Source organism: Oncorhynchus mykiss, chromosome 7, assembly GCF_013265735.2.
Source record: "Oncorhynchus mykiss isolate Arlee chromosome 7, USDA_OmykA_1.1, whole genome shotgun sequence".
Taxonomy (NCBI): domain Eukaryota; kingdom Metazoa; phylum Chordata; class Actinopteri; order Salmoniformes; family Salmonidae; genus Oncorhynchus; species Oncorhynchus mykiss.
This window is the reverse complement of record NC_048571.1, coordinates 65719819-65791907: the sequence shown is the minus strand read 5'-3', so window position 1 is coordinate 65791907 and position 72089 is coordinate 65719819. Positions and strand designations below refer to the sequence as shown.

At 40.6% G+C, this 72089-nt stretch overlaps 2 protein-coding genes and 1 long non-coding RNA gene across 7 annotated transcripts in view; 2 read left to right on the top strand and 1 right to left on the bottom strand.

The window, feature by feature from the left end:
* The window catches only part of LOC110528277, a 9235-nt gene extending 4268 nt beyond the window's left edge, over window positions 1-4967 (top strand). Inside the window, exon 3 of the long non-coding RNA XR_002474225.2 lies at window positions 3952-4967. This is a non-coding gene — a long non-coding RNA (uncharacterized LOC110528277). The remainder of the gene's footprint in view (window positions 1-3951) is intronic.
* A 31889-nt stretch (window positions 4968-36856) lies between these two features.
* Window positions 36857-47142, bottom strand: LOC110528275 (dynein intermediate chain 1, axonemal). Of its 4 annotated transcripts, none has more exons than XM_021610208.2 (7): window positions 47004-47142; window positions 45919-45984; window positions 45693-45790; window positions 45372-45452; window positions 40564-40648; window positions 40390-40469; window positions 36857-38101 (listed from the first exon to the last, which is right to left on the bottom strand). In XM_021610208.2, exons 1-7 carry the CDS (start codon window positions 47080-47082, stop codon window positions 38060-38062), a joined length of 531 nt encoding a protein of 176 aa, XP_021465883.2. In that variant the 5' UTR covers window positions 47083-47142; the 3' UTR covers window positions 36857-38059. The 4 variants fall into 4 exon arrangements, with proteins under 4 accessions (XP_021465883.2, XP_036839755.1, XP_021465884.2 ...); XM_036983860.1 differs by having other exon boundaries at window positions 45919-45966; window positions 47004-47082; XM_021610209.2 differs by lacking the exon at window positions 45372-45452.
* Window positions 47120-71854, top strand: LOC110528276 (protein FAM219A). Of its 2 annotated transcripts, none has more exons than XM_021610212.2 (6): window positions 47120-47407; window positions 66049-66151; window positions 68081-68171; window positions 69042-69125; window positions 70590-70644; window positions 71193-71854. In XM_021610212.2, the coding sequence occupies exons 1-6, from the start codon at window positions 47348-47350 to the stop codon at window positions 71349-71351; spliced, it is 552 nt and encodes a 183-aa protein (XP_021465887.2). In that variant the 5' UTR covers window positions 47120-47347; the 3' UTR covers window positions 71352-71854. The 2 variants fall into 2 exon arrangements, with proteins under 2 accessions (XP_021465887.2, XP_021465886.2); XM_021610211.2 differs by having other exon boundaries at window positions 70590-70665.
* The last annotated feature ends 235 nt before the right edge of the window (window positions 71855-72089 follow it).

Below are 72089 nucleotides of genomic sequence, written 5' to 3'. Positions count from 1 at the left end.
CTCAGCTCCCCTACCTCCCGTGGCTATGCCATTAAGGACACATGCTTTGTGTTGCTCAACATTTTGACAATGCATACTGCTATCATATTATACAGTGTATTTGGAAAGTTTTCATACCCCTTGACTTTTTACACATTTTGTTATGTTACAGCCTTATTCTAAAATAGATTACATTTTTTTTGCCTTTATCAATCTACACACAATACCCCATAATAGATAATGACAAAGCAAAAACAGGTTTTTAGATTTTTTTTGCAAATGTGTGAAAAATAACAAAATTAAATATTACGTTTACATACGTATTCAGACCCTTTACTCAGTACTTTGTTGAAGCACATTTGGCAGCGATTACAGCCTTGTGTCTTTTTGGGTATGACGCTACAAGCTTGGCACACTTGTACTTGGTTTCTCCCATTCTTCCCTGCAGATCCTCTCAAGCGCTGTCAGGTTGGATGAGGAACGTTGCTGCACAGTTTTTTTCAGTCTTTCCAAAGATGTCTGATTGGGTCCAGTCTATGGCCACGCAAGGACATTCAGAGACCTGTCCCGAAGCCACTCTTGCATTGTCTTGGCTGTGTGCTTAGGGCCGTTCTCCTGTTGGAAGGTGAACCTTCGCTTCAGTCTGAGGTCCTGAGCGCTCTGGAACAGGTTTTCATCAAGGATCTCTCTGTATTCTGCTCCATTCATCTTTCCCGCTCCTGACTAGTCTCCCAGTCCCTGCCGCTGAAAAACATCCCCATAACATGATGCTGCCTCCACCATTCTTCACCGTAGGGATGGTGCTTAGCATTCAGGCCAAAGAGTTCAATCTTGGTTTCATCAGACCAAAGAATTTTGTTTCTCATGGTCTGAGAGTCCTTAAGGTGCCTTTTGGCAAACTTCAAGCGGGCTGTCATGAGCCTTTTACTGAGGAGTGGCTTCTGTCTGGCCAATCTACCATAAAGGCCTGATTGGTGGAGTGCTCCAGAGGTGGTTGCCCTTCTGAAAGGTTCTCCCATCTCCACAGAGGAACTCTGGAGCTCTGTCAGAGTGTTCACTGGGTTATTGGTCACCTCCCTGACCATGGCCATTCTCCCCCGATTGATCAGTTTGGCCGGGTGGCCAGCTCTAAGAAGAGTCTTGTTGGTTCCAAACTTCTTCCATTTAAGAATGATGGAGGCCACTGTGTTTATGGGGACCTTCAATGCTGCAGAAATGTTTTGGCACACTTCCCCAGATCTGTGTCTTGACACAATCCTGTCTCTGAACTCTACGGACAATTCCTTCGACCTCATGGCTCATGGTTTTTTCTCTGACATGCACTTTCAACTGTGGGACCTTATACAGACAGGTGTGTGCCTTTCCAAATCATGTCCAATTAATTGAGTTTACCACAGGTGGACTCCAGTCAAGTTGTAGAAATCTCAAGGATGATCAATGGAAACAGGATGCACCTGAGCTCAATTTTGAGTCTCATAGCAAAGGGTCTGAATACTTAGTTAAATAAGGTATTTTTGTTTTTTATTTTTAATACATTTTCAAAAATGTCTATACCTGTTTTCGCTTTGTCATTATAAAGTAGTGTGTGTAGATTGATGAGGATTTGTATTTATTTCATCCATTTTAGAAAAAGGCTGTAACGTAACAAAATGTGGAAAAAGTAAAATGGTCTGAATACTTTCCTAATGCACTGTATACTTCCAAACCCAGCTATGTTTCCTCTCTCTGACCTACAATCCACAGTTCTGAGGCAATGTGTTCTCCATACTACCCCCGGGATCTACAAGACATTTGTTATTTGTCCTTTTGAAGCTCAACTTTTAGCAATAACAAAATGGAAGTCAAGCTTAGTACGAGGGTTTCATAACAAATAGAACAGCTGCCTTGTGTCCCCTCTGTTAACATTAGTGTTACTCTTACACAATTTAAGTGGTAATACATCATTCACAAATGTTCTAAAAAAAATAATGCATAAGTATTAAATAAGTAATAATTGGGCCTCCCGAGTGGTGCTGCAGTGTTGCGTCGTCTCCACAGCCTGGGGTTCGATCCCAGGCTCTGTCACAACCGGCCGTGACTGGGAATCCCATAGGGTGGCGCACAATTGACCCAGTGTCATCCGGGTTAGGGGAGGGCTTGGCCGGGGGGGCTTTACTTGGCTCATTGTACTCTAGCGACTCCTTGTGGCGGGCCAGGTGCTTGCAGGCTGACTTTTTCGTCAGTTGAACAGTGTTTCCTCAGACACATTGGTGCTTCTGGGTTAAGCGAGCAGGTGTTAAGAAGCTCGGTTTGGCGGGTCATGTTTCAGAGGATGCATGACTCGACCTTCGCCTCTCCCGAGCCTGTTGGGGAGTTGTAACGATGAGATTGGATCGCAATTGGATATCACGAAATTGGGGAGAAAAATGGGTAAAATATATATTTTTTAATTGTAATAAGTAATGCATTGCCCTCTACTAGAAGAACCAAAAACGTAACATATTCCTAGTCCTGGGAACCCACACTATGTGCAGGAATTTATTCCAGCCCATGATTAAAACAACACACTCATCTAATCGACTAATCATCAAGCCCTTGATTATTAAAGTCAGGTGTGTTAATACTTGGCTGGAACAAAAGCTTGCACGTCCTTTGAGTCTCCAGCACCAGGATTGAAGAACACGGTTCTGCCCTCTCTCTGCTGGGAGATGCTTGCTCTTACTCACCAGCTCTTGGTATCACCAGCTCTTGTGTACCACTTCTTTGGAAAGGAGTCTTTCCTTCCTGCCCATGCGCTGGCAGACGATGTGCCTATCTGCTGTGCACGTGCTTCCCACGTTCAGGCTGACAAACACAGCTGACTCTGATCTCAAGGCTGCCTGCCCAGGTTTTCTGAGGTGTCTATTTATGTGTATATTTATCTCCCAGGAAATTATGTTGCCCTCATCTGTCATATGAATCACTAGAATCTCATCCTTTATAGGCCAGGTTTATGTGTGTGTGTGTGCATGCACGTGTTTGTGCATGTGTGCATGCAACAGACTGTCTTTTTCCCTTCCCCTTAGCGGTGAACCCCAAAATAATATGCTATTTGGCCATCCTCCATGCCAAGAGCCAAGCTGAAAGTCATTGTGTGGTGTGACAGGAGCCTTTGTAAAAATACAGCTCATTGTGCCATGTAGACCCCCACCTCCCCCTTCCATAGACCTCTGTGTAATTATGAACACTCTGTTCTCCTCTCCACGGTTCATATCACTTCTGACATCTTCTGGCATTGATTGCCCCTCCCTGGCCTTCTCTCCCGTTGGAAGAGGATTTGGAGAGGCCTAAAGTTCTGTCTCGCCTTCTTCATCACTCTCTGCAGTGGTGTGGTGATTGGGCAGAGAGAGTGGGAGAGTTGAGAGAGAATTCTAGATACATCTATATCCATAACCACATCCACAGCCTATAAGCCAAAATGAACCCTCTACCAACCGGAATGACCCCCCCCCCCCCCCCCCCCCCCCCCAATGTGATTACTGCAGCTGCTCTCCTCTGTTACTGACAAACAAACAAACACACACACACACACATATGTCATATGCTCCGAATACAACTGGTGTAGACTTCACTGTGAAATGCTTGCTTACGAGCCCTTCCCAACAATGCAGAGTTTAAAAATACAACTAATATAGTAACAGGGGAATAAAATAAAATAGAAAAGAATGGAGCTATATACAGGGAGTACCAGTACCAGATGAATGTGCAGAGGTATTTGAGGTAGATATTATGTACATGACGGCAGGGTAAAGCATTTTGTGCATCAAGAGTTCTGAAAGAGTAACTCTTCTGACATGCTGTGCCAACCCTACCCCTTAACCTAACCTTCAATTCTGAAATTCAACATTGGCTTGTGTTGGCTTCTAACCCCCTTCTCCAGACAATTTGTTTAGATGAACCTTTGTGAAATTCCTCCCTCCCCTCCTAACCTTTCTCATTTGTTTTCCATTGCAGGGGTGGGGTAACCGCTGAAGCAAACTGGCAGAGACCAGTCCAGATCACGTCTAGCCTGCGCTACCATCACTGTGGACCATCATCATGGAGAGTCAGCGGCATCTTTTTGACCCTTGGGGTCACGATCGCCGGGCCCTGATTGGCCCTGAGACAAAGCAGGGACAGTGTTGAAGACTCACTCCAGAGAAAATAGAAAGAGAGCGAGAGATTTGAAAACTATAGCACAGTCAATCTCTCCAATACAGTGCTGTATCACTGGAACACATTTTACTTTTGTTTAAGTAAATTGAGGGTTGAATTTTAATTTCCCCCCAAAATGAAAGCACATACTCCTCCTACCTGGGACTGATAGTACCATAATGCATGGATGACATCTGTCCAGCATAAGTATCACAACATCGAGAGCTCTGAGCCCTCACATTTTAAATCATCCTAGTTGGTGCCAGTTTACCCACCCATAGATATCAGAATACATTCACACCATATACTCTTTTATTCTGAGACTATTTCACATTGCACAGGTGGACTATGGAGCAAGTCTGATCACTATAAACAGTCAAACAGAGAGCCACTCTAGTGTTGCGTGACTCGGGTTCTGTTTGGTTTGTGTCATGGAGTCTGAGGAGAGCCTGGGACTGTCGACTGCAGCTGTGGTGGCCATCACCTGCAATGCCTTGGTGGCCATCCTCCTCCTCGTCCTCTTCCTCATTCTCTACAAGGCCTGTAAGGTGCCCTCCAGCCAGGAGAGGGTACCTGTGCTGGCGGTTCCTACTGGGCAGACGCAACAGAGCAGCGAACACAAGTACTTGCTGACTTCATGACTGGTAGCCAGAGAGAGAGAGTGAGCACCACAGTGTATACATAGGTCTCAGGGAGGTACTGTATACTAGAGGAGTAGACCGATCCCAGGTGTGTTTATTAGGGCTGGGACGATACCAGTATCGCGATACTAGTTAGTATTGTGGCAAGGAAACAAAGCACAAAGCGGATGTCACTTCTGTTGGAAAACCGCCCTAATATTGGAAACAAACATCATTATGTTGTCATCCAGAGTCATATTTATTATCCAAGCTATAGCACACACTATTTTACGTATAGCAGGTTTTTAAAGGACCACAGAGTTTGGTCTGCTTCGTGTTTTCATTTTTGCCATCACAAAAATATTGCGATACCGATATCATTCCGGCCCTACTTTTTATACTGCCTTGCAAGGCTAGTAGGAAGAGCCAGAAGACAAGGATCCCTCTTTGAAGACAAGGACCCCTCAAAACAAGGATCAAAGTATCACTGTTCCTCTGACAACCAGCAGCTGAATGAATGGAACAACCTGTAACAGTTTATTATGGGACAAGTTGCCGTTATAAACTCTACTTTTATATTGTGTCCTATGACCTTCCTGGTCCCTGTTGGAACGGATATACATGAAGGAATGCAGGCATGAATGTGTTGCACACACACACACAAACAACCCCATGAGGTGAAAGACACATGGTCTACCAATAGGTTTGGTTAATTCATGGAGTCAGAGAGGCTAGAACGTTGAGTGTCTGAGGACTGGACTGATCCGTTCTCTGAGGCTTCTAAATTTAGCTTCTCATATCAGACACATTTTCTCGGGAAGAAAAGCAAGCCTGTGTGTATTGGCAGTAACCACGGCAGTGGCCTGTATTTGAAGCATAGTGAGTGTTATGTATGGAGCTGAGAGGCTTCGCTCGCTTTGTCCTCTTAAATATGGTCCTCAGTACTAGCCTGCTTTGGCACATTGTCAAAGACAGCCCACACATTTTAGTGGGAGAGCACTCCCACAATTCCCAGCCTAGCCAAGGCATTATACATATTGTGATGGATATGAAAAGACACTATCAGAAAATCCCCGAAAGTGAACTTGAATAATGTGAAGTAAATGAATCACAGTAAGGGGGCGAGGGCCCTGTACACATGCACTGACATCAAAGAGCTTGAGGTCCAGGCTACTGGTTGAAGTAGCAGAGTTGTGGGTGCTTGCTTTTGATTTGATTTGAGCCATAGTCAGTCAGTATAGTGGCGGCCACTTCAGTGAAGGGCAAGATCGTTAAGAGAGAGTGATGGGCAACTTTAGAAAACATAGGCAAAATAATGAGTGGAGTGGCTCACATTCAAGTTCTTCCCGTAGGTGTGTGCAAATAATGGCCATTTCAAAAGTTTAATTCAATATTCAATGGTTGCTAAGTGTTCAACCAAAGCATCATAACTGTAATAAATGTTTGTTTTGTTTATTGCTGAGCCCTAAGAGCAGACAATGGATATTATGTGACTTGTTCTGGTGAGGACAATAGCATCTCTTTCTCGTCACAACAGAGAGAACATGGAATGATGAATACTTTAATAAATATTTCCAAACAAACTGAACAACAATTTCTTCCTAAAAATAATTTCACATAAAAGCTGTGGATCTGCTGCATTAGGTAAAGGAGACTTTGCTGGTTGCATACTGACTATTTTACAGTTTATATGTTTAGTATAGTGCACAGTGCAAGTGTGAGAAAGACAGTAGGCTAGATAGTTGATAGCACATAGATTCAATAGACTGTACAGTACTTAAACTTGGGAACAGTAGCTTTATAGTATGTAGCTTTAGAAGACAGTTGTAAGAAGGCATGAGTGGTGGTGGGTTTATAGCTGGAGTGCAGTAGTAAAAACAGTGGGAGACTGCAGTCCTGCATGGTGTGGTCATAGTCTCTAAGCGTTGCTGGTCTCTGGCTCCCGCAGTAAGCTCATCAGCTTCTCCATATTAGCGATCCCCACCTTAGGTCCCTTGGGCAGCTCCTGACTCTTCTTCTCCTGGTGAGAGAGACAGCAGCACACCCATGTCAAATACTGGAGGGGAAACAACTTGACCTTTATGAAGAAAAACATACACTGTGAAAACACATGAGCTGGGAAGGAAGGGATTGCAAATAAATACATGATTTAAAAAGACCATTAAAAGCCTTTCTTTCCGAAGATTAACAAATGAGAAAAAGGTAGACTTGCAGAGTGCCACTGCCAATATGGATGTGTTATTGCCACCTGGCATTTCTCCCCGGCTATAATGGAGGTTCATCATTTCTCCCAGGGAGGATATCGAGCGCCCGGGTATCTCCTTATCTCAGATCATCGCTATGGTTACGAACCTGGCTGACGGAACATTTAGTATCCCAGGGTGGGACTTCAGCTGAATTAGCTTCCTTTGGATTATTTGCTTGAGAGCGCTGGTTCCTTTCAACTGTTCTTGCCCAACCTTGTTATCTAGTAATGACTAAGGAAGGGTACATGTCATGCATAGAGTGTTAAACACTAATGCTGTTTCCAGAGGTTGCAACGTAAAAGTGCAAGGCAGGGCCAGGTGATGCCAAATAAAATCACAATTGTGTGGTACTTTAATGGGTTGTGCCTGCAGTCATGCACTGCCAATTATGATATACTACACAACTTTTGGGAACCCCTTTTGGCTCATGAGCGCTAGGATAGGAAATAAAATCCATAGAAATCTTCTGCATTCGAATACTTCCATTTCTGTTGAAATATGCCCTCACTCTCTGTCTTAGGCGTTTCATATCTGATAGGTACGGGAGAGAGAGAGATTCCCTAGTGTTTCCCATTTCCAGTCCTTCAGTGCCCCCAACAGCAAACATTTTTGTTGAAGCCCCGGACAAACTCCCCTGATTCAACTCACTGAGGGCTTGATGATTAGTTGAATCAGATGTGCTTGACTTGTGCTACAACAAAAATGTGTATTGTTGGGGGTACTCAAGGACCGAAATTGGGAAACAATGCCCTAGAATTTGGAGAGAGAGAGAGAGCTGCATTGGCAGAGGTATTGAGGTAGTGAGATGAAATCCATCAATCTTTCCCCATCCAGCCCATTGCTGTTCCTGCTCCACCCCTCACTGGAAGGGGTTGTACAACTGAATGCCTTCAATTGAAATGTGTCTTCTGCATTTAACCCAGCCCCCCTGAATCAGAGAGGGGCAAGGGGCTACCTTTATTTGACCTACATAATCTAGGACGTGACAATGGTTAATAAAATCTCAATTTCTGCCCCAATTTTTTTTGCACAGTCTTGCAGGCCTTCTCATACAGCTGCAACTGTATATGCATTCGTAAATCAATACCTTTTTTGAGTTGGGCTCTGGGATGGTGCAACTGTTGAGAATGTGAGCCTATGGTTGTGTGGGGGGAAAGGGTTGAGTGTGTATGACTGTGTGGGTGTATGTGCGTATCCCACAACTGTTGCGAAGGAGTAAAAGATGTTAGGGACAATATAGGATGATTCACAATAATTTTTTGCTAAAATAGTAATTGCTTGCAATAATGTAATTTTGGTAATGACAAGACTGGTGATAGGTAAAATCCTTTGCATAAATTGCCTACATTACTACAAATATTAATAGCTAATTATGGAAATAAAGAAATATGATTTTTTTTTAAATATATACAGTATATACACTGCTCAAAAAAATAAAGGGAACACTTAAACAACACAATGTAACTCCAAGTCAATCACACTTCTGTGAAATCAAACTGTCCACTTAGGAAGCAACACTGATTGACAATAAATTTCACATGCTGTTGTGCAAATGGAATAGACAGCAGGTGGAAATTATAGGCAATTAGCAAGACACCCCCAATAAAGGAGTGGTTCTGCAGGTGGTGACTACAGACCACTTCTCAGTTCCTATGCTTCCTGGCTGATGTTTTGGTCACTTTGCTGGTGGTGCTTTCACTCTAGTGGTAGCATGATACGGAGTCTACAACCCACACAAGTGGCTCAGGTAGTGCAGCTCATCCAGGATGGCACATCAATGCGAGCTGTGGCAAGAAGGTTTGCTGTGTCTGTCAGCGTAGTGTCCAGAGCATGGAGGCGTTACCAGTAGACAGGCCAGTACATCAGGAGACGTGGAGGAGGCCGTAGGAGGGCAACAACCCAGCAGCAGGACCGCTACCTCCGCCTTTGTGCAAGGAGGAGCACTGCCAGAGCCCTGCAAAATGACCTCCAGCAGGCCACAAATGTGCATGTGTCCACGAGGGTGGTATGAGGGCACGACGTCCACAGGTGGGGGTTGTGCTTACAGCCCAACACCGTGCAGGACGTTTGGCATTTGCCAGAGAACGCCAAGATTGGCAAATTTGCCACTGGCGCCCTGTGCTCTTCACAGATGAAAGCAGGTTCACACTGAGCACATGTGACAGACGTGACAGTCTGGAGACGCCGTGGAGAACGTTCTGCTGCCTGCAACATCCTCCAGCATGACTGGTTTGGTGGTGGGTCAGTCATGGTGTGGGGTGACATTTCTTTGGGGGGCCGCACAGCCCTCCATGTGCTCGCCAGAGGTAGCCTGACTGCCATTAGGTACCGAGATGAGATCCTCAGACCCCTTGTGAGACCATATGCTGGTGCGGTTGGCCCTGGGTTCCTCCTAATGCAAGACAATGCTAGACCTCATGTGGCTGGAGTGTGTCAGAAGTTCCTGCAAGAGGAAGGCATTGATGCTATGGACTGGCCCGCCCGTTCCCCAGACCTGAATCCAATTGAGCACATCTGGGAAATCATGTCTCGCTCCATCCACCACAGACTGTCCAGGAGTTGGTGGATGCTTTAGTCCAGGTCTGGCAGGAGATCCCTCAGGAGACCATCCACCACCTCATCAGGAGCATGCCCAGGCGTTGTAGGGAGGTCATACAGGCACGTGGAGGCCACACACACTAATGAGCCTCATTTTGACTTGTTTTAAGGACATTACATCAAAGTTGTATCAGCCTGTAGGGTGGTTTTCCACTTTAATTTTGAGTGTGACTCCAAATCCAGACCTCCATGGACTGATAAATTTGATATCCATTGATAATTTTTGTGTGATTTTGTTGTCAGCACATTCAACTATGTAAAGAAAAAAGTCTTTAATAAGAATATTTCATTCATTCAGATCTAGGATGTGTTATTTTAGTGTTCCCTTTATTTTTTTGAACAGTGTATTTTGATTGCTATATATAATACAAATCGAGGTGAGGGTGATGGAACTGCATTTGGCGGTTGATCTGCTTCTGATCTGTAAATGGCAGTGTGCTCTTTTCGAAGGATGGATCCCAGTCTTTTCAGGGCTATGGGATACGGGGGGGTCGGGGGTGGTCTGCCGGGCATTGGGATGACAACCCAACTCGGGGTGAGGAGGGCTTTTAGTGAGTGGAATAGTGGGGACCAATTGAGCTTTACTTAGTAGCAATGCAAATATCATGGTACACCTATATAGACACTCAATCATCATGTTACTTTTTAATGGTACGTTTACAAACATTTATTTTAATAAATATAATTGAAAGTTGTGACTCATTATGGTAAGTGGTGAAATAAGTATAGCCAGTTACAACTGTAATGGCTAAGCAGATAATAAGAAAAGACGATCAGTATTTACCTGGATAAAAGAGAAAGAATAGCAGATCCCCTTATTGTATGGGACACATTTTTTTTTACAGGAAACTCATTCAACAATTTTAGATGAAGTTTTGTGGAAAAAGGACTGGGGTGGGGGGGTCTAAATATATTTCTCCCATGGGCAAAGAAATTCAAAAGAGGTGATGGTTTTAATTAACAGTCATTTTGATCCAAATGTATTAATTGTCCAAACAGATCATCAAGGTAGATGGATGATTTTAAATATGTTATTGGACCATAAACAGATATGGCTCATTAACCTTTACGGACCACATAATGATGATCCACGCTTCTTTGAAAATATATATAAGAATTTATCAACTCTACAAGCAATAGACTATATTATTATGGTGGGAGATTTTAATACAGTCTTAAATACCTCTATAGACCGGAAAGGAAATCACACTACAAACTATCACCCACAGACACTTAAGGAAATCATGCATGTCATGGATATATTGGAATTAGTGGATATATGGAGACTTAAATACCCTGACCTAGGGAGATATACATGGCAGAGGCTAAATCAAGCTAGTCGTCTTGACTACTTTCTTATACCATTCTCTCTGGCACCAAAAGTTTAAAAAGTGTTGATAGAGGACAGAATGCGGTCGGATCATCACATAATTAGCATATACAGTATATTACTCATACAGAATTTCTATGTGGGCGAGGATATTGGATATTTAATCAAAGCCTACTAGATGATACATTGTTTAGAACCAGGACAGAAGAATTTATCTGAAGAATTTATCTGAAGAATTTAACTGACTTTTTCAGATATGACATAGGTACAGCATTTGGGACACTTATTGTATGGGACACTTTTAAATGTGCCTTTAGAGGCAATGCAATTCAGTATTCATCTATAAAACAAAGGCAAAAGAGTCCATATTAACAAAGGAAATTGAAGTACTAACAGCACAGTTAGATAGCAATAAAAACTGTACTATGGATGCACAGAATAAGTTAGAGGAAAAACAAAAAGAAATGGAGGAACTTATTCAAGAAAGATCCAGTGTAATATATTTAAAAAATATATAGGAAGTAAAGTACTTTAAGAATATGTTTTTGTTTCAGTCTCCTCCATCTCCACTAACTGGAACTAATTGTATGTATTTTTTCCCTATTAATAATGTACAATTAATATCTGTACAGAAAGACTCATGTGAAGGCCAAATTACAGAGGAGGAACTTCTTGATGCAATTAAAGCCTTTAAGGCAGGGAAAACTCCAGGGCTGGATGGCATACCAGTGGAAGCATACACAACTTATTTTGATATACTCAGAGGACCAGTATTAGCATGTTTTAACCACTCCTATATAAATTATAGATTATCATGCATGCAACAAGGTCTGATATCAATATTACTGAAACAGGACCCAAGTGGTATATATAAAGATCCAGTCCATTTTAAAACATGGAGACCTCTTACACTTCAGTGTTGTGATGCAAAAATCCTAGCAAAATGTTTGGTGCATAGAATTAAAAAAGTATTATCAGACATTATTCATCCTAATCAGACAGGTTTTTTACATGGACGATACATTGGAGATAATATGAGACAAGTATGGGAAACAATAGAATACTATGAAATATCGGGGACACCAGGCCTGGTTTTCATAGCTGATTTTGAAAAGGCTTTTGATAAAGTACGACTGGAGTTTATATATAAATGCCTAGAATCTTTCAATTTTGGGGAATCTCTTATAAAATGGGTTAAGGTTATGTATAGTAACCCTAGGTGTAAAATAATAAATAATGGCTACATCTCAGGAAGTTTTAAACTATCAAGAGGAGTTAAACAAGGTTGTCCACTATCAGCATATCTATTTATTATTGCCATCGAAATGTTACCTGTTAAAATTAGACCAAAAAATAATATTAAAGGATTAGAAATCCATGGCTTAAAAACAAAGGTGTCATTGTACGCTGATGATTCATGTTTTATTTTAAATCCACAATTAGAATCTCTCCACGGCCTCATGGAGGATCTAGATACTTTTGCTATCCTCTCTGGACTAAAACGTATTGGATCACAAAAAAAATGCAAATTTTACATTACCGTGTAGTTTACCAATTAAATGGTCTGACGGAGATGTGGACATACTCACTCCAATACATTTCTCACTCCAATACATTTTTATAGAAAGTTAGCAAAAATAGATACGATCTTGCTACCATGGAAAGGAAAATACCTGTCTATTTGTGGAAAAATCACCCTGATTAACTCTTTAGTCATATCACAGTTGACCTATTTGCTTATGGGTTTGCCTACACCCAGCGAGCTGCTTTTAAAATGATATGAGCAAAAAATATTCCGTTTTATTTGGAATGGCAGGCCAGACAAAATTAAAAGGGCCTATTTATATAATGAATATGAATTCTGAGGGCAGAAATGATTAAATATTAAAGCATTAGACCTCTCACTAAAGGCATCAGTCATACAAAAGTTATACTTTAATCCGAAATGGTTCTCTAGTAAATTAGTAAGAATGGCTCAACCCATGTTCTGGAATGGCCTTTTTCCCTTTATTCAGATTACAACTGCTCACTTTCGGTTATTTGAAAATGAAATAATCTCCAAAATATCATTTGTTTTTAAACAAGCCATAGAACGTTGGTTGCATTTTCAATCCACCTGAATCCACCTGAAAAGACAGAACAAATAATACAACAAATATTGTGGTTAGATTCAAATGTACTAATTGATAGAAAAACTTTCTTTTTAGAGAAAAAAAAAGGAAAAAATACAATCTTTGTAAATTATATCATAAATAGGACTGGTGGCGTTATGTCACAGATGCAGCTAACACTGACATATGGAAATGTCTGCTCTACCCAAAATTTCAACTAACTAATTGCAGCATTACCACAATAATGGAAGAGGCATGTGGAAGGGGGGAAAATTAAGGAACTTATCTGTCAGCCCTGCATTAAAAGACCAAAATTGGTTAAAGAAAATTGTGACATATAAAAATATATACCAGTTTCATTTAAGGAGCCAAAAATTGACAGCTGTGCCATATAAATGGCAAAATAGTTGGGAAGAGATTTTCGATTTACCGATTCCATGGCACATGGTTTATGAATTGATATGCAAAACAACGCCGGATTTGAAACAAAAAAAAATATAGGTAAATTATTATACAAAATTCTTGCAACCAATAGAATGTTATACAGGAGACTGAAACAAAAACATATGCTTAAAGTACGTAACTTCCTCTTTCAAAATATTGTTCGGTGAATCATGAGTGACTCCATCATTTGTAACAAGTTTCAGTAAGCTTGTCTTCAACAAACTTTCAGTATGTTGAAGATTGAAATATAATTTGGTGAATTTTTCCCCATATTCCATCCAGTTCGTTAAATTTTTATAATTTATTACACTGGATCTTTCTTGAATAAGTTCCTCCATTTCTTTTTGTTTTTCCTCCAACTTATTCTGAGCCTCTATGGTACAGTTTCTAGTGCTATATATCTGTACTGTTAGTCCTTCCATTTCCTTTGTTATTATGGACTCTTTTCACCTAAATTGCTTTTGTTTTATAGATGAGTACTGAATTGCATGGCCTCTAATGGCACATTTAAAAGTGTCCCATACAATAAGGGGATCTGCTGTACCTGTGTTATGTCAGAGAAAGTCTGTTATAAATTATTTTGTCCCAGTTAAAAACAATTTATCATCCAGTAGGCTTTGATTGCATTTCCAATATCCTCTCCCACGTGGAAATTCTGTGAGAGTAATATATATGCCAATTACGTCCAACCGCATTCTGTCCCCTATAAACACTTTTTAAACTTTTGGTGCCAGAGACATTACATAAGAAAGTAATCAAGACGACTAGCTTGATTAAGCCTCCGCCATGTATATCTCAACTAGGTCAGGGTATTTAACCTTTGTATAGTCTTAACATTCTGTATACTCCCCTTGTCCTAAGTGTAAAAATGACCTGCCTTCACTAAACCCCTAAAATAAAGTAAAGCAGCTTAATTGAATTTTAACCCCCAAATCTATTTTGCACAAAGAAACAACATGTCATTCATCATAAACTTTGTGAATATTTGGGTTTTCCCTCTTCACTCTGCAGAAAGACTGCATTTAATCAGTGGACACCACTCTTTTTATTACAACACACCTGTCATAATTGTTTTCTTTTCTAAAGTAGAGGTTTATTATTATTATTATTATTGCTAAAGGTACTGCGTATGTGTAAACATACATTTTTTTAGCAAGGGATAGCACTTGTATAGCCTAAGAAAGTAGCAGTGATAAGCAGAAAGTAATTTTGAATGCATTTTATTGAAGGGAAACAGTCTTGAACTTTTTTGTCAACATAGTGATATATTCTTATATACCGTACAATGAGGAATTCAACTACAAAATACTAGTCTTCTCCCATTCTTTTAAACCATTGCCCCCACCCACAAAGTATATAAACAACAACAATAAATAAGAACATAAGATAATAGATACAAAACAGAAACGTGAAGAACATAGATCAATCAACTCTAATTAGCACATGTAGGACAGTATGCAAGAGTGTGTGCATGGACTTTGCAGATGTATTTCTCACATGGGCAGCACATAGTATTTATTTTACAGTCCTTCTTTGGGGGGCAGATTTGGCACCTCTGGTTCTTCTCCGGGCCTCCACTGGTCGGCTTCCCTGTGTAGACTTGCATCTTCCAAGCATAGCTGGATTGTGCGTCACAGGCCACCCTCCTCCTCTTCTAAATCATTGTTCTCTTGTTCCTACTGGACATCTAAAAAAAATCTGATCTATGACCGGTTTGGGACACTGAAACGTGCACTCATGGCTTCAGCAAAGAGAGAACTGGGGGGACTGTCATCTGCAGCACCTTTATAGCTTCTGACTGCATTCCGCATTAGTAAACAATGCTTTCAATAAATGTTTATTTTGTCTGAAATAGTTTTTTATTTTGTCTGAAATTCTTCTTATTTTGTCTGTGAACTTGAGTTGTGTGGGGTCGTGGAGGGGAGATGCTGCACATGCACAAGAACGTTTTAGTTTTGTCTGAGTTCAATCAGTAGCACACATAATCTCAAATTCTCATTGTGTGTGTGTGTGTGTGTGTGTGTGTTACTTTGTGGTTCATGTGGTGTATAAATGATTTTATAACTGCCGGGTCAAAAAGGACCCTAAAACAATCTTTGTACTCTGGTGGTGTACAGCTTTCATGGAAATATGAACAGAGGCGATGTTTCACTTTTTCTAATGTTGGGGTCACTCTAGGAAAAGTCATACAATTTCACGTTGAAAAAATATAATTTAGGCGGTTTTCTCTGCTGTTAAACATAGTGGTCATTTCAGGCCCTTAAGACAATACAACGGTTAAGCTTCCATATATCCACTAATTCTAATATATCCATGACATTCATGATTTCCTTAAGTGCCTGAGGGTGATAGTTCGTAGTGTTTTTTCTTGACGTACATTGAGATATTTAAAACCGTATTATAATCTCCCACCATTTTTTTTTTATTTATTTATTTTTAACCTTTAGGCAAGTCAGTTAAGAACAAATTCTTATTTTCAATGACGGCCTAGGAACAGTGGGTTAACTGCCTGTTCAGGGGCAGAACGACAGATTTGTACCATGTCAGCTCGGGGATTCGAACTTGCAACCTTTCGGTTACTAGTCCAACGCTCTAACCACTAGGCTACCCTGCCGCCCCTGCCGCACCATAATAGTAGTCTTGTGTTGCTTGTAGGATTGATATATATATAAGAATTTATTTTCTATTTACTTTATTATTTTATTTTTTCATTTATTTTCAAAGAAGCATGGATCATCATTATTTGGACTGTATCTATTTATGGTCCAATAACATATTTAAAATCATCCATCTACCTTGAGGATCTTTTTGGACAATTTTCACATTTGGATCAAAATTACTGTTAATTAATATCATCACCCCTTTTGAATTTCTTTGCCCATTGGAGAAATATATTTCTCCCCCCCAGTCCTTTTTCCACAAAACTTCATCTATAATTGTTGAATGAGTTTCCTGTAAAAAATATTTATTATATTACTTCTCTTTTAAACAGGTAAATACTGACCATCTTTTCTTATTATATGCTAAGCCATTACAATTATAACTGGCTATACTTACAGTGCCTTGCGAAAGTATTCGGCCCCCTTGAACTTTGCGACCTTTTGCCACATTTCAGGCTTCAAACATAAAGATATAAAACTGTATTTTTTTGTGAAGAATCAACAACAAGTGGGACACAATCATGAAGTGGAACGACATTTATTGGATATTTCAAACTTTTTTAACAAATCCAAAACTGAAAAATTGGGCGTGCAAAATTATTCAGCCCCCTTAAGTTAATACCTTAATACCTCTCACCTTTTGCTGCGATTACAGCTGTAAGTCGCTTGGGGTATGTCTCTATCAGTTTTGCACATCGAGAGACTGACATTTTTTCCCATTCCTCCTTGCAAAACAGCTCGAGCTCAGTGAGCTTGGATGGAGAGCATTTGTGAACAGCAGTTTTCAGTTCTTTCCACATATTCTCGATTGGATTCAGGTCTGGACTTTGACTTGGCCATTCTAACACCTGGATATGTTTATTTTTGAACCATTCCATTGTAGATTTTGCTTTATGTTTTGGATCATTGTCTTGTTGGAAGACAAATCTCCGTCCCAGTCTCAGGTCTTTTGCAGACTCCATCAGGTTTTCTTCCAGAATGGTCCTGTATTTGGCTCCATCCATCTTCCCATCAATTTTAACCATCTTCCCTGTCCCTGCTGAAGAAAAGCAGGCCCAAACCATGATGCTGCCACCACCATGTTTGACAGTGGGGATGGTGTGTTCCGCTGTGTTGCTTTTACGCCAAACATAACGTTTTGCATTGTTGCCAAGAAGTTTAATTTTGGTTTCATCTGACCAGAGTACCTGCTTCCACATGTTTGGTGTGTCTCCCAGGTGGCTTGTGGCAAACTTTAAACAACACTTTTTATGGATATCTTTAAGAAATGGCTTTCTTCTTGCCACTCTTTCATAAAGGCCAGATTTGTGCAATATACGACAAATTGTTGTCCTATGGACAGAGTCTCCCACCTCAGCTGTAGATCTCTGCAGTTCATCCAGAGTGATCATGGGCCTCTTGGCTGCATCTCTGATCAGTCTTGTCCTTGTATGAGCTGAAAGTTTAGAGGGACGGCCAGGTCTTGGTAGATTTGCAGTGGTCTGATACTCCTTCCATTTCAATATTATCGCTTGCACAGTGCTCCTTGGGATGTTTAAAGCTTAGGAAATCTTTTTGTATCCAAATCCGGCTTTAAACTTCTTCACAACAGTATCTCGGACCTGCCTGGTGTGTTCCTTGTTCTTCATGATGCTCTCTGCGCTTTTAACGGACCTCTGAGACTATCACAGTGCAGGTGCATTTATACGGAGACTTGATTACACACAGGTGGATTGTATTTATCATCATTAGTCATTTAGGTCAACATTGGATCATTCAGAGATCCTCACTGAACTTCTGGAGAGAGTTTGCTGCACTGAAAGTAAAGGGGCTGAATAATTTTGCACGCCCAATTTTTCAGTTTTTGATTTGTTCAAAAAGTTTGAAATATCCAATAAATGTTGTTCCACTTCATGATTGTGTCCCACTTGTTGTTGATTCTTCACAAAAAAATACAGTTTTATAGCTTTATGTTTGAAGCCTGAAATGTGGCAAAAGGTCGCAAAGTTCAAGGGGGCCGAAAACTTTCGCAAGGCACTGTATATCACCAATTACCATAATGAGACACAAGTTTCAATTCTATTTATAATAATATATGTTGGTAAATGTACCATTAAAAAGTAACATGATGATTGAGTGTCGATATACTGTAACTCTTCCATGATATTTGCATTGCTAATAAGTAAACCTCCAATTGGTTCCCACTATTCCACCCGCTAAAACCTCTTTTCATCCTGAGTTGGGTTGTCATCCCAATGACTGATAGACAACCCCCGACCCCCCGGATCCCATGGTCCCGGAGAGACCGGTACCCATCTTTTGAAAAGAGCACACAGTGCCACCCACAGAACAGAAGCAGATCGACCACCAAAGCACTTCGCTTTGTATTATATATAGCTACTGTATTAAAAATATATATATATATAAAAAATCCCGTTTATCTTAATTTCAAAAATTAGACATTTATATTTGTAGTAATTTAGGCAGTTTATGCAAAGGATTGTTATCTCGTACCAGTATTGCAATTACAAAAATAGATTTTTATTTTAGCAAACAATTATTGATGCCTAACATCTTCTACTCCCTCGCAACAGTTGTGGGACACACACACACACACACACACACACACACACACACACACACACACACACACACACACACACACACACACACAAAACCCCTTTCCCCCACAAACAACCATAGACTCAGATGCTCAACAGTTGTGGGACACACACACACACACACAACCCCTTTCCCCCACAAACAACCATAGACTCAGATGCTCAACAGTTGTGGGAAACACACACACACAATCCCTTTCCCCCACAAACAACCATAGACTCAGATGCTCAACAGCTGTGGGACACACACACACACACACACACACACACACACACACACAACCCCTGAAACACAGACACATGGTCCCCCGTTGTGACCATATTCCCAAGCATCTCTGTGCAGTCAGACCTTTGATGATTTTGTGCCACCAGGGCCACAATAATATGCCCCCTCTCTGAATGTCCGACTGTGACGCCCCTCCCCATTGGTTACTGCAGCTAGTGTTGCCAGCACTCTAAACCAAGTAAGCCCTCAACTTACTTGATTTACAGTTTTTTACAATCCCTAGGACCCATTTCTCAATACTTAGGTTCAAAACTCTTCACACAGTGAGCATAACAGCAGTCTATGTGGGCTAAACTGTAGATCATTTTTCATTGCTTTGGCACAAAATGCATTCAGTGACTACATCTTTCATCTTTCAATTTTCATGAACTCTTTTCTCACTCAGACACAACCACCACCAAAACTCTATGTACCTACAGGCCAATTTGCACATGTTTACATACTCTTTTCAAAACTGTTAAACTTAAGTTCAAAACCTAAAATAAACACAACGTTGAATAAGACAGCAATTTGCTACATTTCTACAGTAATACCGTACTGAAATATATTCCAAATCTAAAAAATGAAATACTATCAAAACAATTAGACCATCCACAGCTGAATCCCATTGTAGATTAACACCTTTCAATTTCCTTGCCTTTCAATTTCCTTACCATCTATACAAAAGGGGACATTTTAGGAATAATGCTGTACTGTAATGTAAACATGGACCCAGCCAGAGATAGAGAAGTGGCTGACAGAGGAAGAAGAGTGGCTGGGAGAGGGAGAGGGAGAGGAGTATGTATGCGTGGTGGAAGAAGACAGAGAAAGATCAAGAGCTGCAGTCTCAGATGAGATTAGGGCTACTATAATTGATCATGTAATAAATCATGATCTATCAATGAGAGAGCCTGGTCCGAGAGTGCAGCCAAATCTGCAACGCTCAATTTCCGGCAAAACAACAGGTAAGATGTGCATTATGCAAGGGCATCTGACTGAACTGCACATTAGAGAAGTAAATTGAGCAATGCCTCCGAACCTACTTGTGTGTAATTGTAATTGTTTTTGTATTTCTGCTTAGGACCTCCTACAGGCGGGAGAGGTAGGACTTTCACTGCTGTGCAGGAAACTGCAATCGTTGATATGGTCATCAGAAACAATGGCATGAAACTCACAGAGATTCGGGACGAGTGTTGGCAGACAATGTAAGCATATCAAATATTTCTAGAGTCCTGAAACAACATCAAGTCAGGATGAAGCAGTTGTACACTGTCCCCTTTGAGAGGAACAATGAACGAGTCAAGCAACTCAGAAACCAATAAGTCCAGGTAAGATGACTATAAAATACAGAACTGGTTTTGAACAAAACCAAACAGGGCAGAGGCACACAATGGCATGTTTTAAGGTATAATGTAAACTACCGTAATAGCCTAACTCTTATGTTGCCTTGTGGAAGCCAGGCAAACACCCCACATATTCATCTTTATTCATCTTTGTGGATGGATACTCAGGGTTTTTCTTTATTTATACTATTTTCTACATTGTAGAATAATAGTGGAGACATCAAAACTATGAAATAACTCATATGGAATCATGTCGTAATCAAAACAGTGTTAAACAAATAAAACATATATTTTATATTTGAGATTCTTCAAATAGCCACCCTTTGCTTTGATGACTGTTTTGCTTACTACATGATTCCATATGTGTTATTTCATAGTTGTGATGTCTTCACTATTATTCTACAATGTAGAATATAGTACAAATAAAGAAAAACCCTTGAATGAGTAGGTGTGTCCGAACTTTTGACTGGTACTGTACTTTTGTATATATAGTGTATGTGTGCTAAGGTGCGCAAGTCAGTACAAGGAGATTGTTGGTGTGCAGGTGATAGGTCCCAGTTCAGGTGTTCAGCAGTCTCATGGCTTAAGGGTAAAAAACAGAGGTGGGACCAAGTCGTTGTTTTACAAGTCACAAGTAAGTATCAAGTCTTAGCATTCAAGTCTCAAGTCAAGACCGACAAGTATCAAGTCAAGTCTCAAGTCCTAAACTTTGAGTTTTTAGTCCTAAACAAGTCATAATGTGCTCTTCACCAAATGTAATACCATTTAATATTTAGAAAAGAGTAATGGTGTATTACACTTACTCAAATAATGAATGCTTTTAAAAATATCTATATATTTATTACTTTCCAAAGAAACATTATATTTCCATGGAAATACATGGGTAGCCATGAGAAAGACACCCCCCCAATAGTGATCGACTATCGAGGATCGCTATGGGGCGCAATCGGGCGATGTAGGCTTGTACACAATTGCCCAATCTTACACACACACACACACACACACACACACACACACACACACACACACACACACACACACACACACACACACACACACACACACACACACACATTCTCTGTGTGTGGTTACAGTAGGCTAACGTATGTCAATGGTTTTAGGCAGAGCAGTAACATCAGGCAGGATTTAGGCTACCAACTGCCTAGCCAGTTGTAGCTCAATCTTTGGTGCAATGATCACGTTCCCGCACTGACTGACTGTGTGGAGGCTCTTTGATTTAATGTTACGTTAGCCTACATGCTACACTAGCAAAGTTATAGATGATATAGCTGTCGGCTATAAGCCACGACTTATCATTCTTTGTGCAGCTTCAAATGCTCTCAATTGTGCAGCGGTAAAAGTTGATTAGGGTTCGGGGGGACATGCCAAATTTCTTCAGCCGCTGATGGCGCTATTGCTCTATATTGAACAAAGTGGTGGTGTTACGGGTCCATTTCAAGTTCTCGGTGATGTGGACGCCGAGGAACTTGAAGCTCTTGACTTTCTCCACTGCGGTCCCGTCAATGTGGATCGGGGCATGTTCTCCTACCTGAAGTTAATAATCACCTCCTTCATTTTGCTGACATTGAGTGAGAGGTTGTTGTCCTGGCACCACACAGTGCCAGGTCTCTGAACTCCTCCCTGTAGGCTGTCTCATCGTTGTTGGTTATCAGGCCTACAACCGTGATGTCATCAGCAAACTTGATGATGGAGTGGGTGTCGTGCTTCGCCACGCAGTTGTGGGTGAACAGGGAGTACAGCAGTGGGCTGATTACACATCCCTGAGGGGCCCCCGTGTTGAGAGTCATTGTGGAGGTGTTTTTGCTAACCCTCAGCCTGTGGTCTGCCTCTCAGGAAGTCCAGGATCCAGTTGCAGAGGGTGATGTCCAGACCCAGGGCATTGAGCTTGGTGATGAGCTTTGAGGGAGCAATGGTTTTGAATGCTGAACAATTAGTCAATTAACCTGTCTACGTTACTGGTTCCCAATTGGGGATCAACCCTCCCACGTTCAGCTGAAACGGTGGCGCATGGAACGCAAAAATATTCTTAAAAATATTTAACCTCCACACATTAACAAGTCCAATAGCTCAAATGAAAGATAAACACCTTGTTCATCTAGCCAGCAAGTCAGATTTCTAAAATGTTTTACGGCGAAAACATAGCACATATATATGTAAAACCACCACCAGACACAGCTCATTTCAATAGCCAAAACATGCAATCAACAAACGCAGGATTAAAAAATAAATCGCTCACTAACCTTTTGAAAATCTTCATCAGATGACAGTAATATGACATATTACACAGTACATTTTTTTTTTTTTCAATAATATGCCATTTATATCCATAAATGTCCATTTACAGTGAGTTCACCTTCAGAAATTACTCAAAAATGCCCGCAGGAAATCTATGTAGCGCGGCAAGATAACGTAAATAGACATCATAAACTTTGACTAAATATACATGTTCTACATATAGTTAGAAAGATACACTGCTTCTTTATGCAACCGCTGTGTTAGATTTATTTTTAACGTTACAGAAATCGCACACTATTCCATATGCTGAGACAGCGCTCAGTTCCAAGCTACATTTCCACGTAATGTTGGAGTCAACAGAAACACAGATTTAAGCATAAATATTCCCTTACCTTCGATGGTCTTCGTTCAGAATGTTCTGGAAGGCTTCATACTTACCCAATACATCGTTTGGTTTCAAGTCTTGCGTCTTTGTATTAGCTACTGCTAATAACATCAGCTGAAATGCACCCAAAACGTCCTCTGGTCCGGATAAGTTGCGCATCAAAACTTAAAAATTACACATTATATGTCGACTAAACAGGTCAAACTAAGTGCAGAAGCAAGCTTTATGATGTTTTAGACATGCAAAACAAACTTCAATTCAATCGGCCATCGTCTGCCCTTCTCTTGAGTGCTGGAAACAAAGGAATGGCTGGGACCAATTCGCGCCCATACGCACAGCCTATTCTCTCGTGGCACGCACTAATTTCACTCCCATAGGGTCAATTCTCGCGGGATTTGAACGATTTGAAGCTCTAATGAAAGAGGACATCTAGCGGAAGAGATAGAAAGTGTCCCCAGAATCATAGCTCGTTGGGAAGGGTGGGGGCCATGACGTCAAAGTTGCTCCAACTTTCATGGCCACAAAAACTAGTTTGGAAGAATGCCTGCCCTGTGAGTTCTGCTATACTTACAGACATAATTCCAACGGTTTTAGAATCTTTAGAGTGTTTTCTATCCAATAATATTTTTTATTTGCATATATTAGCAATTTTTGACAGATTTTTTTTCCAGTTTACTAGGGGTACCCAATCTCTCCAAAGGGGGCGTATGTCTGCCATATCCTTAACAGGTTTTAACAGCATTCTCACATACGTGTTCCTCTAGAGTTGTGTGGATTGTGATGGAGATGGTATCTTGAGTGAATCTGTTGGAGCAGTAAGCGAATTGGAGTGGGTCCAGTGTGTCTGGCATGCTGGCCTTGATGTGGGCCATGACCAGCATCTCAAAGCCCTTCATGATGACAGGGGTGAGTACAAAGAGTTGATAGTCATTTAGACATGTTAACTTGGTTTTCTTGGGCACCGGAATAATAGTGGCCATCTTGAAGCATGTGGAGATTACAGCCTGGGACAATGACAGGTTGAAGATGACGGAGAACAGGACGCGGCCGGGGATGAGGATGTGGATGCCGTCTGGGCCAGAGGCCTTGTTTCTCTCCCTTGAGAGCCTCAGACAACAAAAGCACCTGGTTGTCTATGGCAACGAGAGCCTTTCAGGATGGCTCTGTGTTGGTAGCATTGAAGAGAGCTTAAAATGCATTAAGCTTGTCTGGGAGAGAGGCCTCGTAGGACATCACAGACGGATTTGCCTTTGTAGTCCATAATAGCCTTTGATCCCTGCCACAAGTGTCACATGTCCTGGTGGTCAAACTGTGATTCTAGTATGATTCTAGTCTATTTTGTATTTTTGCATCCCTAATGGATTTTTGGAGCTTGTTCCTGCTGTCACCAGAGTTGCATGCTGCAGTATGGACTTCAGCATTGCACAAATCTCTCCATTAATCCATGGTTTTTGGTTGGGGTATGTCCAGATTGTTATTGTGGGTACAACATCATCAACACATTTCCTGATGAAACCTGTGACTGATGATGTGTGTTCCTCAAAGTTAATGGATGAGTCCTGGGTGGATGAGTCATTGAACAAATTCCAAATCGTATCATCAAAGCAGTCCTGCCTCCTCAGTCCAACGCCTCACTATTTTCTTGAGTAGCTGTTTGTAAGCCGGAAGTAGGAAAAGAGAGACTTGATCTAATTGGCCGAAGTGGGGGCGAGGTGTGGTTTGTTACAAGTCGGGGATGTTTGTGTACTCATGGTCCAGCACATTGTTTCCTCCCGTGGGGCAGGAGACATGCTGATGATACTTAGGGAGGACTTATTTTTGGTTTGCCTGGTTGAAATTTCCTGCGATAATAAAGACTGCTTCTGGGTGCAAGGATTCTTGCTGGCTAATGGTATTGTACAGTTTGCTGAGTGCCGCTGTGGTGTTTAGTATCAGAAACTCCAGATTGAGTGAACAGGAACTCGAGATGATTTAAACTTTGGGGCACTAGAAATTGTTCAAGAGAAAGCATACACCTCTCCACCTAATCTTACCAGAGGCCGCTGTTCGATCCATATGGAAAACGAAGAACACATCTGGTTGTCAGTGTATTGTCCGTCAGCCATGTTTCTGTGAAGACAAAAACACAGCATTCCCTGATGTCCTGCTGTGATTCAAGCCGTGCTCTGAATTTGCCTATTTTATTGTCCAGTGATTAGACATTAGCCAACAGAATACTAGGAAGAGGAGCCTTTTCATAATCTTATTCACTGGCATTGCCTTCTGTCTTCTCGGTCGGATGATCCAGCAACAACAGGTAAATTGACTGTGTGGGGAGAAAGGAGCTAATTTATTCCAGATCTGGGAGGCTGAAAGATATGTTTGTAGCTTCCAATCTAATGTCCAAAAGTGTTTGGCGGTTGGAGGAAATTGTTGCACTATCGTGAGCCCTACCCAGCGCCGCCATCTTACAAGTAGTACATCGATGACGCTAGCAAAGTGAAGTCATCGAAAGCTACCGAAAGAAGATAATTATCTTTGACCATTTGTCACGATAAGCAGGCACACCCTGAAATGTGATGTGTCATTTAGTATAGTCTGCTTATTTTTTGAAGTATTGGCTTTATCAGTCATTTTGCTGTCTTATTGAAGCACCGAGATATCAAAAGCGTGGTCCTTGGAGAAAGGCTGTGCGTCAGCATGACATGACATGATAAGTGACTGGAAAATACATGGCCTAACTCAGCCGCTGGGAGTCAACTGTCAAAGAACAAATACGGGAGTATGAAAATGAACAGGACCACTTTACAGGCCAAACGTTCTACCATCAAACGGAAACCTGCTAAAAACAAAATTATATCATGATAAATCCTCCCTCTATACATTTTTGCTCGAACTACTTATAGGTTAAAATAAAAAAGGCACAAAGGCCTTCAATGATTGGTGTTTTATGTTAGACACACCAACAATTATAAAGTTGCTTTTCCTTTATGAGAAATGCATGTGACATGGGCCTGCTCACATAAATGTACAATTGATTGATACTTTCAACAAGCTCCTCCGCGGCTGGCAATGAACAATTTAGTCCCCAATCGATGGCCGGCACAGTGAGGTCATGTCCCCAAGAATCTTAATTTGTTCAAATCAACAAATAGTTGAACTACTACTCGTCGTTAGATCACTGCTTACCTAATCATCAGTAGCACTGTAAGCTAGCTTGTCTTTTCTGAAAATGGGTCAAGAAATCTTCAGACCAAAAACAATGTGCATTCGAAATAGCACTTTATTCCAATTTTTTATGCACACCCATTACTGGCCATGGCAGGGTTGTAATAAAATATATATATAGAAAAGCAATAAAACACAACAATTGTTAAAGAAATAAACTACGACTACACTATACCATTCTAGATAGGGAATGCAGGAAAATAATTTGTATTAGACTTTCCATTTATAGTATTATATAAATGGATAAGACAGCATTAGAAGAAAGGATAATTAGCTAAATAATACATCTTCAAATATAAGGAACTGGAACACAAAAGTACTCAATCAACATGGTACAGATAAAAACACATCCATCTACACAGATCCTCAAGGTAGATGGATGATTTTAAATATGTTATTGGACCTTAATTAGATACGGCTCATAAACCTATACGGTCCAAATAATGATGATCCATACTTCTTTGAAAATATAAATAATTATTTATCAACCCTATAAGCAATACAAGACTCTATTACTATTACTGTTGCAGACTCTGGGCCTTTCAGAACAGGTGTATATATACTGAGATCATGTGACAGATCATGTGACACTTAAATAAAGTCCACCTGTGTGCAATCTAACTAATTATGTAACTTCTGAAGGTAATCTTATTTAGGGGCTTCATAGCAAAGGTGGTGAACATATGCACGCACCACTTTTCCGTTTTAAATTTTTTTAAACAGGTAATTATTTTCATTTCACTTCATCAATTTGGACTATTTTCAGTATGTCCATGACATGAAATCCAAATAAAAATCCATATAAAATTACAGGTTGTAATGCAACAAAATATGAAAAGGGGGATGAATACTTTTGCAAGGCACTGTAGACCATCAGTGGGGGTTCCTTGAAGAGGAGTGCATTTTTTTGTTCTGATTGCAGAATATGCCGGTGCTTTTTCAGGATCGCTTTCATTTTCTCCTAACACTTGGTGTACTTGGTGCAAAAAATGTTGTTTTTCTTCTTTGGTTGAGTTTAGTAATTTTTCTTGGTTTTTGAGATATTTTCATCAAGAGTTTTGTCCTTGTAGCCTCTCATTTTGAATTTATCTGTCATTTTTTTAGCATTGCTGTCAAAGTCTGTCTGGTGATCACAGATTTGTTTAACCCTGCATAACTGGCTATATGGTAGACCATTCTTGAGGGGAAGGGGATGCATACTACAGTATCCGCACATAGCAAGGTATTGTGGTCTGTGGGCTTTGTGTATAAGTGTGTGTGTAGTGCGTCATTCTCTTTGATGATCCATAAGTCCAGGTAGTTTATTTTTCTCTCATCAGTCTGCATGGTGAATTTGAGGTATTCAGAGCTCTCGTTTAGTAGAGTTTGGAATTAATTTAGTTCCTGCTGACTTCCTTCCCAGAGCACAAAGACATCATCAATCTGGTTCAGCAATCATTGGATGGAGCAAGGGTAGAGTCCTGTCAATGGGATTTATATGTTGAAATGAATGACTAGAATATTCCATCCTGAAACCATACGTTTGTATGAAATGGATTAGAATCATGAAATTATTCTAATGATGTGTGTGGTTTTAGTCAGTAGAATTATATATCTGTGAGTGTAGGTTTTAGTCAGAATTAGAGTATAACAATATATCTGTATTATAGTATCTTAAAAACAGACTGTCTGAGCAAGATTCAGTGCTGACCTTGGCTGGGGGCCACAGAGTACTTCCCAGGGTCTCCCTATCTTGAGTGAGGACGGGGAGTGATTCTCACGTCCCCTAATCTTTGTTGGCTGGGTAGCAGGACAGTGTGCGTAGGATACCTAATGTTTGTGTGTGAATGTGCGTATGATGAATACTGTTTGTGTGGAAGTATGTGCGTAAGAAGCCAGTATAAAATGAATGCTTTTGTACAACAGACCAGCGCTCTCGTGAATAAACCTTATTGACTATTTTACCTGGGCCTCCGTCTGTTTCATTTCAATCAGTATCTTACAAATCCTGATTAGCAGACTGAGTAGTTTAATTGAATTGGTTTATGAACATCGAGAACATAATTCTCTGCTGAAGGAAGTGTTGCAGCGCCTGCAAGCCTCCAGTGTGTGGGATGTTAGTGTACAAGCTCTACACATCAAAAGTGGCCAGCAGGGTGCCCTCTTAATCTTCAACATGCTACCAAAAATAATTTACTGAAACTTACAAATGATGGAGTCACCCATGATTCACCAAACAATGGTTGAAAGAGGTAAAGTACTTTAAGCATTTGTTTTCGTTTCAGTCTCCTCCATTTCCACTAACCGAATCTAATTGTATGGATTTGTTTTCTATTAATAATGTAAAATTAACAGCTGTACAGAAAGACTAACGTGAAGGCCAAATTACAGAGGAGGAACTTCTTGACGCAATTAAAGCCTTTAAGGCTGGGAAATCTCCAGGGCTGGATGGCATACCAGTGGAGGTATACCAACCCCTTTTTGATATACTCAGACGACCGTTATTAGCATGTTTTAACCACTCCTATATAAAATGGTAGATTATCAGACACTCAACAAGAAGGTCTGATTTCATTATTGCTGAAACAGGATCCAAGTGGTAAATATAAAGATCCAGTCCATTTAAAAAAATTGGAGGCCTCTTACACTTCAGTGTTGTGATGCAAAAATTCTAGCAAAATGCTTAGCGCATAGAATTAAAAAGGTATTGTCGGATATTATTCATACTAATCAGACAGGTTTTTTACATCGATGATACTGTCAGGATCGACGCTGGTAGATGAGAAGTAGGTACAGGGAGTGAACATTTAATGAGCAACGGACATGGAACATGGCAGGTTAGCGTCTGGACATGAACACATAACGACATCAAAGCTGACACATGGAACAAACGGGGGAGCAGACAGAAATAGCAAAGGCAATCAACAAAGTGAAGGAGTCCAGGTGAGTCCAGTAAGTGCTAATGTGCTTAATGATGGTGACAGGTGTGCATAATGAAGGGCAGCCTGGCACCCTCGAGTGCCAGAGAGGGAGAGCGGGAGCAGGCGTGACAGATACATTGGAGATAATATAAGACAAGTACTGGAAACAACAAAACACTATGAAAAACCTGGGAAACCAGGCCTGGTATTGATAGCTGACTTTGAAAAGACAAAGTACGACTGAAGTTTATATATAAATGCCTGGAATGTTTCAATTTTGGAGAATCTCTTATAAAATGGGTTAAAGTTATGAATTGTAACCCTAGATGTAAAATACTAAATAATGGCTACTTCTCTGAAAGTTTAAAACTGTCAAGAGGAGAAAAGCAAGGTTGTCCACTATCGGCATATCTATTTATTTTTGCCATTGAAATGTTAGCTGTTAAAAAAAAGATCCAACAATAATATCAAGGGGTTAGAAATCCAGGGTGTGTCATTGTACGCTGACACAAATCAAATCAAATTTTACTGGTCACATGTTATTGCGGGTGTAGCGAAATGCTTGTGTTTCTAGCTCCGACAGTGCAGTAATATAACACATTTTTATTTTATTTATTTATTTAACCAGGTAGGCAAGTTGAGAACAAGTTCTCATTTACAATTGCGACATGGCCAAGATAAAGCAAAGCAGTTCGACACATACAACAACACAGAGTTACACATGGAGTAAAACAAACATACAGTCAATAATACAGTAGGAAAAAAAGTCTATATACGATGTGAGCAAATGAGGTGAGATAAGGGAGGTAAAGGCAAACATACAGTATACAAACATATTCACAATACACACAAATCTAAGGAATGGAATTAAGAATATATAAATATATGGATGAGCAATGAGGATTCATGTTCTCTTTAAAATCCACAATTTGGATCCCTCCACAGCCTTTTCTAACCTCTCTGGATTACAAACAAATTATGATAAGTGATTTACGTATTGGATCACTAAAAGATACAACTTACACATTACCGTGTAGTTTATGAATAAAACGGTCTGACGGTGATGTGGTCATACTCAGTATACATATCCCGAAAGAAAGAAATTCTCACTCCAATCAATTTTAATAAAAAGTTAGCAAAAATAGATACGATCTTGCTACCATGGAAAGGAAAATACCTGTCTATTTGTAGAAAAATCACCCTGATTAACTCTTTAGTCATATCCCAGTTTACCTATTTGCTTGTGGTCTTGCTTACACCTAGTGACCTGTTTTTTAAATTATATGAGCAAAAAATATTCAATTTTATTTGGAATGGCAAGACAAAATTACAAGGGCCTATTTATATAATGAACATGAATTTGGGGGGCAGAAATTATTAAACATTAAAGTATTAGACTCTCACTAAAGGTGTCAGTCATAAAAAAGTTATACTTAAATCCGAACTGGTTCTCTAACAAATTAGTAAGAATGTCTCACCCAATGTTCAAGAATGGCCTTTTTTCCCTTTATTGAGATTACAACCTCTCTCTTTTGTTTATTTGAAAATTAAATAATCTCCAAAATATTGCTATTTTTAAAACAAGCCATAGAAAGTTGGTTGTAATTTCCGTTTAATCCACCAGATAAAACATAACAAATAGTACAACAAATATTTTGGTTAAACTCAAATATACTAATTAATACAAATTCTAAAAATTCTAAAAAGGTGTCATCTTTATACATGATATCATAAATAGTACAGATGCAGCTAACAAAAATATATGGAAATGTCTACTCTACCCAAAATTACAACTAACTAACTGCAGCATTACAGCAAAAATGGAAGAGGCAAGTGGAAGGGGGAAAAAGTAAGGAACTTGTCTGTTGGCCCTGCATTAAAGACCAACATTGATTAAGGTAAATTGTGATAAATAAAAAAGTATACCAGTTTCATTAAGGACAAAAAAAATTGACAGCTGTGCCATATAGATTGCAAAATAGTTGGGAAGAGATTTTCTATGTACTGATTCCATGGCACATGGTATATGAACTGATATGCAAAACGATGTCGGATTCAAAACACATATTTTTTATTTAACTAGGCAAGTCAGTTAAGAACACATTCTTATTTTCAATGACGGCCAATCTTGCAACCTTACAGTTAACTAGTCCAACGCAATAACGACCTGCCTCTCTCTGCATTCCACAAGGAGACGGTTACGCGAATGCAGTAAGCCAAGGTAAGTTGCTAGCTAGCATTAAACTTATCTTATAAAAAACAATCAATCATAATCACTAGTTAACTACACATGGTTGATGATATTACTAGATATTATCTAGCGTGTCCTGCGTTGCATATAATCTGAGCATACAAGCATACAAGTATCTAAGTATCTGACTGAGCGATGGTAGGCAGAAGCAGGCGCGTAAACATTCATTCAAACAGCACTTTGGTGCGTTTTGCCAGCAGCTCTTTGTTGTGCATCAAGCATTGCTGTTTATGACTTCAAGCCTATCAACTCCCGAGATGAGGCTCGTGTAACCGAAGTGAAATGGCTAGCTAGTTAGCGCGCGCTAATAGCGTTTCAAACGTCACTCGCTCTGAGCCTTCTAGTAGTTGTTCCCCTTCCTCTGCATGGGTAAAGAAGCTTCGATGGTGGCTGTTGTCGTTGTGTTGCTGGTTCGAGCCCAGGGAGGAGCGAGGAGAGGGACGGAAGCTATATTGTTACACTGGCAATACTAAAGTGCCTATAAGAACATCTAATAGTCAAAGGTTAATGAAATACAAATGGTATAGAGGGAAATTGTCCTATAATTCCTATAATAACTACTTCTTACCTGAGAATATTGAAGACTCATGTTAAAAGGAACCACCAGCTTTCATATGTTCTCATGTTCTGAGCAAGGAACTGAAACGTTAGCTTTCTTACATAGCACATATTGCACTTTTACTTTCTTCTCCAACACTTTGATTTATTGATGTATTATATTAAGTTAAAATAAGTGTTCATTCAGTGTTGTTGTAATTATCATTATTACAAATAAATCAATAAAAAAAATAGCCCGATTAATCAGTATCGGCTTTTTTGGTCATCCAATAATCGGTATCGGCTTTGAAAAATCATAATCGGTCAACCTCTAGTTATATGTATGGGGGATATAACCTTCCCAGCTCTGCAGATTTTGCTGCGAAGAGAGAGTCATTAGATTGTTTATTTTGGTACTGTCCATATGTATTTATTTTTTCTTTGGTTACAGGTCGAGGAATAGCTGAAGAATAGAAACATTACCTGGAGCTAACTCCGCAGATAGCACTACTGGGAGATTTGAAAAGTCATAGTCAATCGATCAATAATATAATAATACTTTTAGTAAAAATGTTTATCTTCAATTTACAATCTGTAGAAACTATGAGAACTTTTCAGAACTTGTTCAGAACTTTTGTGAAACATCACAGCTGAAAAATGGAGCTGAAGGCTGGTACAAGTAACAAGATAACTAATGTAAAATATACTGTGTCCGTAAAATGTATATAGGTTCAGAACTTTTGTGAAACAACACAGTTAAAAATATATGGTAAATCGAACTGGATGAACATCAGAAATGATAGAGTCTTCTTGGGTACGATGCTACAAGCTTGGCACACCTGTATTTGGGGAGTTTCTCCCATTCTTCTCTGCAGATTCTCTCAAGCTCTGTCAGGTTGGATGGGGAGCGTTGCTGCACAGCTATTTTCAGGTATCTCCAGAGATGTTCGATCGGGTTCAAGTCCAGGCTCTTGCTGGGCCACTGAAGGACATTCCCGAAACTACTCCTGCATTGTCTTGGCTGTGTGCACATGGTCGTTGTCCTGTGGAAGGTGAACCTTCGCCCCAGTCTGAGGTCCTGAGCGCTCCGGAGCAGGTTTTCATCAAGGATCTCTCTGTACTTTGCTCCATTTATCTTTGCCTCGATCCTGACTCGTCTCCCTTCCGCTGAAAAACATCCCACAGCCGGATGCTTCCACCACCATGCTTCACCGTAGGGATGGTGCCAAGTTGGCATTCACTTGGCATTCAAGCTAAAGAATTCATTCTTGGTTCCATCAGACCAGAGAATCTTGTAAGCCTTTAGGCAAACTCCAAGTGGGCTGTCATTTGCCTTTTACTGAGGAGTGGCTTCCGCTGGCCACTCTAACATAAAGGCCTGAGTGGTGGAGTTCTGCAGAGATGGTTGTCCTTCTGCAAGGTTCTCCCATCTCCACAAAGGAACTCTGTCAGAGTGACCATCAGGTTCTTGGTCACCTCCCTGACCAAGGCCCTTCTCCCACGATTACTCAGTTTGGCTGGGCAGCCAGTTCTTGGAAGAGTCTTGGTGGTTCCAAACATCTTCCATTTAAGAATGATGGAGGCCACTGTGTTCTTGGGGACGTTCAATACCCCAGATCTGTGCCTTGACACAATCCTGTCTCTGAGCTCTACAGACAATTCCTTTCACCTCATGGCTTAGTTTTTGCTCTGATATGCACTGTCAACTATGGGACTTTATAAAGACAGGTGTGTGCCTTTCTAAATCATGTCCAATCAATTGAATTTACCACAGGTCGACTTCAATCAAGTTGTAGAAATATCTCAAGGATGATCAGTGGAAAAAGGATGCACGTGAGCTCAATTTCGAGTATCATAGCAAAGGGGCTGAATACATGTAAATAAGGTAAATACAAATATATGTAAATAAAAAATACATGTAAATAAAATACATGTAAATAAAAAAAATGTTTTTTGCTTTGTCATTAGGGGGTATTGTGTATAGATTGCTGAGGATCTACATTTTTTTTAGGTTAAGGCTGTAATGTAACTAAATGTGTAAAAAGTCAAAGGGACTGAATACTCCTCCTGAAGGCACTGGACCGAATTAGCCTCACACTTAGCCTACTCCTAACAGCTATTCTTAGCCCCACAAACACTGTTAACACTTGAGCACACACTTTAGCACACAAAACATATTTAATGCACTATTTCTGGTCAAAAGTGGTGCACTATATAGGGAACAGGGTGCCATGGCTTGTTGTTGATTCAATACACAGGAGTCTCCTGGGTAAAGTAAGTGCTTGCTAAACGTTTTTCTTGAGTGCTTAAATATTAACAGTGTTTGTGGGGCTTAGAGTAGCTGTTAGGAGTAGGCTAAGTGTGAGGCTAATTAGGTGCAGTGTGTTTTTTTCTTAAGTAACTGTTAGGAGTAGTGCTAAGAGTTGCCATCACAGCTCCAGTGCTGCTGGGCTCCAAAGGCTCTTACTTTGTGTTTCTTGAGCAGGAGAGCTGAGAGCTTGAGGCTAGTGGCTCTCTGTTGTCTCCCACGATGATGGGTAGAGAAAGGGTTAAACTCAACATGAGTCAGCTTGGCCTTCTTCTCTGCCACCACCGGCTGCTGACAGATGGCCTCATATTTGTTGACACTAAGGTCAAATGTGGACCTGATAAAAAGCAAAGGATTGGTACAAATAGTCAGGGAAATGTCATCTTATACAAATGCAAGGGGAATACATTGGTCAAATTTCAAAAGCCATACAAAGTGGGATGATGGAAATCAAAGCCAACACTGCTGCTGTTTGGAATGAGTGTTGTAGCTGACAGTTCATACAGTTGTTTATAGAAAAATATGAGATATTCTCTTAATAAATCAAGTTGATCATGTTGTTCAACCTTTACCTACTCCAGCTGGTAACCTCAGTGACAAACCAATTCAGCAAGGCAAGAGAGAGAGAGAAAGATTATCAGTGGGAATGCAACTCGGACCATCTGGTGTGAGTTCCAGTCAGAGTTTGAGTCTACACAACTCTGAGTGTGTACGTGTGCGTGCCTTATTATTCAAGCGACCCTGACAGGAAGAGCTTGCCTTTTCAGTCGATACCCTAGGATCCTGGCATTTAGTATCGCTTCAGATTATTAGGCCAATTATACATACACTCACACACACCCCTTGCGCTTAGTCACCAGAGCCTGGTCAGCCCAGTAGGGCAGCTGCACTATTGTAGGTAGTTTTTGCAAAAAACAAGAACAGCAAACACCATGTCAGTGTAGTGATAATTTTGGTCATTAGCAGCAGTGACAAAGCAAGCAGCCCACACAGCCAGCGGTGACATTCTAAAAGAGGGATGTGGCTGACCTCGTGGCTTGCTATCACTCATGCAAGGAATTGGTCATCTCAATTAGATAATATTGAATTTGTATTTTCTAGATACATGTGTTGAGAATTAGTCCAGATCTTTCTACTGCAAATATGTAGGCTATTGCATCCTGTCATTTTCAAGGAACCATGTCATACCCGGTCCTGGAGGACTGGAGTAGAAGACCCAGTGTTCAGCCATATCAGACAGCACCAGTGTTTTCCCGGTCTGTGTGCAGACAAAGTGAGGGAGCAGATGTTTCATAGCGCTTCGTCACATATAAATTTGCTGTCACCTCTTAGCCATATGAAAGTAAATGTTTTTGACATTTTCTGAATAAATTAAGACAGACAGAAAGAGGACATGCTTTGATCTCTCTGCCTAAATTTGGTGACTTACCTTGCCACCAGTGGTAACTGCAGTGAAGATAGTGGAGGAGCAAAGAGACCATCTCCCACGGCCGCATTCAGGTCAAAAGTAAACTTTGGGGTCTTACAGAGACATGGTCACTGAAGTAAAAGGACTCGGTAATGGATACAAACACTAACACTATAAAACCAAGATTACAATATTTACCTTAAAGATAGTAGAAAAACAAGACATCCCACTGGGAACAGATGTAAATTCAATGTCTATTCCATGTTGGTTCCAAGTAATTTCAAAACAACGTTGATTCAAACATTGTGTGCCTAGTGAGATCATTACACACCTTCTCTAAACTCTTGTAAGACCAGTCACAGTACTTGTTCATCATAAGTGGGAGAGAAAGTTTATTCGAGATGGACTGCAGGTACAAGTAAAAAGTAAATAGCAAAAAGAACAAATACAGACGTTACTCATTTGAGAAAGAGAAAAGCCTTGAAAATCAAAATGAATACCACCATGTCATGCTAGAGCCTTCATTAGGTTGAGACTCGAGCCGATGAGTAAATGTAACCTACACCCTCTCTTATCCCACCAAAAAGGTCCTCTCTTCTCACTGTATTGTAATGCATGCAATTTCTTCCTGCAAGGTCTTAAAGGTCTTAGAGAGATGAGGCAGAGCAGGGAATGGGATCCAGGAAGATAAGTTAGAGAATTCGTGAACAGCCGTATCCCAAAGTGCCGACAAAGAAAGTATGGAATATAAAACGGAAGGAGACCTGCACAGTGACTGTTAATGCTCCCAATGGTGAGATTGTTTTGTGAGCCAGCAGCATACCACCCTGCATCCCATTGCTGGCTTGCCTCTAAGATCCCTATACGCACAAAAGCTTATTTCTCTCAAATTGTGCACAAATTTGAGCATTTCTCCAAGATATGCCACACCTGTCGGGTGGATGGATTATCAAGAAACTGATTAAACAGTATGATCATTACACAGGTGCATCTTGTGCTGGGGACAATAAAAGGCCACTCTAAAATGTGCAGTTTTGTCACACAACACAATGCCACAGATGTGTTAGGTTTTGAGGGAGCGTGCAATTGGCATGTTTACTGCAGGAATGTCCAACAGACCTGTTACCAGAGAAATTAATGTTAATTTCTCTACCATAAGACGCCTCCAGAATTTGGCAGTAAGTTCAACCGGCCTCACAACTGCAGACTCCCAGTGGGTGGGCCTCTCAGACCCACCCATGGCTGCACCCCTGCCCAGTCATGTAAAATCCATAGATTAGGGCCTAATTTATTTATTTCAATTGACTGATTTCCTTCTATGAATTGTAACTCAGTAAAATCTTAAAAAAAAAAAAAAATCTTCAGTATAATGTGGATAAAGGGGGTGTGGGGGCAGCTGACTGATATCAGTAGATTCTCACAGGCCACCAGGCTGAAGCCCTGATTACGTAACCTACTTCTGACATTTTGTGACTCAGGCTAGATCATATCTGTGACTTATCACTCATCACTCACAGCTCATTCGGATAGATGGAGTTACAAGGACTTGTATCAACAGGAGAAAGTAGTGCCAACCTAATCAATCCACATGACCCTATTCAAATCACCATTTAAGTGTGCAGGCGGACTACTGTTAAAAAGTAGAAAGCTGGTTGAAGTGAATAACTGTCTCCTTTACCATGCCCCCTAAACAATGTAGAATATACAGTATTCATGTTTTTCGGAAGTTTCTGTTGTTTTCAAAGCCCTTTCAACCTGTTTGAAGATGTGATATTATTACCAGGTTTTATGGCAGATTGGGGGTAGGTGCTAAACTAATGATTGTGGAGTGAAACTTACAAGTAGACCAACAGTCTGCCCCAACACAAAAGACCAAAGCAGGCATAGTCAATATCTCAGTGGTAACAATCAACACAATGAACACAGTCTTGACAAGACTGAAGTCAGTTGAGAACCAGTTGAAAAGCACTGAACACGTCTGTGTTTTTGATGTGTTCAAGCCATCTGCTGGTAGTTCTGTGTATAGCCATAAACATTGGCTTGATGAAAGAGAGCCAAGCAAAGTTTTCATGGAAAGTCGACTGGAGATACCTGACTTTAGTCAGCAAAGTATTTAATTATAACTGATATAACTATCTATTTGGGTTTGTCAAATTATCTGACAGGCAAATTATATTGAAAGGGGGTGAGGAAAGTGATGAATATGGTTGGACATCTTGGAATAGTTTTCACAGTTTGTAAAGTAATAGTTGGGTGAAAGATGAAGCAAGACCTAGGGTTCATATGGACAACGTTGGGCTGTCATCTTAGAACAGAAGGATCACAGATCTGTTTGTGTTGTCTTGCCAACTCCTATGGTCATCTTCACATGATCTGGGACCAGGTCAGAGCTGCAGGAGATGAAGACCTTGGGGTGGAAGTGGTTCCCCTTAACTGCATCCACCGCCATGTTGTGAGCATTATAGATTTCCAGGAACTGGCTGAAGGGGAGCCGTGGAGCACTGGAAAAGACACAGCAATATTGTAGATTTATTAGGATCCCCATTAGCCGACGCCAATGGTGACAGCTAGTCTGTCTTACTGGGGTCAATAAAACAAATAAGACATTAGACAAAATAATTGTAATTTATAAATTGTCTCCAATTAGGCGCCGTCCACAGGGTATGGAATGGCGTTGCAAAATGGAGTGATAGCCTTCCTTCTTCAATATCCCTTTTACCCTGTACAAATGTCCCCCTTTACCACACCAAAGCACCCCCAGACCATCACATTGCCTCCACCATGCTTGACAGATGGCGTCAAGCACTCCTCCAGCATCTTTTTATTTTTTCTGCGTCTAACGAATGTTCTTCTTTGTGATCCGAACACCTCAAACTTAGATTTGTCTGTCCATAACACTTGTTTACAATCTTCCTCTGTCCAGTGTCTGTGTTCTTTTGCCCATCTTAATCTTTTCTTTTTATTGGCCAGTCTGAGATTAGGCTTTTTCTTTGCAACTCTGCCTAGAAGGCCAGCATCCCGGAGTCGCCTCTTCACTGTTGACGTTGAGATTGGTGTTTTGCGGGTACTATTTAATGAAGATGCCAGCTGAGGACTTGTGAGGCATCTGTTTCTCAAACTAGACACTAATGTATTTGTCCTCTTGCTCAGTTGTGCACTGGGGCCTCCCACTCCTCTTTCAATTCTGGTTACAACCAGTTTGCGCTGTTCTGTGAAGGGAGTAGTACACAGCATTGTACAAGATCTTCAGTTTCTTGACAATTTCTCGCATGGAAAAGCCTTCATTTCTCAGAACAAGAATAGACTGATGAGTTTCAGAAGAAAGTTATTTTGAGTCTGTAATCGAACACACAAATGCTGATCAACCAGATACTCAACTATTCTAAAGAAGGCCAATTTTATTGCTTCTTTAATCAGAACAACAGTTTTCAGCTGTGCTAACATAATTGCAAAAGGGTTTTCTAATGATCAATAAGCCTTTTAAAATGATAAACTTGGAATAGCTAACACAACGTGCCATTGGAACACAGGAGTTACGGTTGCTGATAATGGGCCTCTTCACTGTATTTCGGATCAATTTGATGTTATTTTAATAGACAAAAAATTAGATTTTCTTTAAAAAAATAAGGACATTTCTAAGTGACAAACTTTTGAATGGTAGTGTATATATATCGAACACACAAATGTATATATATAATAAATAATAAATAAGAGCGAGAGAGCAAGAGGAGTCAGTTCTCACATTCACACATAAACCACTGCAGATAGACAATATGGCTGTGAACCAAATGTGCTCTCTCTACTATATTGCAAGCTGCATCATTTGCATTTCAATTAAAGGTATAAATCAAAGTGCAGCCCAGGCCTAAACGGCCTGTTGCTCTATAAGGGGATATATAGTGAATAAGTCACAGCAGAGATATTACACTTGTCCCAGGGCTAACTGTTTCCCAACAAGAGGTGACATCACACGCATACTGTAACTGTGTGTGTGTGTGTGCGGGTGGGAGTGAGTATATGTGTGCGAGTTTGCATGAATCAAAACAATTCAAGGAGCTAGCTAATCTTAGAAAATATATATGTGACCCGATTCAGGAAACTTGGCGTATGTCGCAAGTCATGACTTCAGAGGAGAGCCGATTGAACGTAAAAAATATGTTTTTTATCAAAATGCGTTTTTTGGCAGAAATACCATTTCAAGCATGTGAACTTTCATGTGCCTCAACAAACTTTTATGCCATCTGTAAATATAAATAAAGTTGTTAAATTACGAGCTTAGTTGGTTTAGCCAATGAAAAGGAAAGTTACATTATCCATAAACACCACAAGAAATCTTTAGTAACGCTCAGAGAACGTTCTAAGAATGTTATTTAAAAACAGACATTCTGTTCTCAGCATCAACAAAACTTTCTATCCTCTATCTTGTTAAGTGTGTTCAGGTGTTTTGGCCGCACCCACTAAATGGAAACACCGGACCATAATGAGTGCTTTTTCCTTTGAAATGGGGTCTGTTTGGATAGACTGAACAGCTTTGTATGCAGAAAAAAACATGTTATGCTCGCTCATCCTGGTGGCACAGTGGACACAGTACAAAGCTTAGACTGACAGGCCTAGATTGACACACCTAGCTTTTTTTTGTATTAAAATGTTTTGTCACCTACATTATGAAATGACATACACAACTGCGGTTCAAACCAAAACCAAACAACAACTGTTGTATGAATTATACAAAATGACTCCAAGATTACTTAACTTCAATTGATTCATTATAAAATCAGTTGTATCTCACCTTGTGAATCTTGCCCTCCTTCGTGCCAAACAGGAAGAAGTAGTCTATTTGTTTGTGGAAGTCGAACGATATTCCACAAGCTGCGGGACAACAAACATCGTCAAATACTTAAATCGTGCTTGATGCTTATAACAAACAGTGTGAAGTGATGCGTCAGTTGATGACAGATTTTACCCCTGATAGGAAGTTGCCCTCTGGTCTTTCTGACACGGCTCTCTCCAAATGACAGCTTGATGAAGTCTGTAAAGACCAGCTCATCCTACAACCATACAAACCCACATCAAAACTACTGTGAGAATGAAATGATACACAAAAATACCACACACACACTGTATTCACCATAGAGTTGATGTCACAGAGTTGATGCCAACAAAATCCAGAAAGAATCAGGAATTCCACAGGGCATCTGTCTATGCCCCTTCGTTTTTTCAATCTTTACTAAAGACATGCTACTGGCTTTGAGTAAAGCCAGTGTGTCTATGTATGAAGCCACCAATTGTGCAAGTTCTCCCACTTAAAAATATGAGAGAGGCCTGTAATTTTCATCATAGGTACACTTCAACTACGACAGACAAAATGAGGAAAGAACATCCAGAAAATCACATTGTAGGATTTTTAAGGAATTTATTTGCAAAATATGGTGGAAAATAAGTATTTGGTCAATAACAAAAGTTTATCTCAATACTTTGTTATGTAACCTTTGTTGGCAAATGTTTTCTGTAAGTCTTCACAAGGTTTTCACACACTGTTGCTGGTATTTTGGCCCATTCCTCCATGCAGATCTCCTCTAGAGCAGTGATGTTTTGGGGCTGTTGCTGGGCAACACGGACTTTCAACTCCCTCCAAAGATTTTCTATGGGGTTGAGATCTGGAGACTGGCTAGGCCACTCCAGGACCTTGAAATGCTTCTTACGAAGCCACTCCTTCGTTGCCCGGGCGGTGTGTTTGTGATCATTGTCATGCTGAAAGACACAGCCACGTTTCATCTTCAATGCCCTTGCTGATGGAAGGAGGTTTTCACTCAAAATCTCACGATACATGGCCCCATTCATTCTTTCCTTTACACGGATCAGTCGTCCTGGTCCCTTTGCAGAAAAACAGCCCCAAAACATGATGTTTCCACCCCCATGCTTCACAGTAGGTATGGTGTTCTTTGGCTGCAACTCAGCATTCTTTGTCCTCCAAACACGACGAGTTGAGTTTTTACCAAAAAGTTATATTTCATCTAACCATATGACATTCTCCCAATCTTCTTCTGGATCATCCAAATGCTCTCTAGCAAACTTCAGACGGGCCTGGACATGTACTGGTTTAAGCAGGGGGACACGTCTGGCACTGCAGGATTTGAGTCCCTGGCGGCGTAGTGTGTTACTGATGGTAGGCTTCGTTACTTTGGTCCCAGCTCTCTGTAGGTCCATTCACTAGGTCCTCCCTGGGGTTCTGGGATTTTTGCTCACCGTTCTTGTGATCATTTTGACCCCACGGGGTGAGATCTTGCGTGGAGCCCCAGATCGAGGGAGATTATCAGTGGTCTTGTATGTCTTCCATTTCCTAACAATTGTTCCCACAGTTGATTTCTTCAAACCAAGCTGCTTACCTATTGCAGATTCAGTCTTCCCAGCCTGGTGCAGGTCTACAATTTAGTTTCTGGTGTCCTTTGACAGCTCTTTGGTCTTGGCCATAGTGGAGTTTGGAGTGTGACTGTTTGAGGTTGTGGACAGGTGTCTTTTATACTGATAACAAGTTCAAACAGGTGCCATTAATACAGGTAACGAGTGGAGGACAGTGGAGCCTCTTAAAGAAGAAGTTACAGGTCTGTGAGAGCCAGAAATCTTGCTTGTTGACCAAATACTTATTTTCCACCATAATTTGCAAATAAATTCATAAACAATCCTACAATGTGATTTTCTGGACTTTTTTTCTCATTTTGTCTGTCATAGTTGAAGTGTACCTATGATGAAAATTACAGGCCTCTCTTATCTTTTTAAGTGGGAGAGCTTGCACAATTGGTGGCTGACTAAATACTATTTTGCCCAACTGTATTTAGCAGATGCTATTGCAGGTGTTGCAAAATACTTGTGTTCGTAGCTACAACAGTGCAGTAGTATCAAACAATTCACAATAATACACACAAATCTAAAAGTAAAATAATGGCATTAAGAAATATATAAATATTAGGATGAGCAATGTCAGAGTGGCATTGACTAAAATACAGTAGAATAGAATACAGTATATAAACTCTGCAAAAAAAGAAACGTCCTCCCACTGTCAACTGCGTTTATTTTCAGCAAACTTAACATGTTTAAATATTTGTATGAACATAAGATTCAACAACTGAGACATAAACTGAACAAGTTCTACAGACATGTGACTAACAGAAAGGGAAAAATGTGTCCCTGAACAAAGAGGGGGGGGGGGGGGGGGGGGGGGGTGTCATAATCAAAAGTATCAGTCAGTATCTGGTGTGGCCACCAGCTGCATTTAGTACTGCAGTGCATCTCCTCCTCATGGACTGCACCAGATTTGCCAGTTCTTGCCACCAAGGCACCTGCGAGTTCCCAGACATTTCTGGGGGGAATGGCCTTAGCCCTCACCCTCCAACAGGTCCCAGACGTGCTCAATGGGATTGAGATCTGGGCTCTTTGCTGGCCATGGCAGAATACTGACATTCCTGTCTTGCAGGAAATCACACACAGAATGAGTGGTATGGCTGGTGGGATTGTCATGCTGGAGGGTCATGTCAGGATGAGCCTGCAGGAAGGGTACCACATGAGGGAGGAGGATGTCTTCCCTGTAACGCACAGCGTTGAGATTGCCTGCAGTGACAACAAGCTCAGTCCGATGATGCTGTGACACACCGCCCCGGACCATGACAGACCCTCCACCTCCAAATCGATCCTGCTCCAGAGTACAGGCCTCGGTGTAATGCCCATTCCTTCGACGACAAACCGAATCAGACCATCACCCCTGGTGAGACAAAACCGTGACTCGTCAGTGAAGAGCACTTTTTGCCAGTTCTGTCTGGTCCAGCGACGGTGAGTTTGTGCCCATAGGTGGTGTTGTTGCCTGTGATGTCTGGTGAGGACCTGCCTTACAACAGACCTACACGCCCTCAGTCCAGCCTCTCTCAGCCTATTGCGGACAGTCTGAGCACTGATGGAGGGATTGTGCTTTCCTAGTGTAACTCGGGCATTTGTTGTTGCCATCCTGTACCTGTCCCGCAGGTGTGATGTTCGGATGTACCGATCCTGTGCAGGCGTTGTTACACGTGGTCTGCCACTGTGAGGACAATCAGCTGTCCATCCTGTCTCCCTATAGCGCTGTCTTAGGCGTCTCACAGTACAGACATAGCAATTTATTGCCCTGGCCACATCCGCAGTCCTCATGCCTCCTTGCAGCATGCCTAAGGCACGTTCACGAAGATGACCAGGGACTCTGGGCATCTTTCTTTTGGTGTTTTTCAGAGTCAGTAGAAAGGCCTCTTTAGTGTCCTAAGTTTTCATAACTGTGACCTTAATTGCCTACCAACTGTAAGCTTTTAGTGTCTTAATGACCGTTCCACAGGTGCACGTTCATTAACAATGGTTAAACACTTTACAATGAAGATCTGTGAACTTATTTGGATTTTACGAATTATCTTTGAAGGACAGGGTCCTGAAAAAGGGCCGTTTCTTTTTTTCTGAGTTTACATTTAAAATGAGTAAAGCAGTAGGTAAACTGCAAGTGACTACTGTTCCATCAATATTTAAATCACCCAGAAAATAAACTTCTCTGTGGATTTCACATACATAAACAAGCATTTCACACATATTGTCCAGATACTGACTGTTAGCACTTGGTGGTCTATAGCAGCTTCCCACAAGAATGGACTTTAAGTGAGGCAGATGAACCGGTAGCCATATTACTTCAACAGCTTTACAGGAAAGTGGTTCTGAATATAGACCGCAACACCGCCCCTGTTGGCATTTCTGTATTTTCGGGAGATTTTATAGCCATATATTGCTACCACTGTATCATCAAAGGTATTATCTAGGTAGGTTTCATAAATAGAATATAAATGTAATCTGTTACAAGAAAGTTATTGTCACTTTCTGACCTTAGTTCCTTTATTATGTCTTCGTGTTAGTTTGGTCAGGGCGTGAGTTGGGGTGGGTAGTCTATGTTCTTTTTTCTATGTAGTATTTATGTGTTTGGCCTGGGATGGTTCTCAATCATGGTAGGGATTAACTGAGCTTGTCTTGGGTCATTTTAAGTCATTGTCTCAATGCAGCCAGAGTCCAGGAGCCAAGATGATTTGGATGGTGAGAGCGGCGACTTACTCAATGCGATTGAATGCTGTGGCCCATCAGCAACGCAATGGAGGCTGTGTTACCAGTATGATAGCCAAGAGAGAAGCATCTTAGAGGGGATGTACGTAGTTTCCATTACAGGTCGGTGGAAAGCCGGGAGGGTGGCAAGCGCTACACTGGGACACGGGAGAGTCATAAATAGTAAAAACAAGTGGAGTTCAAGTTTGTCAGTAGTCCAAAAACATCCAGGGCACAATGTCAAGTGGAAGGCACAATGTCAAGTGGAAGGATGAAAGCAGCAGTAGGTGCTGTAGGTCTGCTCAGAAAATTCCCCAGTGCAGAGTAGGGTGCCCAGGTATATCCAAGTAGGCCTCAAACGTTTCAGCAGACGTGTTTGTATGTCTCCTTAAAAACTCTGTATGCAATATTGCACTATTGTCCAATGTGTTCACAGCCAGATAAAACAAAGGTAAATGGAGACTAAAATCCCCCAAAATGTTTTGCAAGAACACTCCTGAGAGAAGACAATGATACACATGCATTTGTATTGGACAATGCTCATATATTTCCACCATGCAAAGTCACTTGAAAATCTTGTTTGTTTGCATTAATATCCATTATATGATGGACCCAAGAAGAAAGAAGTTGTTCACTTAATCATGGATTAGACTGGAGGTTACTGCAATACTTTACCTTGAAGCTGTAACAGACAATATTCTGAGGATCCTGTGGGTTGTTTTCAGTCAGGATCATGATGAATTCCTCTTTCAACTCCTGGTTAAGTGACAAACAGCTTCTGAGCATTTGCATAAAACTTGTAAATGAATTAATCCCAACTACACTGTTCATCCTTTTTGATTCAATGGCCTTTTGATAGGTGCCACATCAAGGCTCCTGACACCAGATCCTAAATGGCACCCTATTCCCTACATAGTGCAATACTTTTTTTTACCAGGGCTCTCGTCACAAGTAGAGCACTATATACCATTTGTGACGCATCCCAGCTATACTCACCGCTTCAGTGAGATTCAGTTGGTCAGGGGGCTTGATCAGTCTTTCCTTGCATCCATTCATCTCCTGCTTTATCCATCTCTGTTCCATCTTCCTCATCACTGGCCAACACAAACAGTAACCGCCACATTTACCTTATTAGGTTGGTATAGCCATAGAATAATAGCAACATTAGCACATAGGTTTTTGACAAGCTAAATCTGGCTTGCCTAATGCTAAATGGACATACCTTTTTCTTGCTGACAGCATTGGCAGCCTTTGCCACAGGTGCCTTCGGCTGGGATAGAGCATTTGACTCCGATACAAAACAGACATATTTCACATAAATTTGTTTCATGCACCACTAGGAATGCATCTCAATAGTCTACAGTCAATCAGTCAGTCGCTTTGTCTGCTTGTCTTCTCTCCTTCATCTGCAATGATCTGAAAATTAAACTATAGATGACAGCAACCAGGCATTTGCCTCTCACCTGTTCAGTTCCAGGACAGGGGACACAAAGAGGAAGCCACTGTACACTCTTAGATAAAAAGGTGCTATATAGAACCTAAAAGGGTAGAACCCTTTTGGTTCCAGGTAGATCCCTTTCCAAGGTGGTTTCTACCTGGAACCAAAATGGGTTCTCCATGGGGACAGCCAAAGAACCCTTTTGGAGAAAAAAAATTCTAAGAGTGTAGACTATTGAGATGTCATTAATATATTAGTAAGAAAAACAGTCACTCTGCTTATTATTAGCAATGTTACTACAATGTTGCAATCGTGCATGCAGCATGGCGACACCACATTATCTAAGTTAGCTAGCTAGCTAATAACGTTAACTTTAGAAAACGTTGCCTGCTTGGATTTCACAGTCTTGTAAGGTACAGGCATTGTGTCAAATAGATAAACTATTGATAAGAAATATCGTATTACTGTATTGATAACGCTATACAACTTTTTAAAATGGGGGAGAAATTAAAAGTTTTCAAGCTGCTAGTGCAATTCCCTAGCCCGAGTACCAATTTTCTAACATTTTGCATACATCCAGAGTAAAATTAATTGAATGATCCATACAAATATGCCAGGCAATTGTACTGTATAGTGGGGTGGCAAGTAGCCTAGTGGTTAGTGCGTTGAACTAGTAACCTAAAGGTTGCAAGATCGAATTCCCGATCTGACAAGGTAAAAATATGTAGTTCTATCCCTGAACACTGTTCTTAGGCTGTCATTGAAAATTAGAATTTGTTCTTAACTGACTTGCTTAGTTAAATAAAGATAAAATAGTGTGCCTAGACTATATGTCATATAATTGGATGTATATATCAAATAATATCTACCTATATTGTCGACGTTCTTGTGATTTCTTAGATTGATTATTTCATGCATTAGCCCATCTTGCCATCGCTCGTCCATCATTGGATGGTGGTGTCATGAATAATGTAAATATTTTTCCAGACCCGGAAGATGGTATCGACGTATCTCTGTCTGTTTTGGTTGAGTCACCTCGGACCATGCCTTAACCACTGATGCCTTACTGTGTGGTTATAGGCAGAAACCAACTAGAATCATGCAAACTAACAGATAATTCTTGCGACAAACTAAGGCCTTATTTGATTATTTTTATGCTTACAAATGTTTAGATCTTACATCGGTTTGGCGGTGTAACGAACGATTCGTCAAAATGATGGAGGAAGAAATGGATAGGTTCCAAGTACCCCCAGTAACAGAGACACAGCCCTTGGTAAGTGTAATGTGTTGTAGCGTTTATTGTTACATTTTAGTGTTCAAATTATGTTGCAATTAAGCCTAGAACGACAATGTAAATGCGTGTACGGGTTGGTTTGTCGAACATCCTTGTCATACAGATCACCAGTCGCTGGCTGCTTGCTGGGGGTCCCATTCTATATGACAATGTCAATCAATGAACCCGTTCTATATGACAATGTAAATCAATGAACCCATTCTATATGGCAATGTCAATCAATGATCCCATTCTATTTGACAATGTCAATCAATGAATTTATGGAGTCTTCGTTTGCATTGCTTCTGACCGATAACATTTGATTGAATGGACTTCGTCTGGCCATCGTTGACATCGATTAGTCTTTAACTAAACTGGTGACGTGTTATTTCTTGTGATTTGGGGATGGGGAAGAGCTTGCTTCGATATGTTAACGGTTGCTGCTGGTGGGGTGAATAGCTGTTGTCTCCGGCTGATGCATAGTCCCAGCCAATGATTTATATATACACTAGATGACAGCGATGTTTTGAAGCCACCGCGCCTCCATCTTCGCAAAAAATATTCTGGAAGCTTAGTAATGCATACATAAGTCTACATTTGTTTTTGCCGTTTATTCTATTAGACACCTTAATGCACACCAGTGGCGACCCATCATTCAGGACAGGAGGGGCAGAGCCCCACGTTTTTTGTTGTTGCCTGTTTTACATGTTATTTTGGCATTAATACGTGTCACAAATCAGTTTACAAACAATGTAAAAAAGTATATATGTCATTGAGTTAGAGGTCTTGGTGGTTCCAAACTTCTTCCATTTAAGAATGATGGAGGCCAATGTGTTCTTGGGGACCTTCAATGCTGCGGAAATGTTTTGGTACCCTTCCCCAGGTGTGTGCCTCACACAATCCTGTCTCAGAGCTCTACAGACAATTCCTTAAACCTCATGGCTTGGTTTTTGCTCTGACATGCACTGTCAACTGTGGGACCTTATATAGACTGCCGATTACATTGCACTCCACGAGGAGACTGCGTGGCAGGCTGACTACCTGTTACGTGAGTGCAGCAAGGAGCCAAGGTAAGTTGCTAGCTAGCATTAAACTAATCTTATAAAAAACAATCAATCTTAACATAATCACTAGTTAACTACACATGGTTGATGATATTACTAGTTTATCTAGCTTGTCCTGCGTTGCATATAATCTATGCGGTGCCTGTTAATTTATCATTGAATCACAGCCTACTTTGCCAAATGGGTGATGATTTAAAAAGCGCATTCGTGAAAAAAGCACTTTCGTTGCACCAATGTGTACCTAACCATAAACATCTTTGCTTTTCTTAACATCAATACACAAGTATGTATTTTAAACCTGCATATTTAGTTAATATTGCCTGTTAACATTAATTTTTTTTAACTAGGGAAATTGTGTCACTTTTCTTGCGTTCAGTGCAAGCAGAGTTAGGGTATGTGCAGCAGTTTGGGTCGCCTGGCTCATTGCGAACTGTGTTAAGACCATTTCTTACTAACAAAAAACGTAATTAATTTGCCAGAATTGTACATAATTATGACATAACATTGAAGGTTGTGCAATGTAACAGCAATATTTAGACTATATTTTGCCACCCATTAGATAAAATACGTAACGGTTCTGTATTTCACTGAAAAAATAAATGTTTTGTTTTCGAAATGATAGTTTCTGGATTTGACCATATTAATGAACTAAGGCTCGTATTTCTGTGTGTTATCTTCTTTGGGATAGGGGGCAGCATTTTCACTTTTGGATGAATAGCGTGCCCAGAGTGAACTGCCTACTACTCAGTCCCAGATGCTTCTTGTTACATCTCCATTGCACCAGGGCAATGTTTTGACTCAAGAATGAAAAATGTGAAATTTCTTATTGGTCTGAAAAAACAAATTCCAACAATTCTTCAGGGTCTTTAATGATTGACGTTGTTAGCATATTGCATCTCTGTGAAAGCTTCCCCCAAAGAGATTTTAAGTACAATTTCGACACATTTCTTTTGGTTTTGTTGACCTCTATTCAGTCATGGTCAAGAAGTATGCCTTCTCTGTCGTGATAGTCTTGAATAGACTTGTCTTTGCTCTCTTGATCTGTGACCGATGCAGGATAGCATGAAGCCATTTGCTTACATCTTAAGAAGGTCTTGATGTATTCTTTAAAAAGTGTGTCTGATTTCCTGGAAAAGTTCCACACTTCAAAGATTTTGGCCACACTATACCCCATCTCTAGAACCTTAGAGAGTTCAACTGTCAAGGCTCTTTCTTGATCTGAGTGATCACAAGGGTTTTCCTGGTTGTTGTTTTCACTGCAGGCGCGACAAAGGGGAAAGAAAAGTTTTCCTTGAGGTCCCTTGTAAGGCAACACTGGTATTAACAAACCCCTAGGAGGGTAGACAGTTGCTTTGATCAGACCAAAATAGATTTGGGGTTAGTCAGTCGCGGTGAATAATTTCAGGATTCCCCATAGGATAGCATGCGGAAGTCATTACATGAGGATAAAGTGATGTAAAATCTACATATCCTATTGTCTCGTCGGGTTGCACTACATACCCCAATGTTAAAGCATTGGTACGTACTCCATACAAGGTCTGTCGTGGTTCCAAGGGTTCTGGTGTGTCAAAGCTGGAAAGGAAGGCTCGAACATGAGGATCAGACTTTTTGAGTGCGATCCATTCATGCGCCCACATCACATTCACTTTTAACCCGTAAGTAGCCTGTAAAGATTCCAATTTGTCTTGAAACTCTTTTGGGTTAGGACACACGTCCTGGGGCACAAAGCAAGATTTACAACCATGGAAGAAACAACCGTTGTACTCAAACAAGCGTGCCCAAATTAAACTGCCTTCTTCTCAGGCCCAGAAGCTAGGATATGCAAATAATTGGTGGATTTAGATAGAAAACACTCTAAAGGTTCCAAAACTGTACATTTTTTAATTGATGTATTTATTTCACCTTTATTTAACCAGGTAGGCAAGTTGAGAACAAGTTCTCATTTACAATTGCGACCTGGCCAAGATAAAGCAAAGCAGTTCGACACATACAACGACACAGAGTTACACATGGAGTAAAACAAACATACAGTCAATAATACAGTATAAACAAGTCTATATACGATGTGAGCAAATGAGGTGAGATAAGGGAGGTAAAGGCAAAAAGGCCATGGTGGCAAAGTAAATACAATATAGCAAGTAAAACACTGGAATGGTAGATTTGCAATGGGAGAATGTGCAAAGTAGAAATACAAATAATGGAGGTGCAAAGGAGCAAAATAAATAAATAAATTAAATACAGTAGGGAAAGAGGTAGTTGTTTGGGCTAAATTATAGGTGGGCTATGTACAGGTGCAGTAATATGTGAGCTGCTCTGACAGTTGGTGCTTAAAGCTAGTGAGGGAGATACAGTGCCTTGCGAAAGTATTCGGCCCCCTTGAACTTTGCGACCTTTTGCCACATTTCAGGCTTCAAACATAAAGATATAAAACTGTATTTTTTTGTGAAGAATCAACAACAAGTGGGACACAATCATGAAGTGGAACGACATTTATTGGATATTTCAAACTTTTTTAACAAATCAAAAACTGAAAAATTGGGCGTGCAAAATTATTCAGCCCCTTCAGTGAGGATCTCTGAATGATCCAATGTTGACCTAAATGACTAATGATGATAAATACAATCCACCTGTGTGTAATCATGTCTCTGTATAAATGCACCTGCACTGTGATAGTCTCAGAGGTCCGTTAAAAGCGCAGAGAGCATCATGAAGAACAAGGAACACACCAGGCAGGTCCGAGATACTGTTGTGAAGAAGTTTAAAGCCGGATTTGGATACAAAAAGATTTCCCAAGCGTTAAACATCCCAAGGAGCACTGTGCAAGCGATAATATTGAAATGGAAGGAGTATCAGACCACTGCAAATCTACCAAGACCTGGCCGTCCCTCTAAACTTTCAGCTCATACAAGGAGAAGACTGATCAGAGATGCAGCCAAGAGGCCCATGATCACTCTGGATGAACTGCAGAGATCTACAGCTGAGGTGGAAGACTCTGTCCATAGGACAACAATCAGTCGTATATTGCACAAATCTGGCCTTTATGGAAGAGTGGCAAGAAGAAAGCCATTTCTTAAAGATATCCATAAAAAGTTTGCCACAAGCCACCTGGGAGACACACCAAACATGTGGAAGAAGGTGCTCTGGTCAGATGAAACCAAAATTGAACTTTTTGGCAACAATGCAAATGTTATGTTTGGCGTAAAAGCAACACAGCTGAACACACCACCATGTTTGACAGTGGGGATGGTGGCAGCATCATGGTTTGGGCCTGCTTTTCTTCAGCAGGGACAGGGAAGATGGTTAAAATTGATGGGAAGATGTATGGAGCCAAATACAGGACCATTCTGGAAGAAAACCTGATGGATTCTGCAAAAGACCTGAGACTGGGACGGAGATTTGTCTTCCAACAAGACAATGATCCAAAACATAAAGCAAAATCTACAATGGAATGGTTCAAAAATAAACATATCCAGGTGTTAGAATGGCCAAGTCAAAGTCCAGACCTGAATCCAATCGAGAATCTGTGGAAAGAACTGAAAACTGCTGTTCACAAATGCTCTCCATCCAACCTCACTGAGCTCGAGCTGTTTTGCAAGGAGGAATGGGAAAAAATTTCAGTCTCTCGATGTGCAAAACTGATAGAGACATACCCCAAGCGACTTCCAGCTGTAATCGCAGCAAAAGGTGGCGCTACAAAGTATTAACTTAAGGGGGCTGAATAATTTTGCACGCCCAATTTTTCAGTTTTTGATTTGTTAAAAAAGTTTAAAATATCCAATAAATGTCGTTCCACTTCATGATTGTGTCCCACTTGTTGTTGATTCTTCACAAAAAAATACAGTTTTATATCTTTATGTTTGAAGCCTGAAATGTGGCAAAAGGTCGCAAAGTTCAAGGGGGCCGGATACTTTCGCAAGGCACTGTAAGTGTTTCAAGTTTCAGAGATTTTTGTAGTTCGTTCCAGTCATTGGCAGCAGAGAACTGGAAGGAGAGGCGGCCAAAGAAATAATTGGTTTTGGGGGTGACTAGAGAGATATACCTGCTGGAGCGTGTGCTACAGGTGGGAGATGCAATGGTGACCAGCGAGCTGAGATAAGGGGGGACTTTACCTAGCAGGGTCTTGTAGATGACATGGAGCCAGTGGGTTTGGCGACGAGTATCAAGCGAGGGCCAGCCAACGAGAGCGTACAGGTCGCAATGGTGGGTAGTATATGGGGCTTTGGTGACAAAACGGATTGCACTGTGATAGACTGCATCCAATTTGAGTAGGGTATTGGAGGCTATTTTGTAAATGACATCGCCAAAGTTGAGGATTGGTAGGATGGTCAGTTTTACAAGGGTATGTTTGGCAGCATGAGTGAAGGATGCTTTGTTGCGAAATAGGAAGCCAATTCTAGATTTAACTTTGGATGGAGATGTTTGATATGGGTCTGGAAGGAGAGTTTACAGTCTAACCAGACACCTAAGTATTTGTAGTTGTCCACGTATTCTAAGTCAGAGCCGTCCAGAGTAGTAATGTTGGACAGGCGGGTAGGTACAGGTAGCGATCGGTTGAAGAGCATGCATTTAGTTTTACTTGTATTTAAGAGCAATTGGAGGCCACGGAAGGAGAGTTGTATGGCATTGAAGCTTGCCTGGAGGGTTGTTAACACAGTGTCCAAAGAAGGGCCGGAAGTATACAGAATGGTGTCGTCTGCGTAGAGGTGGATCAGAGACTCACCAGCAGCAAGAGCGACCTCATTGATGTATACAGAGAAGAGAGTCGGTCCAAGAATTGAACCCTGTGGCACCCCCATAGAGACTGCCAGAGGTCCGGACAACAGACCCTCCGATTTGACACACTGAACTCTATCAGAGAAGTAGTTGGTGAACCAGGCGAGGCAATCATTTGAGAAACCAAGGCTGTTGAGTCTGCCGATGAGGATGTGGTGATTGACAGAGTCGAAAGCCTTGGCCAGATCAATTAATTAATGAATGAAATTGAAATTAATTAATTAATTAATTAATTGAAATTAATGTATGTGAGTATAACAGAACTGATTTGGCAGGTGAAAACCTGAGAAAAATCAGTTCAGGGAGTAGGATTTTTCTTTTTTTGTAGTTTTCTATTCAATGCCATTACAGTATCCATTGACTTAGATCTTAAATTGCAGTTCCTATGCCTTCCACTAGATGTCAACAGTTTTAAGAAATTGTTTCAGGCTTGTATTCTGAAAAATGAGGGAGTAAGAGCAGTCTGAATTATTGGACCCTGCTGTGTGACAGAGCTTTTCATGCGTGCGACCGAGAGAGTGCCTTTCTTGTTTACCTTTTATATTGACGACGTTATTGTCCTGTTTAAATGTTATCGATTATTTGGGCTAAAAACAACCTGAGGATTGAATATAAACATCGTTGACATGTTTCTATGAACTTTACGGATACAATTTGGATTTTTCGTCTCCCTGTTGTGACTGCGTTTGAGCCTGTGGATTACTGAAGAAAACGTGCAAACAAAACTGAGGTTTTCGGATATAAAGAGATACTTTGTCGAACAAAAGGAACATTCGGGCTACTCGGGCCCAGAAGATATGATATGCATATAACTGGTAGATTTGGATAGAAAACACTCTAAAGTTTCCAAAACTGTTACAATAGTGTCTGTGAGTATAACAGAACTGATTTAGTAGGCGAAAACTTGAGAAAAATCCATTCAGGAAGTTGTTTTTTTTTGTTTTTGTAGTTTTCTATTCAATGCCATTACAGTATCCATTGACTTAGGACTCATTTTACAGTTCCTATGCCTTCCACTAGATGTCAACAGTCTTTAGAAAGTTTCAGGCTTGTATTCTTATAAATGAGGGAGTAAGACCAGTCTGAATGAGTGGAACCTACCATGTCGCAGAGCTTTTTCATGCGCATGTGCATTTCTTGTTTACCTTTTATATTGACGATGTTATTGTCCGGTTGAAATATAATAGATCATTTAGGCTAAAAAACAACCTGAGGATTGAATATAAACATCGTTTGACATGTTTCTATGAACTTTACGGATACAATTTGGATTTTTTGTCTGATTGTTTTGACTGTGTTTGAGCCTGTGGATTACTGAAGAAAACGCGCTAACAAAACGGAGGTTTTTGGATATAAAGAGTCTTCATCGAACAAAAGGAACATTTATCGAGTAAATGAATGTCTTCGGATTGCCACCATATGAAGATCATCAAAGGTAAGGGATTAATTTTATCTCTATTTCTGAGTTTTGTAAAGCTTCTGCTTGGCTGGTTACTGTTTGTAATAATTTGTCAACTGGGCTATGTTCTGGGCTAGGTATGTTCTGGGCTAGGTATGATTTGTATATATTTTATGACACTGTGGTTGGTTTAACAAGAAGTTCATCTTTAAACCTATGTAAAATATGTTTTTTTTTTGTGAATTTTTATTGGCGCTCTGCAATCTCACTGGATGTTGGCCAGATGGGACGCTAGCATCCCACGTACCTTAGAGAGGTTAAGGATAGAAGCGGCCAGCGACGTAATTGTTCACGATTTCGGAAAAGACTGTCCAGCTTATTCATCAGAGTTATGAATATAGGGTAATCAATCAATTTAAAGCTAAACACAAGCATAAAAAAGTTTACATCCTTTCAGGCTTTGGAAAATGCATATGAAGTGACAGACTTTGTCGCTTTTGTACTATCAAATTGTTCACATGCTAAAATCGTCACTTTGGAGTCGTTGAAGAGATCCTTATGGCTTTCAAATCACTGCGCCCGCATACAAGCTCTTCCAATGCATAGCCTGTCAGGGTTGTACCACTCAGGGCCTGTTCAATTTGACAGAGCGCTAGCCTTATCTTAAGCCATTCTCTCATACGCTGCACAGGAGAAAAACTCCCGGGTTTTGCATGATAAAGGGGTTTGGGACCACTGTCTGTGAAAATCTTCACAGTTGAATCCTCAGGTTGGAATATGTAAGCCATATGTCCATCACTCGTATCTTAAAACATTCAGGGGCCTCATATAAAATGCCCTTGATGCTTTTATCATAGGGTTCGTGACAAGAGATGCATAGCACCCTGAGAATTGGCCTAGGAGACATAATTTTCTGTTTAATGTTCTGGGTTTTATTTTTAAAATCTTGTTTAGTGTTCTGGGGCCGCATGTGTTGTTCTGGGTCTTATTTATAATGCGTCTGCGGCCAACACAATCCCACCTCCCCCCGGACATTCCTGTTTCATAGACAACAACCCTAAGGGCAATAAAATAGGTGGGGTGTGGGTCCATCCTCTTTGAAATGTTCAAACACATTCCCCCCAGTTCAACCAGGTCCCTACACATCAATCCTCATGACAACTTCAAAGGTATAGATGCAATATAGATATAAAATAACACACCCTCTAACACGCGACAATAGGAGCAGGACGCAATTATATGGCCATAACCACGTGACACCTTCCTGCCAGGATATCCTGTCCGGAAGCCCATATTTGGGCATGTACGCGTCATCCGGACATAGGGTCATAAATCAGATGTTTGACGCGCGCCGTCTACTTTATTCTCTCTATTGATTACAGTTCAGTGTTCACCATAGTGCCCACGAAGCTCATCACTTCGCTTATGACCCTGGGACTAAACACCTCCCTCTGCAACTGGATCCTGGACTTCCTGGTGGTAAGGGTAGGCAACAGCACATCTGCCACTCTGATCCTCAACACTGGGACACCTCAGGGGTGTGTACTTAGTCCCCTCCTGTATTCCCTCTTCACCCACGACTGCGTGGCCAAACACCACTCCATCATTACCATCATTAACACCATCATTAAGTTTGCTGACGACACAACACTGGTAGGCCTGATCACCAGCAATGATGAGACTGCCTATAGGGAGGAGGTCAGAGACCTGGCAGCGTGGTGCCAGGACAATGTCTCCCTTAATATGAGCAAGACAAAGGAGCTGATCGTAGACTACAGGAAAAGGCAGGTCGAACAGGCCCCCATTAACATCAACAGGGCTGTAGAGGAGTGGGTCGAGAGTTTGGTGTCCACATGACCAACGATCTATCATGGCCCAAACATACCAAGACAGTCGTGAAAAGGGCACGACAAAACCTTTTCCCCCTCAGGAGACTGTAAAGATTTGGCTTGGGTCCCCAGATCCTCAAAGTTCTACAGCTGCACCATCGAGAGCATCCTGACCGGTTGCATCACCGCCTGGTATGGTAACTGCTCTGCATCTGACCGTAAGGCGCTACAGAGGGTAGTGCGTATGGCCCAGTACATCACTGGGGCCAAGCTTCCTGCCATCCAGGACCTATATAATAGGCGGTGTCAGAGGAAAGCCCATAGAATTGTCAAGATATCAGGTCACCCAAGTCATAGACTGTTTTCCTGCTACCTCACGGCTAGTGGTACCGGAGCGCCAAGGCTAGGACCAAAAGGTTCCTTAACACTTTCTTCCCCCAAGCCATAAGACTGCTGAACAATTAATCAAATGGCCATCGGACTATTACATTGACACCCCCACCACCTCCATGTACAAATTACCTCTAACCTATACCCCCGCACACTGACTCAGTACCGGTACTCCCTGTATATAGCCTCTTTGTTGTTATGTTATTGTGTTACTTTTTACTATTTTTTTTTTTTACATTACTTTATTTGGTAAATCTTTTCTTATCTCTTCTTGAACTGCATAGTTGGTTAAGGGCTTGTAAGTAAGCATTTCACGGTAAGGTCTACACTTGTTCTATTCGACACATGTGACAAATAAAATTTGATTTGAGCTAGCTAACTAAGCAAATCGCTTTACTATTTTTAAACTTTGTCAATTTACCAACAGTAACCAGCTAAATGTTAACTTTCTGGCTCCCTTTTATTGTTTGTGTTACCGGACAACTGTCGGGCACTTTTATTGTTCATGTAACGTTAGTTGGCCAAACCTAAAGTTGTCTGCCAACTTAGCTAACGTTAGCGTCCGTCAACTAACTTGAAGTCCTTAACATTAACCCTGAAGGCATTATTGACTTATTGACATATGATAGTTCCTAGGGTCCTTGTTAACATTAACCTTAGCCATACTGTTTGTCATGATATAACATATCAAACAATAACCATAACTTAAACATACTTTAATTTTGCATATAACTTACATACATTTTTAGGTGACATCAATTCACCTTGGCTTTCTACTGGGACCTCATAGACACCGACTGGGTTTTAATAGAGACCGATGTGCGAGCAAGGTGATCCAGATGATGAGCTGTTCTCTCCAGAGGATTCCACAGGACAACGTTTATATGTGGTATCACACAGCAGGTAAAGGGTGCCTTTTAATGGTGATTCATAACCTTTTGAGAATTATGGTGTGGTAAACAGTTGGTATGAGTACATTTACTGCTTGATTCCCATGAATATAGAAGTGTAAACATCGTACAACTTCATGTGAAATTCATGTAAAGCCTTATAGTAGTTCCGATACATATTTCGGAGATTGGTCTTCCATTGCGGACCTGCACCCTAATTCTCAAAAGGTTATGAATCACCATTAAAAGGCGTCCTTTACCTTCTGTGTGGTTTGCGAATCACCATTAAAAGGTGCCCCTTACCTGCTGTGTGGTACCACATATCCCCATATGAATGGCATGATTGGTACAACCTTTTGGACCATTTAATGGGGTGTTTTGATCGGGTGTAGGGTTAATGTTAGCTTGAATTTGTGGATTCTTGACCTTGTTCCTCAGGCTCAAGGCTCAGGTATGACAACTAGGATAAATTATTTTAGAGAGAGTTTTCTTGCAGTGAGGACAGCTCAGGATTTTGGGGGGGATTTGTCATTGATAGCTGTTGCTTTGTTGTCCAAATCATAAACTGAATTGGTATGTAGTGTCAAATCAACACTACATATTGTGTATACCATCACCTGTCATCTTTACATTTCTTAGAATATCATGATGGGGGAAAGAGGGGGAAATTCATACGTTAAACAATTGTTTTGAAAGTCTATGCATCTTAAATTGTGGCATTTCTTCAACAGAACTTCTCTCTGCTGTCTGGTTCCTGAAAGATGTTGGCGACATCACTCACCCTCAAGCTCCACTAGCACATGCGCCCCACAACATTAGACATGAAACCGTCCTGTCCATCTTCAATACCTTAAGCAACACACACACAATGATATCCCCATAGACACGTAGGGTGGTTTGTGTCCATATTCTGTTTAAATGCATTTCCTGGTTTGCATGAATCTTCAGATTGTAAAATGTTCTGACTCATCACCTCTGATCAAGTTATTCCGCCAACGATTGAGAGAAATCTATCTTATTTTTAAACTTGTTTAGAACATTGTAACATTTCTTAATGGAAATTGAAAACTAAGGAAGACTTTACAGAAATATTGCCTAGGGGCCTCTTAAGTCTAGAGCCTGCACTGTTTATAGGTCTGTAACATCTACACTATGGTTCAAAAGTTTGAGGTCACTTAGAAATTGCGTTGTTTTTGAAAGAAAAGCAATTTTTTTGTCCATTAAAATAACATGAAATTGATCAGAAATACAGTGTAGACATTGTTAATGTTGTAAATGACTATTGTAGCTGGAAACTGGACGTTTTTTATGGAATATCTACATAGGTGTACAGAGGCCCATTATCAGCAACCTCCTGTGTTCCAATGGCACATTGTGCTAGCTAATCCAAGTGTATCTTTAGAAAACCCTTTTGCAATCATGTTAGCGCAGCTGAAAACTGTTGTGTTGATTTGAAGAAGCAATAAAACTGGCCTTCTTTAGACTAGTTGAGTATCTGGAGCATCAGCATTTGTGGGTTCAATTGCAGGCTCAAAATGGCCAGAAACAAAGAATTTTCTTCTGAAACTCATCAGTCTATTCTTGTTCTGAGAAATAAAGGCTATTTCATGCGAGAAATTGCCAAGAATCTGAAGATCTCGTACAACGCTGTATACTACTCCCTTCACAGAACAGCGTAAACTGGCTCTAACGAGAATGCACAACTGAGCAAGAGGACAAGTACATTACAGTGTCTAGTTTGAGAAACAGACCCCTCACAAGTACTCAATTGGCAGCTTCATTAATTAGTACCCGCAAAACACCAGTCTCAACGTCAACAGTGAAGAGGCGACTCCGGGATGCAGGCCTTCTAGGCAGAGGTCCTCTGTCCAGTGCCTGTGTTCTTTTGCCCATCTTAATCTTTTATTTTTATTCGCCAGTATAAGATGTTTTTTTCTTTGCAACTTTACCTAGAAGGCCAGCATCTCGGAGTCGCCTGTTCACTGTTGACGTTGAGACTGTGGTTTTTATTAAAATAAATATATACACACAGTTGAAGTCGGAAGTTTACATACACTTAAGTCATTAAAGCTAGTTTTTCAACCACTCCGCAAATTTCTTGTTAACTTTGGGCTGCAATCCCGTTAACGGGATGATATGACAACAGCCAGTGAAAGTGCAGGGCGCCTAATTCAAAACAACAGAAATCTCATAATTAAAATTCCTCAAACATACATGTATCTTTAAAGGTAGTCTTGTTGTTAATCCCACCAGTCTCCAATTTCATATAGGATTTACAGCGAAAGCACCACAAACGATTATGTTAGGTCACCACCAAGCCACAGAAAAACACAGCCATTTTCCCAGCCAAAGAGAGGAGTAACAAAAAGCACAACTGGAGAGAAAATGAATCACTAACTTTTGATGATCTTCATCAGATGACACTCATAGGACTTCCATGTTACATAATACATTTATGTTTTGTTTGATAAAGTTCACATTTATATAAAAAAATCTGAGTTTACATTGCATAGCCACATCGATTCAACAGAAATACTCATCAAAAATGTAGATGATAATACAAGTTATACATATGGAATTATAGGAAAAAGCAAACCATGCAATAATCTGAGACGGCGCTCAGAACAATCGAGTCAAATTAGCCACCATGTTGTAGTCAACATAAACCATAAATTACATGCTAAATTTTCCCTTACCTTTGATCTTTGTCAGCATGCACTCCAAGGAATCCCAGTTCCACAATAAATGCTTGATTTGTTCGATAATGTCCATTATTTATGTCAAATTAGGTACTTTTGTTAGCGGGTTTGGTATACATATCCTAACGCTCGTTCTTGTCAGCGTTAAGTCGGACAAAAACTTCAAAAATGTATATTACAGGTCGAAGAAACATTTCAAACTAAGTGCAGAATCAATCATTTAGGATGTTTTTTTTATCATTAATCTTAAATAAAGTTGCAAACGAAGTATTCCTTTTGGGTCTTCAGGAGCCATGGAACGCAGGTCGCTATCATGTGAAATGCGAATGACCAGAAAATGGCTGACTGCCAGACACCTGATTCATTCTGCTGTCATTCAGTCCCACAACACAGTAGAAGCCTCATTCAAATTTCTATAGACGGTTGACGGAAGCCCTAGGAAGTGAATCTCCATTCATATCTCAAAGGGGATTTCAATGGGAACTGTTTTGAGTACATACCAACCTCAAATTTCTCACTTCCTGTTTTGATTTCTCCTCAGGTTTTCGCCTGCCATATGAGTTCTGTTATACTCACAGACATCATACAAACAGTTTTAGAAACTTCAGAGTGTTTTCTATCCAATACTACTAATAATATGCATATATTATCAACTGAGACTGAGGAGCAGGCTGTTTACTTTGGGCACCTTATTCATCCAAGCTACTCAATACTGCCCCCCAGCCATAAGAAGTTAACAAACTATAGTTTTGGCAAGCCGGTTAAGACATCTACTTTGTGCATGACACAAGTAATTTTTCCAACAATTGTTTACAGACAGATTATTTCACTTATCTGTATCACAATTCCAGTGGGTCAGAAGTTTAATTGACTGCGCCTTTAAACAGCTTGGAAAATTCCAGAATATTACGTCATGGCTTTAGAAGCTTTTGAAAGGCTAATTGACCAAATTTGAGTAAATTGGAGGTGTACCTGTGGTTGTATTTCAAGGCCTACCTTCAAACTCAGTGCCTCTTTGCTTGACATCATAGGAAAATCAAAAGAAATCAGCCAATAACCAGCCACAAGTCTTGTTCATTCGTGGGAGCAATTTCCAAATGCCTGAAGTTACCACGTTCATCTCTACTAACAATAGTACACAAGTATAAACACCATGGGACCACCCAGCTGCCATTACAGCTCAGGAAGGAGACGCATTCTGTCTCCTAGAGATGAATGTACTTTGGTGCGAAAAGTGCAAATCAATCCCAGAACAACAGCAATGGACCTTGTGAAGATGCTGGAGTAAACAGGTACAAAAGTATCTATATCCACAGTAAAACGAGCCCTATATCGACATAACCTGAAAGGAAGAAGCCACTGCTCTAAAACCGCCATGAAAAAGCCAGACTACGTTTTTCAACTGTACATAGGGACAAAGATCGTACTTTTTGGAGAAATGTCCTCTGGTCTGATGAAACAAAAATACAACTGTTTGGCCATCATGACCGTCGTTATGTTTGGAGGAAAAAGGAGGAGTCTTGCAAGCCAAAGAACACCATCCCAACCGTGAAGCACGGAGGTGGCAGCGTCATGTTGTGGGGGTGCTTTGCTGCAGGAGGGACATGGTGCACTTCACAAAATAGATGGCATCACGAGGTAGAAAAATTATGTGGATATATTGAAGCAACAACTCAGTTAAAGCTTGGTCGCAAATGGGTATTCCAAATGGACAATGACCCCAAGCATACTTCCAAAGTTGTGGCAAAATGGCTTAAGGACAACAAAGTCATGGTATAGGAGTGGCCGTCACAAAGCCCTGACCTCAATCCCATAGAACATTTGTGGGCAGAACTTAAAAAGCGAGGCCTACAAACCTGACTCAGTTATAGCCAATGCTACCAAATACTAATTGAGTGTATGTTAACTTCTGACCCACTGGGAATGTGATGAAAGAAATAAAAGCTGAAATAAATAATTCTCTACTATTATTGACATTTCACATTCCTAACTGACCTAAGACAGGGAATTTTTACTAGGATTAAATGTCAGGAATTGTGATCAACTGAATTTAAATGTATTTGGCGAAGGTGTATGTATACTTCTGACTTCAACTGTGTATATTTATTTATTTATTTATTTATTTTTATATATATATATAAATATATAAATATATATTTATATATATATATATATATATATATATATATTTATATTTATATATAAATATATATTTATATTTATTTATATATATATAAATATATATATATATATTTATTTATTTATTTATATATATATATATATATATATATATATTTATATATAAATACATTTATTTATTTATATATATATTTATATATATTTATATATTGTTTTCAGCAATAGTAGCAGTGTGTTACAGCAGATCACACACCTCGGTCCGCATATTGACATGCCGAAGTTCTTCCACTAAAGGTCAGACCTCCACCTAGCATAGTGGCTTGCCGCTCAAGAACAGTAGTGGACAGATGAGCCATTGCCGACTATCGGCTTGCCGATGCTGCTGCCGGAGGCCCGACCGCTGCGAGCTGCTAACGGTGTGCCACCCAAAAAACTCTGGCAGGTCATTGTTAGCTGGGACATTACATCATTTTTTTAATGGTACATTTTGCTTTTTTGTTTTTACACTTACTGATCATTTCAAAATAATATTTCAATTCTATCTTTTAAACAGTGTGAAGATGGGTTTGTTCTCTGCCCACTTCATTTTATGGATAAAGAATCTGCCATTAAAAATAAACAAATTAACAATAAAAGTTCATTCAGGGTCCATATAATTTTGATCAAAATAAAACATAATATCACAGTCTTTCAAATGAACTTTAATAGTAGTTCCTTTTCAAATAAAATCTTCTAACTCACTCCAAATTCTTCTGACTTAAGAACAGTCCCAAAATAAATGGCCAAGAGTCACAACCACAAAACACATATTTGTTTTCTATAGCTATTTTGAATCTGTGTATAATAAACGTCTTTAAAGGTGTGCTTGACTGCTGTTGTTATTGCAGAACGCTCTGATCAACCCTTAAAGAGATGGGTTTGGCTAAAGCTTAAGAGGGTGTGAACAATGCTAAATGGGTGTAGACAAAGAAGGGCTCTCCAGTAGTAATACCAAAACATTCAAAGGCCATTTTCTCAAAAGTTTATCAACTTTCAAAGCAAAATTACTTTCCCATTGTTCCTCAACTGTAGTGTTTGATATACCATTTTGTATCTCTGAGTCTCTATTTTTATCCAATGTATAAAATAAACACAATTTTACATTTTGCTACTTTTAAGACCGATTTGAGCCGGTCGGTCACACATACCCATCAGAAACCACAGCTAATGAAATCACTGTAACCCTTAACAGAAAGTTGCAGTCTGTTCTGAAGTGGGTGGCCAATAATAAACAGGTCCTGTAGATCTCTAAAACTAAGAGCATTGTATTTGGTACAAATCATTCCCTAAGTTCTAGACCTCAGCTGAATCTGGTAATGAATGTTGTGGCTGTTGAACAAATTGATGAGATTAAATTACTTGCTGTTACCTTACATTGTAAACTGTCATGTCAAAACATATAGATTCAATGGTTGTAAAGATGTGGAGAGGTCTTCTGTAATAAAGAAATGCTCTGCTTTTTTGACACAACTCTCCAAAAAGCAAGTCCTGCAGGCTCTAGTTTAGTCCTATTTTGATTACTGTCCAGTTGTGTGGTTGAGTGCGGCAAGGAAAAGCCTAGTTAAGCTGCAGCTGGACCAGAACAGAGCGGCATGTCTTGCTCTTCATTGTAACCAGAGGGCTGATATAAATGCTACGCATGTCAGTCTCTCTTTGCTAAGAGTTGAGGAGAGACTGCTTCTTTTTATAAGAAACATCCATGTGTTGAAAATCCCAAATTGATTACACACACACTTACCCCACCAGACATGCCACCAGGGGTCTTTTCACAGTCCCCAAATCCCCTTTTTTTTTTTAAGTACAGTATTATACAGAGCCAATATTGCATGGAAAAAGTATTGCATTGAAAGGCAAACCTGGTTTAAAAAAAACAGATAAAACAAAACCTAACTGCACAACTGGGGCGGCAGGGCAGTGGTTATAGCGGTGGACTAGCAACCGGAAGGTTGCAAGTTCAAGTCCCCAAGCTGACAAGGTACAAATCTGTCGTTCTGCCCCTGAACAGGCAGTTAACCCACTGTTCCTAGGCCGTCATTGAAAATAAGAATTTGTTCTTAACTGACTTGCCTTTTTAAATAAAGGTAAAATAAAATAAACAACGCCTCTCCCCTATTTGACCTAGATAGTTTGTGTGTATGTGTAGGCCTCGTGTGCCTTTAAAACATTGTTTGATGTAGTTCTGTCCTTGAGCTGTTCTTGTTTATTCATTTTACATAAATGTGATATTTCAGTTTATATTTTAATATGCATTTGTACAGAAAAAGAAAAACCTATTTTTGCTTTGTCATTAGGGGCTATTGTGTGTAGATTGATGAGGAGAAAAAAACAATTTAATCAATTTTAGAATAAGGCTGTAAAGTAACAACATTTGGGGTCTGAAAACTTTCCGAATGCACTGTATGTTATGTTTCATGTTTTGTGTGGACCCAAGGAAGAGTAGCTTCTGCTTTTGCAACAGCTAATGGGGATCCTAATAAAATCCCAAAATGGAGGCTATTGCTTAATGACATGTCTGTCTACAGTGTAGACTCTACACAGTACCTGTTTAAATGTAATAAACTGTGCTTGTTAAACTGAAGGCAGCAGAATGGGAAAACTGCAGGGGAGGGAGTTGTTTCAGGCCCTGCCTGCTGTGCCGGTTGTTAGTGGTCTGTTGTTTCAACACGTCAGCCAGTTAGTTCCCTGGAGAGGATGCAGCGTTTTTTTCAGGCTGCCTTGCAGGCCTCGCCCATGTGGGTTCTCCACTCCGGCCTACTTTAGCTGGCTGTAACAGGGCTAGGCTTTTGGTGAACATAATGCAGGGCTCTGTCAGTGGAGTAGGCCGACCAGTCAGCCAACCAGACCCTCAACCACCCAGCAGTTCTTGCCTGTGTCCCAAGTGGCAACCTATTCCCTTTATCGTGCACTACTCAAATGTAATTAACTTTTTTAGAGAATAGGGTGCCATTTGGGACGCTATTCCCTCTCTCTTACCACTGGAGCTCCAAAAGGAATACCCTCTGTTCTGTCACAGACCCCAGGGTGCCGTCACTCACAGAAAGCCACACTGGCCTACTCCCAGCTCAGCCTCGCCAGTAGAGTGCTCTGGCAGTGGCAACTGACCTAGCAGAGTCACAGACAGGCACATATACACGTACACACACTGAACAGTAGCCTCTGTCACCGGCTTTCACCTCACGTGAGCAGAGCCTAACCTAAACAGTAAAATATAACCCCCCCCCCCCCTATTTCCACCTGTTGTTATGCTGCAATGGTTTGCCTGTTTTGGAATTGCAAATGGGGCTGTTGTTTATGGAAGCTGATTTGTGCCGTAGGGGTCAAATGTAAAACAACCACAGCAAATCTTGAAATGTGAACACATCTAATAGAAAATGTCCTTATCAAACATGGGAAAAGTATCATCTGTTTTTGTTCTGCAGCAGGACCCAGCAGCATCTGACACCTCTGAGGCTGACTCTGACACTAGAGAAGGTGAGACGGTGGCCATGAACTACAAGCCCTCCCCACTGCAAGTGAAAATAGGTGAGCCTTATTATAGCATCTCCACCAGACACACACACACACACACACACACCTCCACTCCTCGTTCCCTACATATGTACAGCATCACAGAATCACTGTGCCTGTGTTTACTAACACATGGTGACCTTCACTAAGACCATCTCTGTCTATCCATTTTTAAATCATTCAGTCTGTCAGTCAATATACAGTTTAACAACATACAACTACCAGCTGTAGCATTTGAGTGAATTCATAAATTGAAAAACATCTTCATTGCCAGAATCTCACAGTATCCCTTTTAATTAGTTAATTAAGTAATTCTCTCAGTCAGTAGTTCATCTATTATTTTGCAACAACGCTGTGTTCTGTGAGTGAGCACAATAAATATTTCTGATGGGTGTATACAAAAGTGGGATTGAACCTTCACAGTTTTGATATTGCTTTTCTTCCTATTAGGCTACATGCAGCACTTCATGCAAGAACCATGTAGAAAGGCAGGTTCTGCCAGATGCACTGAAGTGATGCAATTCTTCTTTGCCATGAACTGTATCTCTGGAACATTATTCCTTTACCACGTTATGTGGAATGTTTCGGCATAGAGCTGTCAAAATAGGTTCTGAGTTACTGACTGATAATGCCATAGTTGAATATGAATATCTGGGCTGTTTCCTCCATGAATAAAGTTTCAGTGTATTAATCTTCCTTAATCTTCCTATGGTTGTTTGGGGTTTATTGGCCAAAGCCAATACCCAGATTCTGCTGGAGCCACATAAAGATCCTCTTTGATTGACAGTCTAGCAGTGGCAGGCTGAATTTACTCACTGTATTCTGGGGCAACAACTTTGAAAAAGCAATGAGGTGACAACTTCCAATCCCATAACCATATCTCCCTCCCTCTGTCTCTCCTGCACTCAGTTGATCAGCAGCACTGTGCTTCAGAGATTAAGTAAATAAAGTGTCAGGTTTATGGTAATTGGGCTTTGCATCACAATCATCTCTTGACAGCTTGGTTATTCTTTACTGCACTGCAGGGGAATTCCAATCACACATGCCCCAGTGTGGAAGTCATATAGAAGTCAAGCCCAAAGTTTACAATAACTACTGACATGCCCCTCCAGTAGGAATAGGCTTATATGAGGTATCAATGACCACAGTGTTCTGTGTCAGCACAACCAGTGTTGCAGTGCAGTTGCCTACTTATATTGATTTTAGTCATTTTCAGGTGGAAGATAGTGATAGACCTGAATGTTAACAAATAAATTATAGACCAACTAAAGAAGGAATGGGCAACTTATTTAATTGTTTTACTCAGTCGATGACTAACTGTTGCAAGTTAGAATTTGGTTGTGCGTCAGCAGTTTTTCTCATGTTATGTCAGTCACTGACAGCCACTCAATTATCCCATGTCAGCTTAACAATTTTAGTTTGGTAAGTTAGTCTAGCAGACAGCTGTCTAAATTTAGTAATCATAGCCGAATTACCAGCCGAGGGGCTCCCATTGATTTTGTTAGCCAGTCTCAAAATGTGTATAATTGCAGGAAATTAGCTGTAAAACAGTTAATGTTGCTCTCCCTGTGGGAAAATGAATAGAATTGCATGAATTGCAGACCTGTGAGCAACTACGGCCCCTCATGATGAGTTCAGATTTTTTGTGGCCCCCACCCCCATCAAAGTTGCCCATCCCTGCACTACATGAATAGAAGCAGATGAACAAGCAAATAAATTGAATACATTGTGGAAAATGGTAGTAGTATTTCATCTGATACAGATCGAAGAAGGGGGATGGGGTTTACAGTCATCGTTTTACGTCAGATAGCAAAACGATTCGGTCTGCACTGAAACTGGAGGCTCGGGAGTTGAGTACTGTGTGTTGAGCAGGAAGGACTCCCCGGATGACAATGGGGGGACAGTTTTATTCATGTATATGATGGAATCTCCTGTGATTGGCAGAGAAACAGAGAGAGCTGGCCAGGAAGGGCTCAGTAAAGAATAGCCCCGTCAACCACCAACCAAAGAAGAACAACGTCATGGCCAGAACACGGTAACAATAAAGATCACACTATTGGTTTCCTATGTTTTTAACATGCTCTTCTTATTATTTGTCCCCACGTCATTTCACGGCAGCTTGGTGCTTGGTTGACTTCTTTTGTAACATTTTGTACAGTCCCTTCAATTTGAAATTCTATAACAAGTTAGAGAAAGGTTTGTCTGTAAACTCTTACGCAGAGAAAGAACAGCCATTCAAAGAATTTCTACACCAACCCTGCAAGGGGACAGCCAACCAGTGTATCTGATGACACTTAACATTTAAAACATAAACCATTAATATTTCAAACAGGGATTTTAGAAATGGTATCCTTGTGGATTGTGAATGCTAAACTCAGACTCACTTTAGTTGAAAAACCTTGGGCCTGGTTCAGTCAAACCCACTAACAGGGGCCCATTCCCTTTGTCTGTAATCCTAGTCCCTGGGTGGATTATCAGATATGGTAGAGCAGCTCCCTCTAAACCCAGAGCCCCAGTTTATAGGCAGCAGCCACATTAGCCTGGAGGCCAGAGATTACCCCAAAGCGCACTAACCAGGCTAGGAGAGTGCTAAGCCTTGCTGTGGCTGACTAGGACAGTTGCTGCTGCTGATGTTGAGGCTGGTTCATGGTATTTATGATTTCACAGTTTTGTCCCAGATTTAGCCACGTGTCTATTGTATTCAAGAGATCGGAAGAGGAAACCAGAATATCATCATTTTGGCGCCACAGTAACTGGAATTTAGCTAAGATTTGACTTTGAGGAGTACCCCCATTTATCTTCTGCTAAATTTGATTACAGGGTTGGTGGCTCTCACCTCCTCTTCACACACCTCCTATGTTTTATGCTTCTAATCTCCAAGACTTTCTTCTCTCATCTTCTTTAGTTTGGTGGTGCCAAACAAAGGCTACTCCTCTTTAGACCAGACCAGCCCGGATGAGAAGCCCCTGGTAACGCTGGACACAGACAGGTAACAGTGAATGTAATGTTACTCTGGGATTTAAACAAGGCGAGAAAAAGAATCCTTATTGAAACAAATCTCACATCTTGCTAATGTCTTGGGCTACTTTCTCTAAAACTGGTGTCCAACAGCCCTGTTCCAGAGATCCACTGTGAGCCTTCAGCCTTTTAAAGCGCTGTCACAATGCATGGGGAACTACTTTCCTGAATTCCATACAGCCTGAAAGATTAGCCCCTGCCAGAAAAAAGAGTGACACGACTCGAGAAAAGTTTGCAGTTACAGCTCTGCTCCGAGTCTCTCTCTTAGCAGGCAGAGGCATTCCCAAATGAGGGAACATCTTCTCCCAGTGTGCCGGATTAGAGGGCTTGTGATTTGTACCACCGGGAAAAGAGGCTCAGGGTCCTCCCTCCTACTGTGCTCCCAGTGCTCCCTGCACAGTGTAGAGACAGAAGGTTTGTGTCCCAAATGGCACCCTATTCCTTTAATAGTGCATTACTTTTGATTAGGGCCCGTGTCAAAAGTAGTGCACTATAAAGGGAATAGGGTGCCATTTGGGACGCACCCATGGGTCCCCCACCCTGTGTTGTTGTTGTTTTCCATCATGTTCTCAGCCGATGGGATCTCCTTTACTGATCCCAGCTTTCTGTTACCCATCCAAATGATAATGTCATGTTCTCTCTCTCACTCCCTCACACACACACAAACACACAGAGAGAGAGAGAGACACTTGTTTGTCTCCCTTATTCCAGCTATGCATGCACACTCACTCCCTCAGTTATTCTCTTTCTGTTGTTCTCTCTTTGTCTCTCTTACACACACTGGCACTCAATTTCACTCTCATTGTTGTTCTCGGTCTCCTCTCTCACACACGCTTTTGTATTATGTTATGTGCCCTTACTCGAACACACACTAAGAAACACGTAAACACATGCATTAATACATGAAAGTGCATACAGTACGTGTTTGTGTTGAGGTTGTTGTCTTGAGTTTGGGCGTGTCTGATAGAGTTCAGCGTCATTAAGAATGCGGATCCTGACTCATTACTGGAGTCTAAATGAATGAATGAATAAATGAATCCTTCTGAAATGTCAGTCTTTGTGGTACCTTATTATCTACTAGGGAGATGCCTGGAGATATAAAATAACATAGCATTGCATTTTGATTTTCATAAATCTTTCTGGGAGAGTATACCCTGAAACACTGAACACTCAACAATTTCGAAAGTATCCGTCATTGTAAATAATAATTTGTTCTTAACTGACTTGCCTAGTTAAATAAAGAATAAATAAATAAAAGTATCCCAAAATGAGTTGAGAGTTCCTCTCTTTTTGTCTAGAAATTAAGCACCATAGTACAATATTGTACTATTTACGGATGTTTGACTTCTTTTACTGTCGCTATCAATCTTGTTTCTGTTGCCCCCTGGTGTTAGGGAGGTCCAGGAACCTTATTATTCATCTTTTCTTGTTTCAGTGATGATGACTTTGACATGTCCAGATACTCTTCGTCTGGATACTCCTCCGCCGAGGTGAGATGTCTGAGGGACCAGGTATCTATGCACTACATACAGTTAATTTCACCTCAACCCTGCTATAAGCTGTCATAGGCACTACATAACCTGTCATGACACGGTCCTGCTTATGTTAATTCCCATGGCCTTTATCCTGTAACCTGAATCTCATCTCTGACCACCATTCACTTTAGTCAATTTATAACTAAGAAGTTTCTATCAGTCATGATTTATCCATACATTACAATCAGCACTTGCTGACATCAATAAGGCTTCATCACCATTCATTTCTATTCATATATTCGTCTATATGTGTCTGTCTATAGATGTGTTTTAGTTGTCATTTTCTCCTTATTGTCTCACTACAGTTTAATCATTAGACACCATTACTTGGTGTTAGGTGTACGACTGACTATACAACGACTAGCACTAGCACGACCCATAGCAATTTTATAGTTCTGTATGTTGTACCTAAAACAAGTAAGATTTCAACTCAATAACGAGATGTGTGGTTCTTATTACTATGATTGTGAAATTATTATGTTTTTTTCCTCTGTCCCCTGTAGCAGATCAACCAGGATCTCAACATCCAGCTTCTGAAGGACGGTTACCGGCTCGATGAAATCCCTGACGATGAAGATCTGGATCTGATCCCGCCCAAATCAGTCAACCCCACCTGCATATGCTGCCAAGCCACCACCTCCTCAGCCTGCCAGATCCAATAGCCCCTCCCGCAATATACGCCATGACTCCGCCCTCTGCAGTGAGCTCAACTCACCACTGGGGCGGCGACAGGGAGAAAGAATGCAATGATCGGAGGGGGAGAAAAAAACAGAAGAATAGGTCTATTGGAATTAGTGTGGATATGAAAAGGGTGAAAATGCACAAAATATGTACTCCTATGGTAGGACATGTGCGTACATTTGTTTGTTATGTTCCAGTGAGGTACTAGGTTTTTTTGTCTGAGTAGTATTCTTGGAATAAACACAAGGACAAAAGAAGGACTCAAGAATGCAGTGTTTTCAAGATTGCCTGTTGTGGAATAGATCTTTGCCTTTGCATGTCCTCCTGAAAGTCTTTGTTTCTGTTACGGTATGTATGGAGGGATTAACAGCCAATGCACTGTGAGCATGGGAAAATAACAAACATTTGATTGAACAGAATGAATAGTTGTCTGAGTGTGTATCATGTCCAAAATTAAACAACTTCAGCATTACAACATTTAAAAGATTTAAGGAAATACAGCTACATACATAAACATCATGGAATCACAAATGTCTGGCAAGGTAGGCCACCAGCTCACAGAACGGGACCGCCAAGTGCTGAAGCACGTAGCTCATAAAAATCATCTGACCTTGGTTGCAACACACACTACCGTGTTCCAAACTGCCTCTAGAAGCAACATCAGCACAATAACTGTTTGTCGGGAGCTTCATGAAATAGGTTTCCATGGCCTCATACAT

Bases quoted from the DNA above. Each gene is read 5' to 3' on its own strand.
- LOC110528276 (XM_021610211.2), top strand. From the start codon at position 47,348: ATGATGGAGGAAGAAATGGATAGGTTCCAAGTACCCCCAGTAACAGAG. The intron at 47,408-66,048 runs GTAAGTGTAATG...TTTGTTCTGCAG, and splicing joins TAACAGAGACACAGCCCTTG to CAGGACCCAGCAGCATCTGA. The intron at 70,666-71,192 runs GTATCTATGCAC...TGTCCCCTGTAG, and splicing joins TGAGATGTCTGAGGGACCAG to CAGATCAACCAGGATCTCAA.
- LOC110528275 (XM_021610208.2), bottom strand. From the start codon at position 47,082: ATGATGGACGAGCGATGGCAAGATGGGCTAATGCATGAAATAATCAAT. The intron at 45,791-45,918 runs GTATGTCCATTT...TGTGTTGGCCAG, and splicing joins ATGCTGTCAGCAAGAAAAAG to TGATGAGGAAGATGGAACAG. The intron at 45,453-45,692 runs GTGAGTATAGCT...TCACTTAACCAG, and splicing joins AACTGAATCTCACTGAAGCG to GAGTTGAAAGAGGAATTCAT.